This window comes from Phodopus roborovskii, unplaced genomic scaffold, assembly GCF_943737965.1.
Source record: "Phodopus roborovskii unplaced genomic scaffold, PHOROB, whole genome shotgun sequence".
NCBI classification, from domain to species: Eukaryota; Metazoa; Chordata; class Mammalia; order Rodentia; family Cricetidae; genus Phodopus; species Phodopus roborovskii.
Window position 1 is genome coordinate 12909594 of NW_026126636.1, and position 60304 is coordinate 12969897.

The 60304-nt window shown below is 39.7% G+C and overlaps 3 protein-coding genes and 1 long non-coding RNA gene across 4 annotated transcripts; 2 read left to right on the plus strand and 2 right to left on the minus strand.

Annotated features, from left to right (window-relative positions):
• The first annotated feature begins 1342 nt into the window (after nt 1-1342).
• Nucleotides 1343-2313, plus strand: LOC127238989 (vomeronasal type-1 receptor 2). The gene has a single exon (XM_051207788.1). The coding sequence runs from the start codon at nt 1369-1371 to the stop codon at nt 2311-2313; it is 945 nt and encodes a 314-aa protein (XP_051063745.1). The 5' UTR covers nt 1343-1368.
• Nucleotides 2314-18007: 15694 nt separating this feature from the next.
• On the plus strand, nt 18008-18952 carry LOC127238451 (vomeronasal type-1 receptor 4). The gene has a single exon (XM_051207069.1). The coding sequence runs from the start codon at nt 18008-18010 to the stop codon at nt 18950-18952; it is 945 nt and encodes a 314-aa protein (XP_051063026.1).
• A 13605-nt stretch (nt 18953-32557) lies between these two features.
• Nucleotides 32558-33529, minus strand: LOC127238452 (vomeronasal type-1 receptor 1). Its single transcript, XM_051207070.1, has one exon. The coding sequence runs from the start codon at nt 33527-33529 to the stop codon at nt 32558-32560; it is 972 nt and encodes a 323-aa protein (XP_051063027.1).
• Nucleotides 33530-44333: 10804 nt separating this feature from the next.
• Nucleotides 44334-54034, minus strand: LOC127239017 (uncharacterized). The gene is made up of 3 exons (XR_007835947.1): nt 53941-54034; nt 51022-51124; nt 44334-44538 (listed from the first exon to the last, which is right to left on the minus strand). It is a non-coding gene; the product is annotated as an uncharacterized LOC127239017 (long non-coding RNA).
• Between the last annotated feature and the right edge of the window lie 6270 nt (nt 54035-60304).

The following is a 60304-nucleotide window of genomic DNA, read 5'->3' on the forward strand; positions in this document are numbered from 1 at the left end:
AATTATTAGTTAAGGCTTGTAAATGAGAGAAATCATGTAGTATTTGATTTCCTGAATCTGGCTCACATTGTAGAACAAATTCAAGCTCCAGTAATGTCTTACTAATTTTATATCATTTCTATTTATAGGTGATCAACTTCTATTCTATGCATGTACTACATTTTGATATATATGCATATATATCCTTTTCCTCCTGTGTTCTAACATTTTGCCCAAATGTGTGTCTATATGCCACCTGCATGTCTTAAAGTAGCTGGGCTTCTGGCACTCAATTATTTTTCTTAATCATTAACCTAAGCCAGAGTCTATATGGCTTCTCAATAGAAACCAATGTGGTGTAGCTTTGTGACACTTCTTTATTTTTTTTACCCTTTGTAGCCTCTGCTTTATCAGAGGCAGGAACATCATTTTATCCTACCCTTACTTATGTTAAATTTTCCACTTAACTAACCTCTATCATATTTATTACTATGTTTAATAAAAACCCTCAATTGTCAAAATGATATTTAACCTAACACTATTATTTCATAAAATCATTTAAACAGTATTGTTTAGCAGGAGAGCATCTTCATAATAGACTACTGGTAAAAATGCCCAATAAAATGGAATATTACTAAGAGATAATCATATTGTATTAAGGGCAATGGGGATCTCCCCAAGCTCATTCACACCAGGCAAGATACAAGAGAAAAAATGGCAGTGGCAAACTTGCAAAGACACAGAAGTAGCAAGAAACATTCTGGGGCCAAGGCTCTTGAGACCCTGCCTATCCAAGATTCACCTATTAGGGTTCTGTTGCTGGTGACTAATACCCTGAAGTCAATTGCCATATGCTGCTTATTTGTCATGGCCACTGGCAAGGAGCAAATGCTCTTAACTGATAAACCACCACTCCAGCACTGATGTACCATATTTTCAATATTCATTGATCTATTGAGTATTATCTAGGATAGTACACTCTCACTGATATTGTGATTAGATGCACAGGAATCTCTTCAGAGAATAATTTTCAAGAGACATGCAAAGACAATATATATATATATATATATATATATATATATATATATATGTGTGTGTGTGTGTGTGTGTGTGTATGTATGTATGTGTATCCATATATGAGACACATTGTTTATTTATGTTAAGAAGTTTGAAAACCTGAGGCTACTAAAGGGTCTTTTATCATTAAATTTTGTTATTTATTCATCAACAGTGTGAGTAATCTCAAGATAAATGTGTATCAATGTATAAAGGACCCTTCTAGAGATTTGTCAGTGGGGAAAACTTATTAAGAAATAATGGTGAGATAGTGATACAGTTTGGACTACTAAAAGTAATACATATTTAAAGTTTTTCTTCCTGAGTGTATTGATGAGGTTAAATTGGTCTGTTTCAGGTGAAAAGATCATGGTTATTGAGAACTTGCCAATGGGGATTTTGTTCTTCTCTCAAACAGCTGTTGGGATTCTTGGCAATTGGTCAATTTTTCTCCCTTATGTTATGTCTACATTCACTGGGAAAAGTCTGATGGCCAAAGACCATATTATAAGGCATCTGACTTTAGCCAATTCTTTGGTTATTATCTCAAGAGTAATCCCTCACATACTGGCACAGCTGGGCTTGCAAAATCTCCTGGATGATCTTTTGTGTAAACTTACTCTCTACAGTAATCGAGTGTCCCGGGCCATTTCCCTGCACTGCACCTGCCTCTTGGGTTGCTTCCAAGCAATCACAATCAGCCCCAGCAACACAAGATTCACGAAGTGTAAACACTCAGTCTGCAAGTACATGGTTCAGTCCTGCTCACTCAGCTGGCTTGTGTATCTGCTTCTAAACAGCAAAACAGCTATAGATGTGATTGGATCTGGTACTAAGAAAAACTTCACCAAGAAAATCAAGTTGGGGTATTGCTCAGCATTTGTTTTGAGTAACACTGTACCTCGACTACATCTGTTATTGCTTTGTTTCACTGATGGTGTGTCTTTGAGTCTCATGATCTGGACCAGTGTGTTCATGGTGAACATCCTCTACAGGCACAAGAGTCAGTTACAGTACATCCACAGTGCCCAGCATTCCCTCCACATCTCCCCTGAAGATAGAGCCACAAAATACATCTTGATCCTTGTGTGTACCTTTGTCCTCTCCTATGCAATGTCATTTATATTAGTTATTTATACCACATTATTTAACAATCCAAAGCTGTGGATAATCAATATATTTACATTCCTAGACACGTGTTTCCCCACATTTTGCCCATTCATTCTCATCAGTAGTAACAAATCTGCTCCAAAGAGTCCTTTTCCCTGCTGTAGGTGAAGGCAATTTAACATGGCGACTTACATTCAAATATTCTTTTGTCCATTATTGATTTTATACTCAGCCATTGCAACAAGCCACAATATCACACAGCAATTGTACAGCCCCCTATCCTGAGATAACTCAGGAGAAGTAAGGATTCTCCTGAAGGATGAAACCAGTAAAAAGTTGTACTTGGCTTTGTAATCTTGTGGATGAATTGGGTGTTTCTTCCTGTAGCTTATTCCTTCCCACAGTTTAGCACTATCTGCTCTTTACTGGGCACAAATTCCTCCCATGAATTTGAAGTATTACCGATTTCACTCCCTAGTGATGTGTAAATACCCATTCTCCATTAAAAGGTCCTAGTTTACTGATTACATTCCTTAGATATGTGTGAGACATTTTTTTCCACTATCAGGTTCTTGTTCCCCTTTCCATTGCAATTTCAAATATCTGCCTTCCTGTAACTATCCTATTGACATGCATTTGGTCAATGTTTAGGGCCCAGGCAAAAGCATTCCATCTAAGACATTCTCAGATATCCAAGGACATAGAATGATGATGCATCTAAATTTGTTATTTCATAGCCATCTAGATGGGTAGAAAAAAATATGCATGCCCTGTTTTTACCTCACTGGCAGATAGAGGTGATAACGTAAACTAACACTGTACTAAAAGATTCTCAAATTTCTTGTTATATTGACTCAAGATTTTGGCTTAGAGAATTACTGCTCCCTCCTTTCCCATGAGAAGATAAAGGCAAAGATAATCTGCACATTTGCTCGTGCTCATGGAAAAGTAAACTTCCTTGAAGTTCTGTGCTACTACTGAGGCTAGAGCACTGGAAGGATCCAAGTTTTTTTTTTTTCTTGTGCAAATTAAACTTAGAACTTTTCTTTGACCTACAGCCCTAAGTAGTTGATGCTAAAAGTTTCTCCTAATACTTTTAGTTTATTGCTCTCTGTGTAAATCTTATCTGCCTTGCCAAACCTGAGAAACTCAGCCTCATATTGTATTGTTAAAAATTACTGTTACATAATTTATATCCAATAAGACAATCTTAAGGCATAACCACATTCAGTGTGCCCATGAGACATCTTAGAAGTAGAAAAATACATTATTTATGAACTACACTTGCCATTGATGGCAAGTTGTGAATTTGGATGAGAGTTGGCAAGTTTAAGAATCTTGAGAGACATTATTCTAGAAACAAAGTCTGACGTGGCCAATGTGAAGGGTAATGCTTCCCTTACGGTCTAAACACAGAGTATTGACCTCATGGAAAATTGACCATTAGAGCAGAAAATCCAGGTCAATACCTCAAAGAATGTTGTCATTGGCTCTATCAAGTTACTTGATTTTTGTCATTATTCTTTAAATTTCATTTTATCTGAAGATCACATTTCTGTAGTGTCATATTTTTTAGAACTCAAATAAAGCTACTCTAACTAATTCAGTGTCACACATATCAAGAGGTTATGATCTCTCTTTAGTTCATTGGGAAACTAAAGACTAAAAGATTTAGCTGCTGTCATTTTTTGGAATGAACTTAGACTCTTACAGCTTTGCTCCTTATTAAATCTGGAAACATTTGTTCTGTTGTTTGGGTTTAGAAAAATATATTGGGAAATACAATGATAAGGACATGCTTCTTGTGATGCTTACAGCATAATACAAATGATGATGAAAGAGCCTTGTTAGATGCATAGCAATATGATGATAATAGACATTTGTCAATAAAATGAAAGTATTTATGAAAAAGAATTACTGTTGTAAACATATATATCTGGATCCCCAAGAACTGGAGAGAGACAAAGAAGCAGAGAGATAGACATGAAAAAGAGAAATAAACAGAGACAGGAAATGAACAGAGAAACAACAGCAAGAGAAGAAGGAAGAAGAAGAAGAAAAGAAGAAGAAGGAAGAAGGAAGAAGGAGGAAGAAGAAGAAGAAAGAAGAAGAAAGAAGAGAAGGAGGAGGAGGAGGAGGAGGAGGGAACATGCAGAGGAACAATGCTGTGTGAGTCACTTCCCTTTTCCCTCAGATTTTAGTTCCTTTTTTGATCTCTGGGTGGAATTTTATAAGCTGGACTTTTATTAAAATTTACAATTACCAGGTGTTATTAAGCAAGTCAGTGACTGGGAGTTAAGCATCAAGAGTTGTTACAACTATTGTAATCCTGGATAAATCCTGGATAAATTCATTTCAAAAGCTGTGAAATTAGGGATCACCATGTACTGAAAACTATCTTGTGCTTTCAGATATTCAATCAGCTGTTGAGGTGTGAATTTCTTTGCAGGCACAGCCTGGACTCTGAGAAAACAGAACAGAAAAAAAAAAATCCAAGCACTTTGGCATATTGAGAGTAACATGTTTGTGTGACCAACAACATGGTATTTAGTCATGTTTTAGCTTCACTAATGTTCTGCTCTGATCTCATGGTCTGGGCTTGTGGCTCCACTTCCATGTTCCTCTATGGCAAGAAGAGCCGATGATGCATTATGTATTGCTGGTGGCCATGACAGAGAAGCAGCATGTGACAAACGAGCTTCTGGAGTTCAGCCCACTAAGAAGTGAGAAACCAAAAATGACAACTAATAAAAGTTGAAAGACCTGGGCTATTGAACCTACACAGAGAAAAAGGGGACTTTTGATGGTGGAAAGAATTTTACTCCCTAACTGAGTATACATGTCCTTTGTCCTAGAGAAAATCAGTTAACCACTAATTGCTGGTTGTAAAAATCCTTTGGCCCAGGGGAAAGTTGGAAAACTTGTGACCCTATGCCTCCCCCACACCTCAAATGTATCTTGCTAAAATGGATAGTCTTTGCTTTACTTTGTAATGATCTTGAGTAACCAGGGAAACATCGTAATCTTGTGGCTCTTAGCCTTATAGTCTTGGCCTAACTCCCCCCTCCAGCTATTGTTAGGGACCCTTGCCTCTTCCAAGCATAAAGGTTCCTGCCAGCTTGAACAATAAAGAAAATTTTGCTTTTGCATCAGAGTTGGATCCTTGTGGATATCTGTTTGGGATTTCATGAACCTGGCATAACAGGAAGCAAAGACTGATGGGTAAATCTCAGAAAGACAAGGCTCCAAAGGCTACAGCACCAGAATATCTCTTAGTACTGCTATGCATTTACATGTTTGCCACAATTTTTCTCTGGTAACTGGCAAAGTGCTAATGGGTGTGTGGAGATCCCTACCTGCTTGAATGTACTATGATAATCTCATGGAAGTGTCCCATTCTACTGAACATTTTCACCTGTGGATTATTAAGAAAATGACTCCCTCTTAAGATGTACTGTTTAATTGAAGTAATTGTTTTATACAGTAATAGTTTAAATACAATTTTGATAATTAAGGGTTTTAAACAAATGTAGTAGGGGATTATAATAGAGGTCAATTTAGTGGAAAAATTAATACAAGTAAGGGCAAGACAAAAAATACCTTGGTACCTAAACTACACAAAGACAACTAAGAAAGAGAACTACAGACCAATATCCCTCATGAACATTGATGCAAAAATACTCAATAAAATACTTGCAAATCAAATCCAAGAAAACATCAAAGAAATCCACCATGATCAAGTAGGCTTCATCCCAGGGATGCATAGGAAAATCTATCAATGTGATCCACCATATAAACAAACTGAAAAAGAAAAACCACATGATCATCTATCTCACTAGATGCTGAAAAAACATTTGACAAAGTTCAACACCCTTTCATGATAAAGGTCTTGGAGAGATCAGGGATAACAGGAACATACCTAAACATAATAAAAGCAATATACAGTAAACCAACAGCCAACATCAAACTGAATGGAGAGAAGCTTAAGGCTATTCCTCTAAAACAGGAACAAGACAAGGCTGCTCACTCTATATCTCCTCAATCGTACTTGAAGTTGTAGCTAAAGCAATAAGACAACAAAAAGAGATTAGGGGATAAAAATTGGAAAGGAAGAAGTCAAAATGTCACTATTTGCATACATAAACCTTTATCAAAACTAACCAAAAGGAAGAAAGAGAAAATACACGTTAACATAATCAGAGATGAAAAACAGACATAACAGTGGTCACTGAGGAAATCCAGAGAATCATGCCACACTTTGAGAATCTGTACTTCACAAAATTGGAAAATTTAAAGGAAATGGTCAGTTTTTTTTTCCTGGAGAAATATCACATAACAAACTTAAATCAACAACAGATAAGAAATTTAAGTAAATGTATAACCCCCAATGAAATAGAAGCAGTCATCAAAAGTCTTGCAACAACAAAAAAAAAACAACAACAAAAACAAAACAAACAAACAAAAAAACCACTCAGGGCCACATGTGCAGGATTCCACCAGAAATTCAAAGAAGAGCTAATACCAATACTCCTCAAATTGTTCCACACACTAGAAACAAGGTCATTGTCAAAATCTTTTTACTAGGCTACGATTAACTTGGTACACAGCCACACAAAGACACAACTAAGAGAACTATGGACGAATCTCCCTTGTGAACATTGGTGCAAAAATACTCAATAAAATTCTGGCAAACAGAAACCAAGAACACACCAGAAAAATCATCCAACATGATCAAGTAGGCTTCATCCTGGAAATGCATGGATGGGTTAATATACAAAAAATTGTCAAGGTAATCCAGCATATAAACAAACTGAAAAAGAAAAACCACAGGATCATCTTGCTAGATGCTTAAAAATCCTTTGGCAAAATCCAAACCTCCTTCATGATAAAGGCCTTGGAAGATCCCAGGGATAAAAGGACATATCTAAACATAATAAAGGCATATATAGTAAGCTAAGAGCCAACATAAAACTAAATGGAGAGAGACTCATTGTGATTTTTCTAAAATCAGGAACAAGACAAAGCTGTCCACTCCATATCTCTTCCATGTTGTTTTATCTCTAGCAATAAGAAAACAAAAGAGAGATCAAGGGGATACAAATTGGAAAGGAAGAAGTCAAACTTTAAGTATTTGCCGATGTTTATATAAGTGATGTGAAAAATTCTACCAGGGAACTCTTATAGCTGATAAACACCTTCAGTAAAGTGGCAGGATACAATATTAACTAAAAAAAAAAAAACCCAGTAGACCATATATATATATATGGGTAATAAATGGGCTGAGGAAGAAATCAGGAAAACCTCATCCATCCTTCACAATAACCACAAATAACATAAAAAATCTTGGGGTAACTCTAACAAAAGAAGTGAAAGACAAGAACTTTAAGTTTTTAAAGAAAGAATTTAAAGAAGATATTGGAAAATGGAAAGATCTCCCGTATTCTTAGAAAGGTAGGATCAACATTGTAAAAATGGCAATCCTACCAAAAGCAATCTACAGATTCAATGCAATCCCCATCAAAATCCCAGCACAATTCTTCACATACCTTGCAAGAACAATACTCAACTTTATATGGAAAACAAAACCCCAGGATAAGGGACGTCAAGAGTTATCACTATTCCTGACTTCAAGCTCTATTATATAGTAATGAAAAAAGCTTGATATTATCACAAAACAGACAGGTAAACCAATAGAATCAAATTGAAGACCCTGATAATAATCCAAACACCTAGGAACACTTTTTTTTTTTAAAACAAAGAAGCTAAAATTATACAATGAAAAAAAGAAAGCATCTTCAACAAATGGTGCTGGCATAACCAGAAGTTGACATGTAGAATATTGAATATTGCAGTAGATCCATGTCTATCACTATGCACCAAATGTAAGTTCAAATGGATCAAATACCTCAATATAAATCTAGCCACAGTGAACCTCTTCGAAGTGAAATTGGGAGGTACCCTTGAACACATTAGTACAGGAGACTACTTCCTGTACACCACTAACACAGACAATGAGATCGATAAACAAATGGGACCTCCTGATACTGGGAAGCAGGTAAATGCAAATCACAAGGACATCTTTTCTACTATATTCATAACAACATTATTTTTAATTGTTAGAACCTAGAAGCAACCTAGATGCCCCTCAACTGAAGAATGGATAAAGAAAATATGGTACATTTACACAATGGAGAACTACTAAACAGTTAAAAACAATGACATTTTGAAATCCACAGGCAAATGGATAGAATTAGAAAAAATCATCCTGTTGCAGCCACCCCCACACAGAAAGATAAACATTGTATTTTCTCAGTCATAAGTGGGTATTAGACATAGAGAAAAGGATAACCAGCCTACAATTCACAACCCCAGAGAAGCCAGGAAACAAGGAGGACCCTAAGAGAGACATAACTGGACCCACTGTGAAGGAAACGGGACAAAATCTCCTGAGTAAATTGGAAACATGGAGGAGGAAGGGGAAATGGAGGCAGGAGAGAAAGTAGGAGAGAAGAGGAGGCATAAGGGAGGTTGAGTTGGGGGAAGAAGAGAGTAGAGCAAGTAAAGAGACACCTTGATAGAGGGAGCCCTTATGGGCTTAATGAGAAACCTGGCAGTAGGGAAATTGCCAGAAATTTACAAGGGTTTTCCTAACTAAGAATCTAAGAAACAAACAGTGGAGAGGCTACCTTAAAATTCAGTCTTAAAAGTGGCACTGAATTTTCTTTCAAAGGACCAGTGCAAACTGACACACGTGCCATAACATCTGCCACAGGGTGACATTTAATGGAAGGAGAGAGTGTAGAAATATACAGCTGGAATTGGGTGCTATTTGGAGGGTGGTGTAGAAACCTAGTGCATAGAAAGTTTCTAGAATCCATGAAGATGATCCTAATAAGGACTCCAAGTAATGGGTGTTATGGAATCTCAACAGGACATCTATTGTATCCAGGGGAAGTTTCCAGTGGCAGACCTGGATAAAATTCAGTTTAGTTATTGGATAAGTGGGTTTTGTGTAAATTCCCAAACAACCCATGCTGTCGTTAAGACAAAGAGTTGTTGCTCTTCAAAAACTAACAGTGGGACCCCATTACCAAGGACAACACCCTCACAATTCATTGAACACGGATAGGCATTCTGGTGCCTACATGGACCCTTCAGCTCTACATTCTAGTCTCTTTGGCTGGGATGGTACTCAGTAAGATTCCAAAACAGAAATGTGGACACAAACTACATCACAAAACCTTTGACCTACAACCTGTCCTGCATGCAAAATATGCTAGAGCAAAGGTGGCACAAGCCTTCTGTGAATAAATAATCAATGTCTGATTTGACTTAAGGCTTACTCCATGAGAAGGAACACATACCTGAACCTTATGACCCTACTTGGGAAACCAAGAACCAAATACTAGATATCTCACAGTCCCAAGGTAAAACCAAATACTATGGATCTAAAAAACTTCCAATTAAATGATTTGTCATGATATTCTGTTATACACATAATTCAGTGCCTTGTTTGGTCATCACCAGAGAGAATTCCTCCAACAGCAGATGGAAAAAGATGGAGAGAATAATACCCAAACAATATTCTTAGAGAGAGTCTAATTTGGAGGTCTCCATCAAACCCCTCCCCTCAGAGCTCAAGAAATACTGTGGAAGAAGAGACAATATTTTAAGAGCCAGAGAGAATGGTGGACCACCTGGAGAACAAGGTCTTGTGAGTCAACTAAGTAAAGGGCACATGAACTCACAGAGACTGACACAGCAAGCGCAAGGCCTGCATGGGTTTATACCAGGTCACATATACATACATACATACACACATACATACATGCATAAATACATAATTTGTATGTACTACATATATATGTGTGTGTGTATGTATGTATATGCGTGGTACTTTTGTGGGACTCCTGAGTATGTAAACTAATGAGTCTTGGTACTCATGGAGCTCTTTTAGTTTTCTAGTGGCTTGGCTCTCTGACTTTGTTATGATGGTTTCACCTTATTATATTTTATCTTGTTATGTTTAGTTTAAATCTCTTAGAATACTGTTCTTTTCGATTTTTTAAAAAAAAAACTTTTAAAAGAAGATTTTATCTATTTTATAGTATGTGCATTACAGGAAACAAAACACAAGAAGCCAAAAACAGTCTCCCAGTTACAAGCAGCTCAGCTTGATGTGTCCTTCTAGGTGCTGCAAATGTACATACATTTAGCTAATTGAGATTATATAGCATGTACCACGTGTTCCCCCACATTGTGAATATTCATCAACTAAAAATCCCATGCTACAAGAGTATTTTGATAACCAAGAATACAACATGCCATCTCAATCTGCCAGACAAAACTGTAATCTTGTCTTCCTTGGCAACAAAAATTTCATAGAAGATAAAAATGGCAGCAGGCTTCTAAATAGATGTATTGGCCAAGTTACAATTAAATTCTGCATTCCCTCAATGCTCAGCTTACCAGGAAACACAAAGCAACAGACCAACTAAGTGCAGCATTCCTAAGTTTATCATCAGACCTACATACTAAAATATCAAGGTGGTTCCTGCTCAATAAATGTATTCCTGTGGATTACTGAAGATGCACCTATGGCAGGGGTCCTCAGGATGTTAATCTCAACACAGCACAGTGCTGCAGATCTCACCCTGTGAACCTTTCTCTGCCCCTCCAGCGAGCCTAGCAACATGAATTATCTCACTGTCCAGACATGGCTTAACAATTCTATACTTTTAACTATATGCTCTCCTTTAGGATTTTCAGATGTTGTGGCATGAACTTTGAGTACAGTAAACACAAGCATCTTCCCGGATGCACATATGGATCCCTGGGTACAGCTCTAACTGTCTTCTGGATGTGGTGGTCCTAACAAAGAGCCCCTCCTTCATCCATCTTCTCTGCACAACTCCAGTCCAGGATGATTGTACTGACAGTATTACAAAGGTCACCCCCAGAAGACAGCCCTTCCTTTGGGCACTGGTACTTACCCTTTAATTGGTAACTGAAATGCACACTGGAACAATGGCTGGATGATTGGAACCAACCAACAGGCACACTGCCTTGCTCTGTACTATTCTTCCCCCTATTCACTGCCTGGTAACAGTTTCTATTCAAAGACAAGGTTAACAATTCCACAAACCCTAACCATTCCCAGGAAATAATAATTCTTAAAAGGTGTTAACCTTCTGTTTTTACCATGTACATTGTTTTTGCATTTATTGATAAGTACATGTGGGCACATACATGCCACTGTACTTGTATGGAGGCTATCAGACAATTTGTGAGTCAGTTTTCTCCTTTTATCATGTAGATCCTGGAGATCAACTCAGGCCACCAGCTGGGTGGCAAGTGCCTTTACCCGCTGAGCCCCCACCAGTCCATTCTGCACATTTTTTTTTTTTTACTGTTTTGAGACAAAGTCTATGTACCCCGGGCTGGCCTGGAACTCACAAGATCCACCTGCCTCAATTTAGGATTAAAGGTATGCATTACTACACCAAGTGTATTATGCACTTAAAAGTCTAAAAACTAAATGTTTCCAATAACATTTGTTTTCCCAGTGTACGTAAAGTGCAGCCCAGTAAATAAACTGCACATAGCTAACATACCTATAAATAGCAGTGTTCTGGTCTAGAACCTCTCCCATCTCTCATCTCAGGGATCAGGTTTATGTGACTATTATTTGTGTGTGGGGGGATATTAACGATTTTACTTCCTAAGAGGTTTTAAGAGTTTTTCCTATGAATTTTAACACAACTTTAAAACATGTCTTTCACTAATTCTTTGTCACACACTGGTAGCCTCTTCACCATCTAACAAGACTAAGTGCTGCATATTTAGACTTGTCTGTCTTCTGTATACATCATGCATTGCAAAAATGAGATGCACAGATAAAAGGGACAGTGGCTAATCTTGTATTACCAAAACTTACATTAGTATTAGGCCCTTCATACACTTTCTTCTTCCTCCATCCCAAATCAGCACATGTCTATATTGCTCAGAAGTAGTTTTAGCATTCCATTTCCATGAGTTAAAAACAGGATAATCTACAACATGTATTATTTACTACATTTATCTTTAACATACTTTGTGCACTTCTAAACACCTAGAAGGACTAGGTGTTTCAGATGAGTACATAAACGTGACCCTTATATACGGAGTAGTGCTGAAACCACACACAGGTAACAGTGGCTAGGTCTAAACGTGAATTCTGCTGAGAGCGTTCTGGTCTCCCACCTGCTTTTGCGCCAGCCCCTCCTGTATCACGTGACACAGGCACCTGTCACTGGGATGATAACTTTCACAGCTCCTTTCAGAAGACAGCTTTGCAATGACTTTTAACACAGAGCATACAGAATGTGCTAGTTTACTAACTCTTCCTTTGTGTATATTACCAACATCTTTAATGCCTAAACACTAGATAAAAAGACTGTTCTTTTCGAGTAGGAGACAGGAAGAGAGTTTATTCAAGCAACAGGAGAAGTGAGAGTATAGAGGGAGGCAGTTATAATCATGATATGTTGTACAAGAAAACAATCTATTTTCAATTTAAAAAATACTTTAAAACAGTGAAACAGAAAAACAATCTGTGGAATCCTAAACTTTTATGCCCTTAGTGCTAGTTATCAACTTCTGAAATCTCCCAAGATATTAGGTATTGAAGAAAAGCTGTCAGGAATGTCTTAATACAGGGAGTGCCATTTAACTGCCCTGGCACGGGACTTGTGTGGCTCTCCTTGTGACGTCCTGTGCACTCTAAGGGCTCACAGAAGTTTTTTCCTAACTCTTTATAATTGCTTCTGTGGATTTGGTGTCTTAATCTGGACCTTTTCACTCACAGGTAAGTAGAGCAAGGCTGTCAGAAAGGTATTCTTAATCCCCCATGCAGATGCTGTTATTTATGTGGAGCTGAAAGTCACAGGTCCTGTGGGGAACACCAGGGAATTATAAGCCTCTAAGTGAGGGATCAGAATCTTTCCTCAACATGACAGATTCAATTGCTTGCTACAGCACTCTTCCACTGTGGTTTTACAGAGCACACTGTAAGTACACTTTGTCTTTATACCAAGTCTTAGATAACCAGAGAATTTGTAGTTAGAAGGGATTAAGGGAAAGTCAGTATTGCTAATAATTGAAGTAAGATCCTGAAAAGGCTTTTCACATGAAATGGGAGATATTTCCTTGTGGTAAGGAAAAGGCCTCTTGCCTTTACCCCTCTGTGCAATGAATGCCTCCCAGAAGCTCCAGGGGATCCCTTTCTATCTTGTGATACATAAACACCACTCGTTTCTATATATAATATAAATATACATGCATATGAATACATCCAGATAGATGTAGAAACATAGATACATAGATGCATGATAGATAGGTGCATGATAGATTATAGACAGATGATAGAAAGGAGCAGAGAGAGAGAGAGAGAGAGAGAGAGAGAGAGAGGAGAGAGAGAGATTGAGAGAGAGAAGAGATACTGTACAACTCTGCTTGATTTGCTTTCTGCTGATTTTGTTCTGTCTCTCCTCTGACATTAGCTTATAAGATGCTGAACTTTCTTAATAAGCTTTCTTGGCATAAGACAGAGCTTGCACAAGACCTCCTAAGCCCACCTCTTCTATCTTCTATATCTCTGATCTGCTGGACTTTCCTCCTCAGGACCCAGTCAAGGAGCCGGCTCAGGTCAGAGATGTTCCTTAGTTGATTTGGGAGATGGTCTTGGATTGGCCTTTCAAAGATATTAACTTAACACAAACTGACTCTCATAGTGTTGATGTAGCCCTCTCCCTGCACCTCTTTATTCCCCTCTTTCTCTGTTGTATTTTTCAGATGGCTGCTGAAAGACAGAGTTGTACAGGCATTGACACAGTTTCAAACCCTATTCTTTGTGGGACAGTTACTGACTCTGTCTCTTTAACTGACTGTTACCTCTGTCTTGCTAACATTGTGAAGGCACTAACTGTAACAGTCATTGTCATAACTGTGCATGCTGGAGGCTCTGAATTCAGACAGATACTTGGCATTTGATGACACTGTCTGGAATATGGTTAATGTTGTCTGGCTAGGTGACCTCAATTTCCTTATAAATATCAAATTGTGGGTATGATATAAAACATCAGAGACATATGGGAGGCAAAATCTTTTGAATCGTTATTATACTAATGAAATATAAACATACAGGACAATAGCTTTTTAAAAAATCAGTGAAATTAAGCTTTTTAAAAAGAGATTCACATTTTTTCTTCACTCACAAATGACAAAGCACAGCATGTTGGGACATGGTACTGCATCTTAATGCATCAGGTAGCTTGAGATAAGCCAGACATATTTAGTCTTATTGATTTCTTTTTCTAGGAAAAAAATCCATCTAGGTTCCATCTAGGTTAGTGCTTACTTGTCATGTATGAGACCCACCAATAGGAACTGTGACTGAATACTTGTGTCCCTCACCTTTGAGAAGGATTCAGGAGTATGTTTGGAATTCTCCAGCTTTATTGCCATTGCCATAATACAGGGTTTCATCCACTCTCAAAGAAAATCTCCTACCAAAAGCTGCTATTACTGAGATAAGTCCAGACTACATATACAACAACATACTAAGCTGTGGCCTGATCTTTATGGTTCTACACCAAGGGTAATGAAACTAGTTGATAGTTGTGATCTGTCAGCCATTCACTACTAACTGCCCTTATCATTTCTACATGATCATCACCACTGTATCACTCCACTGATGCAGCAGAGAAAGCTTCCTTCAAGTACTAAACAGTATGGACTTGCCATGTTTGAAAGATTGTAGTTAGTTTTTCGTGGTTCACCTCTCCCTCTCTGTATGCCCCTCTCATAATGTTCTACCTCCAGCAACTGCTTTTCTCCTTAGACTGTACATGTGTGTTCTATTGTCCCACCTACATGTCTGCAACACTCTTTTCCCTTTCCTGAGATTATCTTTCTGGTTTTAAACTTTATTTCTATACTCTCACAAATATACATATACACACTAATATATGTAATATATTAAATGTTATGTTACATCATTATATAATTACATACATTATAAATAATATTAATGTAACATATAACATCAATATAATAAATAATTATATGTAATATACAATTATATAATTAAATGTACACTGTATATTTATTTATTTATATTATTTTTTCTTATTTTACATATTGATCCAATTTCCCTCTGACCACCTGCCCCCTGACCACCCTCCTATCCCATTCCCCACCCACTCCACAGGGAGGGTGATGCCTTCCAGGAGGGATCATCAAAATCTGTCAAGTCATTTGGAGTGGGGACTAGGCCTTCTCTCCTGTCTGTAGGTTAAGGGAGTATCCTTCCATGGGGAATGTGCTCCTAAAGTCCTAAAGCACTAGGGATACATTCTGGTTCCACTGTCAGAGGTCCCTTAGACTGCCCAGGCCTTCTAACTGAAACCCATGTTCAGGGGGTCTGAGTCAGTCCAAAGCTGGTTTCTCAGCTATCAGTCTGGGGGCTCATTGGCTCCCCCTTTGTTCAGGTCAGCTGTCTTTGTGGGTTTCTGTAGCCTGGTCTTGCCCCTATTTTCTTATCACTCCTCCCTCTCTGCAACTGGACAACAGGAGTTCAGCTCAGTGTTTAGCTGTGGGTGTCTGCTTCTGTTTCCATCAGCTACTAGATGAGGGCTCTGTGATGGTGGATAAGTTAGCCATCAATCTCATTATCAGGGAAGGGAATATAAGGTAGCCTTTCCACGTTGCTCATATTGTTAGTAGGGGTCATCCTTGTAGGTCTCTGGACATTTATCTGTAGTCATTTTTCTCTTCAAACCTATAATGGCTCTCCCTATTATTCTCTCTCTCTCTCTCTCTCTCTCTCTCTCTCTCTCTGTCTCTCTCTCTCTCTGTCTCTCTTGCTTTTGTCTATTCCTCCGCTGTCCTCTCTTCCCCTTCTCTGTCTCCTAACTTCTCCACTCACTGCTCCCCCAACTCCCAATATGCTCAGGAGATCTTGTTCCCTTCCTCTTCTGTGAGGGACCTTGTATGAATCTCTTAGGTTCTTCCTTGTATCCCAGGTGGTGTGTATTATAGCCTGGTGATCCTTTGCTCTGTCTAAAATCCATATATGAGTGAATACATACCATGTTCTTCTTTTTGTATTTTTGTGTTACCCCACTCAGGCTTGTTTCTTCAAGTTCCATGCATTTGCCTGCCAATTTCAAGATTCCATTGTTTTTTTCCTACTGAGTAGTATTCCATTGTGTAAATGTGCCACATCTTCTTTATCCATTCTTCAGTTGAGGGGCATCTAGGTTGCTTCCAGGTTCTTGCTATTACAAATAATGCTGCTGTAAACATAGTTGAGCAGATGTCCTTGTTGCATGGATGGGGATCATTTGGGTATATGCCTAGGAGCAGAATTGCCGATTCCTGTGGTAAACCCATTTCCATTTTCCTGAGGAACTGCCAAACTGATCTCCAAAATGGCTGTATGAGTTTGCACTCTCACCAGCAGTGGAGGAGTGTTCCCCTTTCTCCACATCCTCTCCAGCATGAGTTGTCATTAGTGTTTCTAATTTTAGTCATTCTGGCAGGAGTGAGATGGTATCTCAGAGTTGTTTTGATTTGCATTTCCCTGATGGTTAAGGCTGAGTACTTTCTTAAGAGTCTTTCAGCCATTTTCGATTCCTCTATTGAGAATTCTCTATTCAGTTATGTACACATTTTTTAAAATTAATTATTTTTTATTTTACATGTCGATCCTAGTTCCTTCTCCCTCCCTCTCTCCCTCTTTCCCTCTTATCCTCTCTGCCCCCTCACATGCACCCTGACCACCTTCCCCTCTCATCCCCCCACCCCAATTCCACATGTAGGGCTATGCCATCCAGGTGGGGTCATGTAAATCTGTCAAATCATTTGAAGTAGGGACTAGGACTTCTCTCCTGTCTCTAGGTAAAGCAGTATCCCTCCATGGGGGATGTGTCCACAATGTCCTTTTGTGCACCAGGAATACATCCTGGTTCCACTGTCTGAGGTCCCTTGGACTGCTCAGTCCTTCTAGCTGAGACCCATATTCAGGGGGGCCTGAGTCAGTCCCATGCTGGATTCCCAGCTATCAATCTGGGGGCCCGTTAGCTCCTCCTTGTTCAGGTCAGCTAGTACCTGTTGGAAACAGAAGCAAATACCCATAACTAAACACTGAATTGAACTAGAAGCCAGATACAGAGGGAAAGGACAAGACCAGGTATCAGAAACACGTAGAGACAGCTGTACACTTTTTAATATGGTTATTTGGTGTTTTGGTGAGTAGTTTCTTGAGTTCTTTGTATAATAATTATATGAAGCATATATAATTAAAATGTACACTATGTATTTAATATGTCTTCACATATATGACGTATTATATATGATATATTATAGTAGCATGAAATACATCATATGACATATAATTAATTATTTACATATATAGGAAATTATTAGTTAGAGCCTGCACATGAGAGAAATCATGTAGTATTTGGCAATGTCATTGATATTGTGATAGATGCACAAGTATCTCTTCAGAGAATAATCTTCAAGAATGACACATGCAAAGACAATATAAAGACATATATGTGCACATATATACACATTTACATATATATGTATGACACATTTTTATGGTAAGAAATTTGAAAACCTCAGGCTACTTTTTTATTATATATTTTTATCTATCCATCAAAAATGTGACTGATCTCAAGATAAATGTATATCAATCTTAAAAAAATACTAGAGATTTGTCAGGGGGGAAAACTTAAGAAATGATGGTGAGATAGTGATATAATTTGAGCTACTTAAAATTAATACACATTTAAACATTTCCCTTCTTAGTGTATTGATGTCATTAAATTTGTCTGTTTCAGGTGAAAAGATCATGGTTATTAAGAACTTGCCAATGGGGATTTTGTTCTTCTCTCAAACAGCTGTTGGGATTCTTGGCAATTGGTCAATTTTTCTTCCTTATTCCATGTCTCTATTCACTGGAAAAAATCTGATGCCAAAAGACCAGATATTATGGCATCTGTCTTTTGCCAATTCTTTAGTTATTATCTCAAGAGTAATCCCTCACATACTGGCACAGCTGGGCTTGCAAAATCTCCTGGATGACCTTTTGTGTAAACTTACTCTCTACAGTAATCGAGTGTCCCGGGCCATTTCCCTGCACTGCACCTGCCTCTTGGGTTGCTTCCAAGCAATCACAATCAGCCCCAGCAACACAAGATTCACGAAGCTTAAACACTCAGTCTGCAAGTACATGGTTCAGTCCTGCTCACTCAGCTGGCTTGTGTATCTGCTTCTAAACAGCAAAACAGCTATAGATGTGATTGGATCTGGTACTAAGAAAAACTTCACCAAGAAAATCAAGTTGGGGTACTGCTCAGCATTTCTTTTTGGCAATTCTTTAACTGTACTACATCTGATATTGATTCGTTTCACTGATGGTTTGTGTTTGGGTCTCATGGTCTGGACCAGTATCTTTATGGTGAGCATCCTCTACAGGCACAAGAGTCAGTTACAGTACATCCACAGTGCTCAGCATTCCCTCCACGTTTCCCCTGAAGATAGAGCCACAAAAACGATCTTGATCCTTGTGTGTACCTTTGTCCTCTCTTACTCAATGTCATTCATATTACTTATGTATACCATGTTATTTAACAATCCAAATCTTTGGATAATCAACATATTTACATTCCTAGACACGTGTTTCCCCACATTTTGCCCATTCATCCTAATCAGTAGTAATAAATCTGCTCCAAAGAGTCATTTTCCCTGCTGTAGATGAAGGTAATTTAACATGGTGATTTGGGTGTAATGATAAATTCAAATATTCTTTTGTCCATTATTGATTTTATACTCAGCCATTGCAACAAGCCACAATATCACACAGCAATTGTACAGCCCCCTATCCTGAGATAACTCAGGAGAATTAAGGATTCTCCTGATGAATGAAGCTAGTACAAATTTGTACTTGGCATTATAATCCCATTAATGAATTGCATTTTCTTCCTGTAGTTTATTCCTTTCTATAACAAACTTGGGATTTACTTCCCACACTTTAGCACTATCTGCTCATTTAATGGGAACAAATTCCTCCCATGCATTTAGAATTCTACTGATTATACTCCCTAGCTATGTGTAAATACCCGTTCCCATGAAAAGGTCCTTGTTTACTGATTACATTTCTTAGTTATGTACGAGGCCTGTTTCTCAATATCAGGTCCTTGTTCCCCTCTCCATTGTAATTGCAGAGATCTGCTTTTCTGCTAGTATCCTTATCGACAGGCATTTGGTCAGTGTTTAGGGCCCAGGAAAAAGCATCCTATCTAAGACATTCTCAGATATCCAAGGACATAGAATTACGATGTACCCAAAGTTGTTGATTCATAGCTGCCTAGATAGATAGAAAAAGCAAGTATGCCCTGGTTTTAACCTCACTGGCAGCTGGAGAAGTGATTGCCTAAAGTGACACTGCACTAAAAGATTCTCAAACTTCTTGTTTTATTAACTCAAGATTATAGCGTAGAAAACTACTGCTCCCCCTTTCCCCTGAGAAGATAAAGAGAAGGGTAATGAGACCATTCGGTCATCCTCAGGGAAAAGTTAACATTCCTGAATGCCTGTGCCACCACTGAGATCAGAGCACTAGAAGGCCTGGTGTCTTTTTCCTGTGCAAATTAAACTTAGTCCCTCTGTTTGATCTACAGCCCCAAGCAGTTGATGCTAAAAGTTTCTCTTAGATATTTTAGTTTATTTTTCTGTGTGTAAGTCTTATCTTCCTTGCTGACCCTGAGATACTCAAGCCTCATTGAATTGTAAAAAGAATTACTGTTGCAAATGTGCGTCTACCTCTACCCCCAAGAACTGGGGAGAGATATAGAAGCAGAGAAATAGATAGATAAAAAGAGGAACAGAGACAGAAAATGAATAGAGAAACAGAACAGCAAGAGAGAAAGAGAGCAGAAGAATTAAGGAACATGAAGATGAACATTGCTATGTTAGTCACTTCCTTTTCCCTCACATTTTACTTCCTTTGCTTATTTGTAATTTGTTTTTTTGATCTCAGAATGAAATTTTATAAGCTGGACTTTTATTAAAGTTTTCAATTACCAGGTGTTACTAAGCATGTCAGTGACTGGAAATTAAGTGTCAACAGTTGTTGTAACTATTGTAATGCTGGATAAATGGTTCCATGATATTAAGAGATCTCCTTGTTTTCATTCCAAATCTATGGAATAAGAGATCATCATGGACTGAAGAGTATCTTGTGCTTACAGGTATCAAATCAGCTGTTGAGGTATGAATTTCACTGCAGTCACAGCCTGGACTCTACTCCCACTACTGCAACTGAATGAGAAAACAAAATCCCAAGCTCCCTGGCAAATTCAGAGTAACATGTTTGTGTGACCAACAACATGGTATTTAGTCATGTTTTAGCTTCACTAATGTTCTGCTTCTGATCTCATGGTCTGGGCTTGTGGCTCCACTTCTAGGTTTCTCTATGGCAAGAAGAGCCAATGATGCATTGTATATTGCTGGTGGCCATGACTGAGAAGCAGCAGTTGACAAGTGAGCTTCTGGAGTTTAGCCCACTAGAAAGAAAAGCACTAATGGGTGAATCTCAGAGAGGCAAGGCCCCAAAGCTACAGCTCCTGAATTCCTCTTGCTACTGCTATGCCTTTACATGTCAGCCACTATCATATTTCTCTGGTAACTGGCAGTGTTAATGGGCGTGTGGAGATCCCCACTGGCTTTAATGTAGTATTTTTATCTCATGGAAGTATCCCACCCTACTGGGCATTTTTACCTATGATTATTATGAAGATGATTTCCTCTTAACCTGTACTGTTTAATTGAAGCAACGATTTTGTACAGTAATAGCGTTAATTTAAATAGAATTTTGATGATTGAGGATGCTTAGCAAATGTCATAATGGATTAAGATAGAGATTCGTTTAGTGGGAAAACTAATACAGGAAAAGGTAGAATGTAGTGTTGTCCTCACCCGTGATGAAGTAGGGGCTGCAGAGGATATAAAGTAAGAATGAGGAGGTGTAACAGAGCTGGGACTTTTGTGTTTCTCTTGAGGAGCCATATAGAAGAAATTGAGTTCCAGAGGCTAGGCTAGTTCAAGTTCTTTTAATCTTAATATTGGGAGATATGTTCACAGGTTTCAGTGTGAATCATAGCTAAACCAAATCTTTAAATAATGACTCAGGGATAGATTGAGACCTGTTTGCTAATGGCTTTGAGGGAGAACATCTTAGGGAGCAACTGAAAGTTTACAAAGACACTTTTAATACTTTAGCAATGGACTCATTGAGGTCAGGATACACAAACAATGGCAGCCTGGCTTTTGCTACTGATGTAGCTTTCTTACAAGGATGGGTTGATGATCAGAGGTGAGGATTAATTCCTTGTACCCATTTCTGCCCTCAATTTCCTGATATGACTTAATTTGAAAAACTGTTGATGAAACTCCCAGGGCTTAAAATAGAAATGACTGATATTTTTTCATATACAAAAGTTTAGATTTATCATATTTTGAAGATTTTTTTATAAGCTTACCTTTTGAGATAAATAACAAAATTATTCATCCCTTTGTAACAGCAATATGTAGCTAGTTTGTAAAAGAATTAGCCGAGAAAAATACCTTGCTTGCTTACACTTTGTTAATCTATGGTAAATTGCTTGATCATGAATGTGAATGGGTTCTTGGGAATAATTTATTTTTTTCACCTGTAATCATAAAATGTTTAATTATGTAAGGGAAATGAGGAACATGTTGCTTTTCACCTGTATTTATTTCAATTATCCAGTTGAAAAGTAGAATGTAACGGCATTGCAATTTGTATACGGCTGGAAAGTTTTTTCTGGGATATATAAGTTTTAAAGTAAAAATAAAGAGAGATGATAGAGAGACCATAAAGGTGTGTTGTATGTGTGTGTTTCCCTTTCTCACTAGCCCCAGAGAATTAAGTTTTCCCCAACTCTCCATCCCTAGAGAATTAAGTTTAAGTCCCTCAGATAGAAAAGTCAATTAAGTGATTAGTCCACTGAGTCCATGTCTCCCCTCCAATTCCTGAGCTGCTTAAGTCTAGTCCTTACAGCAGTATAGATTTATGAGAAAAATGTCCATAATCTTGAGAAGAGAAAAACATATTTCTCTTCCTCTGAAGTGAAGGAAATAAGAATTTAAACAAGATCAGAGGAAGGCCCAAGTTTCAGGTCTGGAGCAACATTAAAGAGAGACCCGAGCCTCAGGCCTGGAGCACTTCAGTGGGAAGCCTGAAGCCCAGTCTGGAAGCAGCAGCAGAGGGTGGCCTGAGCTTCAGACCCAGAAGCAGCATCAGAGGGACCAAGAGCCTCAGACTCAGGAAATGTGTCAGAAGGAGGCCCAAACCTCAGGCCCAGGAGCATGGAGTGACTATCAAGTGAGACAAAGCCTCAGTTTCCAGCAGTACCATCCAGAAACTATCAGAGGAAATTCCTCCAGGAAAGAACCAGTGTAACAGTCAGCATCCTTCTTGGTTAGAAATATCCCTTCGCTAAATTGACCACTGGACCCTCAGCCCCACCTACAGTTCCAATGGGAGGGGCATCCACCAGAGATGTAGCCCCACCTGCACCTCAGGGACCACCTGAGCCTTGGGCTATCTCACCAGGAGTAGTACTCACCAGATGCTCTGTTCTGCTTGCACCCCTGAAGGAGCATTCAACAGAGCCACAGCCCCCACCTATACCAATTGGTGAAAGAGAGACCTCCTGAAGCACAAGCTCTACCGATAACCAATTAAAGGAAGAGATGTGTAGATGATAAGGCAAGAACACACTGAACAATATAAAGAGCAACACGACACCACTAGAAACTAGTGGTACTACACAAGCAAGACCTGAAAATCCCAATGCTGAGGAAGTAGAAGAAAATGACCTAAAATAACTCTATCAGGATGACTGAAGTCTTTAAAAAAGAAATGAAAATTACCTTAAAGAAATGGCAGAATAGGCAAACATAAAATTGGAAGATATAAACAAATCCCTTAAAGAAAACCAAGAAAAACCAATCAAACAAGTTAAACAAATGATTTAAGAGTTGAAATCTGAAATAGAAGCAATAAAGAAAACATAAACCAAGGGAATTATTGAAATGGCAAGTCTGGGTAAACTGTTAGGAACTATAAGTGCAAACATCAACAACAGAACACAAGAGATGAAAGAGAAGTTCAGTCATTGAAGATTTGATAGAGGAAATAGATTCTCGGTCAAAGGAAAATTTAAATCCAACAAACCTTTAACACACACATGCAAGAAATTCTGGACACCAAGAAAAGAATGAACCTAAGAATAATTTGGATAGAAGAAGAAAAAGAAGTCCAACTCAAATGCACAAAAAATATATTCAACAAAATCATAGAAGAAAACTTTCCCAACCTAAAGAATGACATGCCTGTGAACATCCAAGAGGGTTACAGAATTCCAAATAGACTGAATAAAAAAGTTGCCTTGCCACATAATCAAAATAATAAACATCCCAAATAAAGAAATATTATTAAGAGGTGCAAAGCAGAAAGGCCAGGTAACTTATAATTGCAGACCTATCAGTATAACACCTGACTTCTCAACAGAAACAATGAAATCCAAAAGGTCCTGGTCAGCCCAGGACTAGTATATCAAGCAAAGCTTTCAATCACTATAGATGGAGAAAATAATATATTCTATGACAAAAGCAGATTTAAACAATACCAATCCACAAAATTCTGCCATACAGAGTACTGGAAGGAAAAATCCAACCCCAAAAGTTAGCTACACGCACAAAAACTTAGGCAATAGATAATCCCACATTGCTAAAAGCCAAAAAAAAAGGGGGGGGGGGACACACAAGCAATACCATCACCACTACCACTACCAAATCCCAAACTAACAAGAATCAACAATCAATGGTCATTAATATTCCTTAATATGAATGTTCTTAATTCACTTATGAAAAGACACAGGCTAACAGGATGGATATGAAGACAGAAGTTTGAGTAGGGGAAAGAACAGAGGAGAGCAAGAAAAGAGATACAATAGTAGAGGGAGCCATTGTAAGTTTAAAGAGAAATCCAGCACTAGGGAAATGTTCATAGACCTACAAGGATGATCCCAACTAACAATCTAAGCAATAGGGGAGAGGCTACTTTAAATGTCCTTCCTATATAATGAGATTGATCACTACCTTATGTGCATCTTAGAACCTTCATCTAGTAGCTAATGGAAGCAGAAGCAGACATCTGCAGCTAAACACTGAGCTGAACTCCTGGAATCCAGTTGCAGAGAGGGAGGAGTGATGGATAAAGGGGCCAAGACCAGGATAGAGAAACCCACAGAAACAGCTGACCTGAACAAGTGGAAGGTCGTGGACCTCAGACTGATAGCTGGGAAAGCATCATTGGACTGACCCAGATCCCCTGAACGTGGGTCTCAGTTAGGAGACCTGGGCAGCCTGTGGGACCTCTGGCGGTGGAACCAGGATATATTCCTAGTGCATGAATGGACTTTGGGAGCACATTCCCCATGGAGTTTTAATCCTTTAGCCTAGAGACACGAGGTGGTGCCTAGGCCCTACCCCAAATGACTTGACAGATTTTGATGATCCATCATGGAAGGCCTCACCCTCCCTGGGGAGTGAATGGGGGATGTGATGGGGTTCAGTGGGGGACATGGGACTATGGGAGGGAGAGGGAACTTGGATTGATATGTAACATAAGAAAAAAATAATAAAAAATAAAAAATAGAAGTAAAGCCCTCAAGTTGACAAGATGCACAGTCAACCTGATTCTCACTTCCTAAGCCTCAGTGCCCTTGTCTCCCTTGTCATTTCTACCTGGTGATTTCAGCCGTCTCAGATGTTGTTTTCATCTGCATTCCCCTGACCCTGGCTTGATCTGTCACTAATAACTCTAATCCTTTCAGGGATTTGTACAAGGTGCAGGTTTTATTCTGAGATGATTTCTAATCTCTATGCAGACACCACCACTGCACTAAAGGGTGAAATGATTTTCACCTCCCAGCAGGATGACTTCCCTGTGCACCAAGCCTTTATCTCAGGGATGGAACACCTTCCTCTGAATACTCTCTGAGTGTGACCACATATTTTTTTTTTTTTAGATATGTTCTACGAATATTGTCCAGAACTGACCAGGATCTCATGGGCTTGTGCAATTCACTAACTTTAGCCTACATGTGTGCATGACTAGCTAGAACAAATAAATGTTTGTGGTAGCCTACTTTGCCCCTGAGATGTGGGGCTTTCACAGAGCTCCTGAGGGAGGCCTGTTTCCTGTATAGTCTCCATCTGACTTGATTTTATGGTATCAATTCCTTGGACCTCATATTGTGACATACTTGTATCAAAACTTGGTTTTGGGTCGTGAATTGGTTTTACCACAAAACTGGGAGATTCTGGAGTTAACTCTTGTTTTCCCAATGTAGGTTCCCCCCTGAAAGAAACCAAAAGATAAGCATACTGTAGTTAAAAGTGCCAGAATGACAGTCTAACAAATGGTACTAAAAATGAGATTACATCCTCTCCTCAAGTAGTCATTCCATCTATGGAATGACTGACACACTGTTTAGCAGTAAAACCAGGAACAATTGAGGTTTACTATATTCCTGTGTATGTTGTCGATTTTAGAGAAGATTCCGTGTGGAGCTGAGAAGAAGGTATGTTCTGTGTTTGGATGAAATATTCTATAGATGTCTGTTAAACCAAACTGGATCATAACTTCTGTTAGTTCCTTTGTTTCTTTGTTAAATTTCTGTTTGGTTGTCCTATCTAGTGGTGGGGTGCTGAAGTCTTCCACTATGAGTGTGTGAGGTTTTATGCAAGCTTTGAGTTTTAGTAGCATTTCTTTTATGAATGTAGGTGCCTTTGTATTTGGGGCATAGATGTTCAGAATTAAGACTTTTGTACTGATAGATATCTCCTGTGATGAATATAAAATGACCTTCTTTGTCCCTTTTGATTGATTTTAGTTTGAAGTCTAACTTAGTATATTAGGATAGCTACACCTGCTTATTTCTTGAGTCTATTTGATTGGAAAACCTTTTCCCAACCCTTAACTTATGTATGTCTGTCTTTGAAGTTGAGGTGTGTTTCTTGTGTGGAGCAGAAGGATGGATTATGTCTTGGTATCCATTTTGTTAGCTTGTATCTTTTTTTAGGCAAGTTACAACCATTAATAATGAGGGATGTTAATGACCATTATTGTTAACTCTTGTTTGTTTTGGATTTGTTGTTGTTGGTAGTATTATGTGTGGATTTCCCTCCATTCTTCTTTTGGCTATTGGCTAAGTGGAATTATCTGTTGCCTATGTTTTTGTGGGTGTAGTTGACTTCCTTGGGTTGGAGTTTTCCTTCTAGAACTTTTTGTAAGGCTGTATTAGTTGATAACTATTGTTTAAATCTGGTTCTGCCATGGAATATCAGTATTCAAGCACTACAGCCTTGGATTTGGAGTTCAAATCTCTCTTTTCAGCTACTTAGATGGTCAAATGTTAGCCTGAGCTATATGAGACCCTCTCTCAATCAAAATTCCCATCTAAACCAGTAGTTCAGTAATTCCTTGATGCAATAGCACATACCTGTAATTTCTGCACTCAGAAGACAAAGGCAGGTGGATAAAGAGTTTAAGGTTTTTTTAAGCCACATTTTTAATAATTTTTTTAAAAAATTTACATGTTGATCCCAGTTCCCTCTCTCTCCCTTCCTCCCTCCCTCCTACCCGTCTCTGCCCCCTCACATGCACCCTGACCACCCTCCCCTCCCATCCTCCCACCCCAATTCCACATATAGGGCAATGCCATCCAGGGGGTCATGTAGATCTGTCAAGTAATTTGAAGTAGGACTTCTCTCCTGTCTCTAGGTTAAGGCAGTATCCCTCCATGGGGGATGTGTCCTTTAGCCACATTTTTAATTCATACTTTTACTTAGGTCATAGCAAACTCTGTCAAGAAAGCAAATAAACAAAAATAATAACAAAACTCAGCCATCCCACTTGTGGATGAGAACTCCTGAGAAGAAGCTGTGTCTGCAGAGACAGATCAATGAATTAATATTTTTATGAAATGACTGAAATGTTGTAGGTCTAGAGGCTGATCAACTTATCTTGGGCTTGCTATTCCTTGCCCGTATCTGTGTCTTGTGGAGTAGTCACCAGAGAAGACTGCTTGGACATGAGTTCAAGCCAACAGAAAGTTCTTATTAGTTTTGTGGTGACTACACTGGATGTCTGGGATGCATAAAAATAATGTCCTGGTTGACACACCAGTTAAGAAGAACAGTTATCTAGAAGTGGAAGTTCAGAAGCCCAAAAGCAAGACTAGCACATTTAGAGACTTCCCCAGAACTATGGACTTTGATGGATTAGGCCTTTGCTTTTGTTTTTGCAGATGTTATTGTTTATGTGCTCAGTTTTGCAGCCTGACTAGCACTTCCATCATGGAGTCAGTTGTGCTAAGATCTGTGGGCCAGCTGAGTTCTGGAGCCCTATTACAGTATGAACTAACATATTGTGACTACTAGATATAAACCTTTTGGAATCTATTAACTTAGCTAACCACCAACTTCTACCAACTCAAAAGCTAAGAATGTCATCAAAGGGTATCTTGGGCCTGTAGAAAAGCCTTCCCTCATCTTGCTGTAATGACCTCTCTGATGTACCCACCATTGTATTTTAAACTTGAATTTACTTATGGCTTTCTTTGTTATATAAAACTAAAAACCTTCATAAACTGCTTCCATGTTGGCATGTGGACTTCCATGTTGGCATGTGGAATTTGCGGTAAATTATCTCTGGCCCATGGCCACCCAAAATGGCTACAGAATAATCTATTGATTATGTTGTTTGTTTTTTACTCCTATACTCTTGTTTTTTTTGGGGAGGGAGGGGGAACACCACCCGGCTCCCAAATAAAGCACACACAGAGGCTCTTTTAGCTATGAATGCCCAGCCTTAATTTAGCGTGTTTCTTGCCAGCTTTTAACTTAAATTATCCCATCTGTCTTTGGGCTCAGGGCTTTTATCTTTCTCTATTCCTGTATACTTTTTCTTTCCTTCTTACTCCATGTCTGGCTGCATAATGGGGTGGCTCCTGAAGTCCTCCTCCTTCTCTCTCATTCCATGATCCTTCTTTTCTCCCAGATTTCTCCTGATATTTGTCCTTGCTGCCTGCCAGCCCTGCCTATTCCTGTCTTCTGCCATGTTTATCTCTTTATTAGGCCATCAGGTGTTTTAGACAGGCACAGTAACACAGCTTCACCGAGTTAAACAAGTGTAGCATAAACAAATGTAACATACATTAATATTTCCTAACACTCTTATTCCTTTTAAGATGAGAGCTGTGGTTTTGTGTTCATAATTATAATGCCACAATGCTGGGTTCTGAGAATGATCCATTTTTCCCCAGAGAGATGGCCTGAATAGAAGCCAAGTGTCTTCATGGACACCATCTGGTGTTATTTCCTCAGGTGGATCGGTGAAGAGTTAATTCCAGGACTGTGGACCTCCTTTGGTTTGGCTGAAGGTATATTACATTTATTCTCAGTTGGCTAATCAAGATCCTAATTTGATAGAAAGCTTTTATTGGTATGTTTTCAATGCATTTGTTTTAAAATATCTAGTTTATTTGCTTTGAAAGCATTTTGCGGTGTGGGTTTTGTTTTGTAAACACTGATTTGCATGCTTGGTTGCTTTTAGATCTCTAAAGGCATTTTGGATTTTGTTTGGTTTGGGAATATTGAAGGCATATTAAGTTCCATTTTGTTTGTCTTGATTTTCTTTGTCTTGAAATGTGCTTGATTCATTCTCAATTGGCCTTTGATACTGACCTTCCTCCTCAAATGCATCATTCTACATTCTTCTGCTGCTTCTCCTCTGATGTTGCCAAACCTTTAGCTTAGAGATTTTATGTGTTCCTGATGATAAACTCACTAAAGGCAAGAGCCACCTGTTCCCTCCCACCTGGAAATGTGGAGGTGTCATAAGGAACAACTTACATCATGCAATGCCTCATAGGGGAACATAACACACACTATTTTCCTGGACCAGAAGGAACTTATTTGCCTTGTCTGGGACAACACATAGGAGGGATTGGTCACCCAGGGTCTACCACCTTTGTGTGAACACACAGGCTAACTGCCGAGCCAAAGGAGAAGAAAGCCTAACAGTAAAAACTGATAAAGTCAATTCCAAAAGCATCATAAAAGGCTGGCACAGACTGCAAATTAAACCACCTCTGAGACTTTATCCTTCCCCACTCAATGTAGCCAACATCAATAAAACAAACAGCTTCATTCGCTGGTGGGGATGTGAGAAAGCAAAGGGCACTTACTGTGGGTAGGGATTGTGGGTAGGGATGGGGATTGGCTCAACACCTATGAAAGGTAGTGGGAGGCTCTTCAGGGAGCCGGAGACTGACCTCCTTCAAGACCTAGCTACACAACTTTTGGGCATATACCCAAAAGACTCCACAACTTACTACAGAGATAGTTTCTCATCCATGTTTATTGCTAAATGCTTAACATAGTCCTAGGCAATAATTCTTAACACAAAAGGCTCTGTAAAAAGCCTGACAAAATTGCAATTCATAATAAATGTCAAATAACCAATTTGAGAGTGAATTTAGATAACATAAAAGCTAAATCTTTTATAGAGTTTATATCAAACCTAAAGATAAATACTAAAATGATTCCCTACTCATCTTTTTCCCTCACTTCGCTTCCTTATCTCTGTCTATCATACGGTTTTGAGCAGCATTTTTTCCCTTTTACCTCATGCATATATTAAAAAGTGTTCTTTTATTGACTGGATTGTAGTGATGCACACCTTTAATCCCAGCCCTCAGGAGGCAGAGGCAGAGCATCTCTGTGAGTCTGAGACCAGGTGGTTTACGAGTTAGTTCTAGGACAGCTGGAGTGGTTACACAGAGATATCCTGTTTCAAAACAAAAACAAAACAACAAACAAAACAAAACCCTAAACAAACAAAAAGTGTCTGTCATACAAAACCAGTCCTAAAATTCCTACAGTATGGCCTCTCAGTTTAGCCAGAGTAGGGGACTCCTATCAAATGAAGCTATGGCTGTATCCTCTTGATAGCATTCCTGGGTGTATATATTGAGACTCATCTTCAATAATTATTGATGGTTTTCCATTTCTGTCTTTTGACTGATCCATCCTACTAAACATTGCTTCTGTGTTCTGTTGCTTCTGTTATTCTAGGAATAATCCTAACCAAGGAGGTGAAAAACCTCTAACAGTGACATTTTAAATCTCCAAAAAGTAGACAAAGAAAGAAAGTAGGAGAGTAGAATACCTCCCATGGTTATGGAATGGCAGAAAAAACGGTGTGAAAATGATCCTACTGCCAAAATAAAGTTACAGGCTTAATACAATCCTATTTTTTTTTTAAAGAATCACCACAGTACCCATTACAGAAAAAGAAGAAAAGCCTAAATTCATATGGAGGTACAGAAGTTAGAGTTACCAAAGGAACCTGAGCAAAAAGAACAATCATAGAAGGATTGCCATTGAAGATGTCAGCTTCCAGAGTTATTTAAAAGAGAAAAAAAAACCCAGCATGGTACTGGTACAAAAGCAGACTTGTACATCAGTGGGACAAATAAAAGACCCAAACGTGAGGGAAAGCTGGTAACAAAACAAAGAGGGATGCAGAATGACAGGTTTGCATCACCACACATAGCAGCATCTGGCCTTGCCAGTGAATTTGTGTTGGTGGCCACACCCCTTTGGGCTTGGTTTCTGGTGCAGACTTCACTGCTTTAAAGTAAATAAGCTCTCTTGGGTCAAGGAGAGCATCAGAGGGGTAGAGACTGCATCTTCTGGAGCGGGAACACCGAGGTGGTTCTTTACTATTACCCGTGTAAGTTGTTCCCTAATAAAACACCCATTTACCGTTTATCTTGGGTCTAGGGAACTCATTGCAATCCCACCTTCAACCACAGGCTGTGCTCACACCTGCATTGAAGGAGTCGGGGCCTTTGAGGAATGTTGAAGTCAAAAGAAAGAATGAGACTTCTATCTCTTCTCCCATGTCAACAATAAATTCAGTCATAAAATAACCATCAGCAGTTTGTGCAGTAATGGAGTTATGACAATGGTTTCACTTGCCCTGAAAGGTATTCCCAAGAGTTTCACTATATATTGCTGTGAAGAGGAGACAAGCATCTCTCTGACAGATGATTCTATTCACCTTTTGATAAACTATCACTCCTTGGTGGCATTTTTATTGTGGTAAAATATAGATAACATGAAATAAAATACTTGGCCAATTTCATTCAAATTGAGTTGCTGTAAATACATTCTTTTTACTGTAGGGTCGTCACAGCACTCCTACCCTGAAATTTTTACATCAAGCAGAAAAGGAACTGTGTCCACTAAACACTGATGTTAGAATTCCTGTTCTCCGCAGCTCTGGTGAACCACTGATGAGTCTATGACTTCATTTTATGTACCATCTATATGAAGAGTTATGTAGTTAGCTTTTGTCTGGCTTGGTACACTTAGATTAATGTCACTTCATGCATTCTACATGAATATCAATATGTTATCTGTTCTTCCATCCTTTGGCATTTCTGTTGTTTCCAGCTCCTGGCTACTGGGACAACCCTATGGATTCTGCTTGTGTCCTTTCTTTCAGTTCTCCGAATTAGAGTGGGATTGGTGAATTTCAGTATTGCTTTTGTGTCTTTGCTTGCTTGTCTCTTGAGATAGTGCTTTGTGTAGCCCAGATTGGGCTTCAATTCAATTTGTAAGCCAGAATGACCTTGAATTCCTGATGATTCTGTTTCTTTCTTTTGGGAGCTGGAAGTACACATACTGCCATCACAGCAATGAATTACTGAATTGAATGGCAAGGTTTTAAAAGACAGTGTTTCATTTAGCCTAGGCGGAGATCTAGCTGGTTAAGTACCCGAGGGTGTACTTGAACTCCAAGTTCAATGGTCTTAGACTTCAGAGTGCAAACTTTAGAGATTTAGAGGGTAATTATATGGGATCATATATTATGTGAATTATTATATAGATTTTATATAAATTTTGTAGAGATGAAGAGGGTAATTGCATGGGATTATATATCATTTACACATGTTATGTAGATACTATACATTATGTAGAGATTTGGTGTGTAAATATATGGGATTTTTTTTTTAAAAAAAGGAATAGTCATTTCTTTAGGTTTTATACCATGCTCACTTTTTGATAGTCTAAGAAGAAGTATGAAGCAATAATTATCATTTTTATTAACCAAATCCCAAAGTTTTTACAGAGAAACAAGCATGGTAACAATCATTCATGCCTCAAATATCGAGAAAAGGTAATTACATTAAAGTTGTCATGTCCTGGAGGCGACTACAACCTCAGAGACCATAGTTAGACCATCTGCTTTCTTTGTCCAAAAGACAGAGCAGAAATGAGGGACACAAATATTGTTGACACTGAACACAATGGGGCTGAGTGCTGGGAAGCCCAGTGACAGCAGAACAGAGGTGTTCAGTAGCCAATGGCTTGGGTTCACAGTCTGAGTTAGCCAAAGTGATAACATGGAAGCTACAGAGTAAAAGGAGAGAAACATGGTCACCAGGATCAGGATGGTTCGTGTGGCTCTGTCCTCATGGGAAGGCCTTGGGGAGAGGCTGTGGCTATGGATGTGCTGGACTCGATGCTTGTGCTTACGAAGGACAAGGATCATGGAGCCACTGGCCCAGGCCATGATGACCAGACACGTAATATCACTTAGGGATAAAATCACTGCTTTTAGTAAGAAAGTTAATTTCTCAGGCATAGTTGAGGAACAGTATCTGTAGAATCCTTTAGCACTCAGGTTTTTGCTATTTTGGGGGACAGTTTTAGTCATGGAAACAGGGATGTTGAGCACAAGCTGTGGGATCCAGCAAAGGAAACAGCAGGTGCCAATGCACTTTGGGGATCTAATTCTGAGGTTTAGCCACCCACAAGTGTTGGGGTGAAGCTTAATGGCCTGAAAGCCACTGAGGAGGGAGGTGGTGCTGAGGGAGACCCCTCTGGCCACTCTGTGTATGTAGAAAATAACTTTGCACCCAGACTCCTCCAGGAAAAATGTCAACCCAAAAGTGGCCACTGTCTGAGGGATACCTTTGGAGAAAAGAACCAGATTGTTACATATGACCAGCTGACTGAGAATCAAGCTTGTGGGTCTCACCACTTGTTCAGTGAACAGTGGAAAGGTATACAGACGAAACAGGAAGGAATTGGCTAGGATTCCAGCAGTGGTCTGAATGAGGAACATCATCCCCCAGTTTAGGTTAATGGAAATCTGTGCATCCATCTCTAGAAGGTTCTGGAAATTTTCTTTATTTGATTCAGAGAAATTACTTGTGGGTATCTGAATGAGAAACGTCCTCTATAGAATATGGTATCTGTAAAGTTCCTCCCAATTGGTGATGCTGCTTGAGAAGCTTATATAATCTTTGGGAGGTGCATCCTTACTCCATCACTAGGAGGGAAGGAGCCAACTTTGACTGTGGAGAGCCTGGTTCCACTTGCTGTTCTCTCTCTTCTTCCTGTGTGCATGAACATGTGATCAACCATTTTCCTTCTCCTCCCTCCATGCTTTTCTGACTTCTGCCCCAACTCCACCCTCCATCCCATGACAAACTCTTTTCCTCTCCACCCAAAAGACTAAATAAACACTTTTCTCTTCTAAATTACATCTAATCCTGATATTTTATCACAGCCACAGAAAAGCAACTGGTGTGTTTTCTTAATATAACTATAAATATCTTTTATCACAAAACACATTCTACATGTGAATTAAGAACACATCATTTGGGGGGGGGTGGTCTCTAGAGATGGTTCAGATGTTAAGAGTACTGGCTGCTCTTTCTGAGGTCCTGAGTTCAATTTCTAGTGGTCACAAGGTGGCTCACAACTATTTACAATGAGATCTGGTTCCCTCTTCTGGTGTGCAGACATCATGCAAGCAGAACACTGTATACATAATAAATAAATCTCTATTTTTGAAAAAGAACATCGTTTATTAATGCACAGGAAATGCTTACAGCATTATTGATAGCCACAGAAGCTGGAAGCTCTCCACCACAGTCACTGAAAGATTGACTGAGCTGGCCTCGCCTTGATGAGGAAGTCCTTTGTGTTGCTACCTTTTGAGGAAACACCATTATGTACAAAACAGAGGAATCATAGATTGCAAGTATGCACCTCTATTCATGTATCTTTAAAATGTCAGAATAAACTGTTGTCTGTACAATTAGTTCTTGTAGGGGACCGGACAGGTGGCTAGGAAGTTAAGAGAAATGACTGATGTTGCAGAGGATCTGATTTGATTTTCAGTATCTGCATGGTGGCTCGCAACTGCCTGCAACTCCAGTTCCAGGGAATCTCTATCTCTATAGGCTCCTGAAAACACGTGGTGCACATAAACTGATGCAGGTAAACTTGCATCACTCAAATAAAAATAAATAATTTTAAATAAAAGCATCCCACGTGTGAGCCTGTAACAATGCAAAGGAGACAACACAAAGCTTGGTCACCACAGCCTATCTTAATTCTTGTTTAGATTAGATTGGTGGGGGGCTGGTGAGATGGCTCAGCAGGCAGTGTCTTATTGCCAAGCCTAATATACATGGTTTATCCTATGGGATCTAAATAGTGGAAAAACAGAACAAATTCCTTTAAGTTTTCTTCTGAACTCCACATACAAAACATGAACACAAATGAATTTAAAATGTAAAAGTGGGCTGGAGTGATTGTTCAGTGGTTAAGAGCACTCAGTCAGAGGATGCAGGGTCAGTTTCCAGCACCCACCTTAGGCAGCTCACAACCTCCTCTTACTCCAGCTCCCAGGGGTCCAATACACTCTTCTGGATTTTATAGGCATTGCACTTACTTATCCAAATTCACAGATAGATGCACAAAAATGTACCAAACAAAAATGTTAAGAAATAAATATATTAAAATGCAAAATATGTATGTTTTTTAAACAAATATAATTCTAAATTTTATATAAAACATAGCTCATAAACCTAAAGGTCAACCTTAAAAAATGGCCAGCAAGCCATAGTGGAGAGTACCTTTAATCCTACCACTCAGAAGGCAGAGACTAGTGAATCTCTGTGATGAAGGCTAGCCTGGGCCAAACACCACCTTGTGGCTATTCAAGGTTATACAGTGAGTCCCTGTCTCAAACCAAATGAACAAGCAAAGCAACATACTCTCCTCACCAAAGAAAAAATGATAGAAAAAAATCACCTAAAATGTAATGTTTTCCTCAAATTCACCTTCATCAAAAGAAGACTGAAAGAGGCCATGGAGTTGAAGGAGAGTGATGACAGTACATAGGATGGTTGGGAGGGAGAAAAGGCTTAGGAGAAATGCTGTGATTCAATTACAATCACAAAAATAACTGTAGTTAGAGATGAAGGAGATAGGTCAGCAGTTAAGAGCACTGTTGTACCTTTGGAGGTAACTTCAGGTCCCTGTAATCAAACAGTGGGTTACAACTGTTCAGAGCTCTAGTTACAAAGGAGCCAATGACCTCTTCTGATACCCAGCACATACATGTTACACAGACACACATGCAGGCAAAACACTAACACACACAAAATAGAATCAACAACTCCAAATAACTTTACAAATAGAATTTTTGTAAGAAATTTTCATGTGTTTAAAAATTACTGCTGTAACCTAGCCACAGAAAGACAAGCCTGGTATGTACTCATTCATATATGGGTATTAGACATAGAGCTAAGGGCTACCAGTCTACAATCCACAGCACCAGAGAAACTAGGAAATAAGGAGGACCCTAAGAGAGAAACACATGGTCCCCCAAAGAAGGGGAAAGGGACAAGAGCTCATGAGCACATTGGGAGCATGGGGGGCAGGGTAGGAAAAAGAGAAGAGGGGAGAAGGAGGGTGGGGGAACTTGAGGGATCAGAAAGACTAAGTTGCGGGGGGGGGGATAGAGGAGAGCAAGAAAAGAGACATCTTAATAGAGGGAGCCAATATAGGTTTAAAGAGAAATCTGGCACCAGGGAAATGTTCAGATGACCCCAACTAAGAATCTAGGTAATAATGGAGAGACCGCCTTTGATGCCCTTTCCCTATAATGAGATTGATGACTACCTTAATAGCCATCCTAGAGCCTTCATCTGGTAGCTGATGGAAGCAGAAGAAAGCACCCACAGCTAAGCACTGAGTCATACTCGTGGAATCCAGTTGTAGACAGGGAGGAGGAATGAGCAAAGGAGTCAAGACCATAGTGGAGAAACCTACAGAAACAGCTGACCTGACCTAGTGAGAGCACAGGGACCCCAGTTGTAAAGCTGGGGGACCAGCATTGGGTCGAGTGAAGCCCTCTGAATGTGGGTGCCAGTTAGGAGGCCTGAGCAGTCTATGGGACCTGTGACAGTGGAACGAGTATTTACCCCTAATGCACAAATGGACTTTGGGAGCCCATTCCCTATGGAGGGATACATGGAGGAGGGCCTAGGCCCTCTCACAAATGTTGTGACAGACTTTGATGATCCCCCATGGAAAGCCTCACTATCCTTGGGGAGAGGGTGGAGGGTAGGTTGAGGGGGCTTAGTGGGGGAGATGGGAGGGAGATGGAATGGGGGCATTGATATGTAAAATAAGATTGTTTCTAAATAAAACATAAAAAACAATTACTGCTATTAGCTGGGCAGTGGTGACTTACACCTTTAATCCCAGCACTCGGGAGGCAGAGACAGGCAGATCTCTGTGAGTTTGACAAAGGCCAGCCTAGTCTACAAAGTGAATTCCAGGAAAGGCTCCACGACTATGGAGAAACCATGTCTTGAAAAAAAAAGTTGTTCCTATTATACTAATAACTTGTATAACAGTCATTAGGTTTTGGAAAATACTACAATCTAGATAAGGGATGCAGGAGATAAAGTAGGAAATGCTCAAAATAAAATATGTTAGTAACAGAAATTCTTAAATGGCTATGCATGTATCTCAGTGGTAGAATATTTATCCAGCATGCACAAGACTCCAAGATCAACTTCTGGCATTGCAAAAAAATATTTTGCATAACTGAAACAAAAGATTATTTCCAGTGTTACAGACAATGGGGGCAAAGGGGAAGATGAGAAAGAAAAGGACACTCAAGTGTGTACACACAGATTTTGTCACGATGTCCTGAGGAATGAAAAGTGGGCACTAAAGTAACACACCGACATGAGACACTAGCTCAATCCTGGACCTGCTAAGATCCCAGGTCCCCAAGTCATTTAATAGCTGCAGTTATTCACAAACCTCTTCCTCCTTTTCTGTGTGAAAATGTTCCCTGTGGAGACACAAGCAAGGAATAAGCTGGACACATCTTACTTCTAGAACAAAGACAGGAAAGTGCTCCTTCTCAGGTCTGCTGGTTGGGAGCAGACTCTGTTTCTACTGCCTGAACACTGGATTGGGTGACAGCCTTGGAAACACACTGGACAGGAGAGAAGGGCACAGGAGAAGTAGAGCTATCAAGGCACTGCCATTGTAGTGTATCTAAGGACTGTAATTCTTCCTGACCCAGAATCCTAGTAATGTCTTATTCAATTTTTAATGACATTTCCATCATATTTATGAAAGGGTACATAAAAAGAATTTAATGATAATAAGATTCATCCTGCTACTAAAGGTCAGTAAGAAAGGGAGAATGTATAGTTGTGTGGGTCTTATAGTAAACACTCAGAGGTATGTTCACAGATCCAACTGAACACAGTATGCTACCACAAATGTTTTAGTTGTTCTAACTAGCCATGCACACATGTGGGCTAAAATAAGTGAATCATATGAGCCCATGAGTTCCTGGTCAGTTCTGGACAGCATTCCTAAAATTTGTGTCAAAAAATCATGTGGTTTTACATCGCATTTCTTAAGATATTTCCAGAGAAAGAATCTATCAGAAAAGAAGGGACAACTTACCTAGTATGTTCGCTGGGGCAGTAGCAGCCTCGGCCACACTCAGAGAGTGTGCACAGGAGGGCATTTCATCCCTGAGATAAAGGCTTGGCGCACAGGGAAGTCATCCTGCTGGGAGGTGATTATCATTTCACCCTTTAGTGCAGTGACAGTGTCTGCATGGAGATGAGTCATCTCATTAAAACACCTGCACCGTGTTCAAATCCCTGAAAGTGATTAGAGTTATTAGGGACAGATCAGGGTGGTTCAAGGGGGTTGCCTAGGAAAACACCACCTGAGATGGCTGAAAACACCAGGTAAAAAGGATAAGGGAGACAGGGCATTGTGGTCTAAGAAGTGAGAATTAGTTTGGCTGTGTATCTTGTCAACTTGAGGACTTTACTTCTTGTGTGATTATTTTTTTTTATGCATATAGAGTATTTTTTATTTAATTTTATATAACAAAGTCCAATTAAATGAAAACAAACATTTATACACAATATTTGGGAATTTGGGCGTCGTTCTTTCCAAACTACTTCCTGCTGGTAAGGGGCGCTGTCTTGGGGGATTCGAAGAAGATTCAGAAATCCTGGCTGTAGTCTGTAGGGCTGTTTTGTCCAGCTGTTTGGAATGTAGGATCAGCTTGAACTCTGTTTCAGGCGGTCTGGTGTGATCAAACCACATTAGTCTGGAAGGAATCCACATCTTTTCATTTTCTGTGTGTGATTATTTTTCAGTCATGGGAAATAGCTAGTAGATGGAAGAGGAGAACAGGTAGATAGGAGTGAGCTTTTGGATATGACAATTGGTCTTAGCCAAAAAGAAAATTGTGGTTTGTCTGTCAGAAGTGAGTTTGGAGAAACGTTTGTTTACAGCTTCTCTGGGCATGATTAGACACCTGATGTGTCTCCTTGTTGTTTTCAGTTTATAAGGCATATCAAGAAAAAGACTGGCACCAGGGATATGGTTCAGCAGGTAAAGCTACTTACCTCCACAAGACAAGAACACACGCACACAAGTTGCACTTTGGACTCTACACATGAGCTGTGGCACACACACACACACACGCACGCACACACACACACACAGTAATTAAAGAAGCAACTAATAAATAAATAATTAAAAGCTGGCAAAGATTCTGACTCTTTTCTTATGGATAGCATAGTCAAGAACATGGACAATGACAAATAATATACAAGGTATTTCATATGTTACAGTAGAGTGAGTGCTTTACTTGGTGGTAATGGGAAGCCTCTTTGAGCAGCAAATATTTCAGGCCAGTAGAGACCCACTGTTCATACACTCAGGAATCGTATTGGAAACCATAAAACACACCCAGAAGACCTGGTACAAACCTGTGCAATCCCTATGCATGCTGTCCCAGTCTGTGAGTTTATTTGAACCTTCATCATGATGATTTAGAGAAACTTGTTTCTTGTGTCCTTCATCCCCTCTGGGTCTTAGATTCTTCCCACTTCTTATGCATGGTTCCCTGAGCCCTGAACAGAAGGATTTGATGAAGACATCACATTTAGGATTGAGTATCCCAAGGTTTCTCATTCTTGATCTAATGTCTGGTCTTTGATCTCTATTTCTTCCCATCTGCTGCAAAGGAAGCTTCTCTGATGATGTCTGACCATGCCATTGATTGATGAGAATAGAAGCATGCCATGAGGGGTAATTTTATTGCTATTTTTTTTTACAACAATAGTAATTGTTTTACTTTAGGTCTCCGGGCTGTAGTGTCTTGTTCTTGATCACCCAAACAGTGTTGGGTACTGGTTCTATATTATAATGTAGACCTTAATTAAAGTCATATATTGATCGATTACTCCCACAGCTTTGTGCTACAATTGTCCTAGCATATCTTAGAGGCAGGACACCATTGCAGATCAATGGGTTAGTGTGGGGTTGATGTTTAGGCTTCTCTTCTGATAGCATGTACAGTACCTTCTTGTACCAAAGATGCTGGAATGTAGGAGTGAGGGCTCTATGTAGGCACTAGTTCAGCTTCTCCATGTTCAATGATTTGTGTGTGGGTTGTCCTCAGCAATATGGCCTTGCTGGCTTTTTATAGAGAGCAGCCCACAGTCTTGGCAACAATCTGGGTTGTTTAAAGATTCTCGTGGCATCCCTTTGGCCAACAATTCAATTAGATGTAACCCAATCCTAGTAGTGGATGCTACATTTGGTGCCAGGAGATGGCCAGTTAGGACTCTGTCTCTTCCATTATTTGGCAACTTCATTAAGCTTACCTTAATATATGTACATATTTTAGGAGGCTTCTACTTATTATGTTTCCACACTACCTTTCAAATCTCCTTAATCTCAGCTGTCTTTCCCCATTTTCCCTCCTTCATCACTCTCTTACTCCCTCCCCCACTTCATCCTCCCTTCTACCTCTATCCATCCATAAGTAAACATTCTATTTCCCTTTCTAATGAGGTCTACATTCACCTACTAGTCCCTTACTCTGCACGAAGCCTCCATGGTGCCACTTGTATTTATAAGTATTCACTGTATTCATAAGACCTTTATCCAATGAGTTGAGGTGAGTTAAGGTACCCATGGTGTCCTCAAAACAATATTAGCTCCCCTACAGCTGACATTTGAAGCAGTTGATGAGGGTGCTAGGAACAAAATCTGGTCTTCTGCAACAGCTGTACTTAATTTCAACTGTTGAGACATGTTACCTTATTAAAAGCCCTATATATAAACAAATTAATGGGCAGATTAGGGATTTAACTTTTTTTCCTTGTGCTGGCTATCAATCTTAGAAATTCACTCATATTAGGAAACACTCTATTACTAACCACACCTCTGATAGTAATAGATATTTTGAAGGGGCATATTTGAGTCACAACAACCCTGTCTTTATCACTGCACAACTTTTAGAGCTCTGTGTACACTCTAATGTCTTCAGTGAATGTAGCCGAGTTACTATACTCATGTCACATAAAGGCCTTCTTCCAGTATGGACTCTTTCATGTTTAATAAACTAGAGTAGTACCTAAAGAGTATCTTACATTCACTGTATTCATGAGGCCTTCCTCCCATGTGATTTCACCAATGACTAGGCAAGGGTAAAGCCCCATTAAAGGTCTTCCCACATTCAGTACATTCATAAGGCCTATCTTCAGTGTGAATCCTTTCATTTATAACAAGAATGGATTTGTTATTAAGTAATTTTCCACATTTATCCCACTCATTAGATCTTACACCACTGTGAATTTTCTGGTGTAAGAAGAGATGGGACCTCCATGTGAAGAATTTCCCATATCTGTTACATTCATAAGGTCATTTCCTAGTATGAATTATCTGGTGTTTAATAAGTGATTATTTTTCCAAACATTAAGTGGACCTCAGGGAGTCCTATGAAAGAGAGAGTAGAAGGAGTCAGACAGAACAAAGACACCACAAGAACATGACCCACAGAATCAACTAACCAGGGTTCATAGGGGCTCACAGAGACTGAAGTGACAATCAGGGAGCCTGCATGTGTATGACCTTGGTCCTTGGTAATTTTGCTGTGGTTATTAGCTTGATGATTTTACAGGACTCCCTAACAGTGGGATTGGGGATATCTCTGCTTTCCCTGCTTTGGGGCACTTTCCCTCATACCGTGTTGCCTTGTTCAGTCTTGGTATAAGAGTATGTGCCTAATCCTATTGTAACTTGTTATGTCATGCTGGGTTGATATTCCTGGGAATCCTGCTCTTGTCTGATGGGAAATGGAGGGGGAATAGATCTGGGGGTGAAGGGAAGTTGGTGTAGGAGCTGGCAGGAGAGGAAGGAGGGAAAACCTGTAGTGGAGTGTAATATATGAGAGAAACAAATTAATAAAAATAATTTAAAAGTAACTGTTTTATACAAAAGATTTCCTACATTCACTACACTCATAAGCCCTTTCACCCATATTAATTCTCCTTTAAAGAGCTCATACTTCCTACTAGGAAATCTTCCATATTCATTACATTGATGAGGTCTTACTCCCATGTGAATTTCTTTGTGGGCAATAAAACTATGCCTTTGCCTGGAGGATTTTATGGATTCTCCATATTCTGAAGTATGAACTCTTGATTAACCACCAAGGCTAGAGATTGTACTGTCAGATTTCTTACATATACTACACTAATGCCATCTTTCCCTGTTAATAGCAACAACATGTTGGCAGCTGAATATTTACATATTCTCCCCAGTTATAATGACTCTTTCATAGTGGAAAAGGCCAGTGCACCCTCAGATGTGCTGTTGTACTTCTTTCCTGTGTGAGTAAACTGTTGCCAGAAAAGTTCTGAGCTGAGGGGGAAGTCCTCCCCAGCCTCTCTGCTAGAAGATAGCTTCTCAGACACCTGGAATCTGCAAGTGTTCAGCAATGAGTCCTTGTCCACCTTGCTTCTGAAGTGCTTTTCTTAAATGTGCTGCCTTTGGTGTTGATGATGATATACAGTGTACTGTAACTGTTTCCCAAATGTTTCATAAATGTGTAGTTCTAGCCCATGATGCTGGATTTTGGCCAAGTACAAAATTTCTCTCGAGACTGAACTACATTTCACATAAAGAGGGCCTCCTAGGAAGAACAGCCCTTGAGAGGTCAAAACCATGACACTGTGTGCAGAAATAGTCTGCTTCCCCTCCTCCAAATTGGTATCCTCCACCTCTGTTCCATGCCAGCAACATGAAAGCAAATTCTAGTTAAGTGCCTAGTGCATTTTGTGGGAGAAGATAACCCACAGGAAATGTGTGACTGATAAACTCAAGAACTGACTACATGGAACTATTTATAGAATCTGAGTTTTTTTTTTTTTTTTTTTAATGAAAGTATTTTGCTATCACAGCCATGGGGATTTCTCCAAAGGACTAAGCTTTATTTCTGTTCTGGAATCAAAGAACAGAATCTCAACAATTTGTCTTCCTTGTTAGTGAACTTGGGCTGTTTTCTGTATCCTATTTAAGTTATAATTGGACTGTCATAGCTAAGAAGCAAGAGTTTCTGTATCATATGAATTTATTTTCTGGTATATACTTCTCACATTTCTTTTTCTAGTGTATTCTTCTACAAGATTCTCTGGAAGTAAATCCTGTTCATAGTCTCAATCATGTGTTATCCATGCGATTTGGTCTCCACATTGTCCAACACATGCTACACTTTTCTTCTGATTTCACAGATACCCCCATTTTTCATCCTTCTCCATTTTGTAATAGTTATCCATTTTTTCAGTGTAATTGGAACTCTCTGATGTATTTTCTTTCGGTAGATTTTGATCTCCCTTTGGCTGCTTCTTCAAAATGTTTTCCCTTCTCTTTGTTCTGATAACTGAAATATAGAAATTATATTGTTGAGTAAGACAAAGGGGTGAGGGGGAATCATGGAAAAAAGTAAAGCATTTTCGGAGAATAAAAAATGTTACTTATCTAATTGAGACAATTTTAAAATTTTATTTTATTTTACTTTTTATTTTTATTTTTTTTTAAACAAGATCTTGCAATGCATCCCAAGCTGGCCTTGAATTCAACATCCTACTGCCTGCCACTTCCCAAGTGTGAGCTACCACCCTTGGCTGAAATTTGAATTTTAAAATTATCACATTCTGTGTTCAAACTTTCCAAATACACAGTAATAACTCAAAAAGATATTGGAAAATATTTTCTGTAGGATACAAAGGCTGTCAGCCTCAGTAGCCATCAATCATCCCTTCTGCTCTTAGTCTCTGTCTCTTTCGGGTTGGGTACACCTAGCATTGTTTAAGAATGAAGTGAAGGATGTTGTTGCATTTGGACCAGATGCCAAACTTTACATTTTTAACCTGAAAGCTTTTACAAAATCAAGCTTATGATGTATTTATGTCATCCTCTCTTCATAAAGATATGCAGGCATCTAACAAATGCCTGTGTCTCAGATGGAGTTCTTCCAGTGGGAGAAATTATTTCTGTTATATAGACTTGGAACCCATTTCTATACCAGCCTGAGGCAAATGGAGCGTCAACATGCAGATGTTACAAATGCAGGATTAATGCACCAGTAATAAGTATCTTTAAGGAAAAATTACATTCAAAGCAAAGTTTTTTTTCCCCTGAACTCAGTCTTGGAATCTTGGATTTGGTCCACATTGAAAATCAAGCAACTGGACAGCTACCTATTGAGCCCTCCACATAAGAACTCATCTTTCTTAGCTCAGACTCTATTTTCTTTGGAAAACCAAGCCACCATCCCAGCCTTGGATCTGACAGGACAAAGCACCTGAGCTGATGAACTTCCCCAGCTCCTCATTCTCTGAGTGTGGTTCAGAAGACTCATCCTGGCCTTCGTCTTCAGAGGCCTCCTTTTCGTCTAAAAGTGGAATCTCCACATTCTCATACAACATTGCAAGCTGCTGTTTTTCCTCAGCTTTCACCAGACGACTGGAGAAGGATAGAGATAAATGTGAGGGATATCTATATCTATATCTATCTCTATCTCTATCTCTATATATCTATATATCTATATGTGTGTGTATGTACGTGTGTATATGTATATATATATATATTCATTCTGTTTTATAGTGAGGGGTTTTAAGTTTTATTTATATGTATGTGTATATGGGGAAGGTGGTGGCAGGTGCCTGTGAAGACCGGGGGGACAGCATCAGAGTCCCTGGATCTGGAATTATAAACAGTTGTGAGTTACCCAATCTGGATGCTGGAAACTAAACTCTAGTGATTGGTAAGAACCTGGAATGCTCTTAACCCTGAGTCATCACTCCAGCCAAGATGACAGAAATTTTTCGACTCAAAAGAAATTGCTTATTCAAGTTGGTAGATATAGAACTGAGGCAGAAATATACATTTATGCGAGGCTTTAAATATCTGGTCTGGTCCAGTTGATTCATGTCAACAAATACTCTGATAGTCCCAAAATTCATAACTAAAGCAGGACTGGATGTGAGTGACATACTTAGACTAGATACACAATTCAAGGAATTTACAACAGAAACCACTATTGATGCAATATGATAAAAAATAAAAGTGCCAAGAAAACAACAGTAAAAAAAAAAAATCAAGATTTTAAATAAATGTATGACATGACTAGTAGTTCTTTTTACAGAATGACTCAGCACAGATCCTGTACTTAATTGGAGTCAAGGACTCAGGTTGGTCAGCAAACAGACAAGGGTATGGACCTGAGTTCAAGCCCCAGTACCCACATAAAGAGTCAGGTGTGATGGCGCATACTTGTAACCCAGCACTGGGCAGGCATAGACAGGCATATTACTGCACCTCATTGGCCACACATCTAACTTAATTAGTGAGCTCTAGATCCTAGAGATCTCATAAAACAAGATGGATAGCACCTAAGGAATGATACCCAAAGTAGACCCTGTCCTCCAGCTATGCTCAGCAACACACTCAGTCACACACAGAAAGATGTCAATTTGTAAACTGGGGCTATTTTGGTATTGATATTTTATAACACAACACAACATTAAAATATCATTCATTCTTGCGGTTTCAATGAGAAATGGCCCCCATAGGCTCATAGGGAGTGGCATTATTAGGAGACATGGCCTTGTTGGAGGAAGCATGCAGGCCTGCTAGGGGAGGGGGTAGAGGAGCTTGGAGCAACAGAAATGCTAATGTTACTGGAGTTTCTTTCTCAGCCAGGTCTTGCCACCATTTCAGCCCCAAATAAACACACAGATGCCATATTAATTATAAAATTGTTGGCTAATTGTTAAGGCTTCCTAGTGGCTAGCTCTGTCTTACTTATTAACCCATTTCTATAAATCTATGTATTTGCATGTGGTCTTGGCTTACTGGACAAGTCCTGGACCTGTTACTCCTTTGGCAGCTACATGGCATCTCTTGGCAGTCTTTCTCTGCCCACCTTTCCCAGAAATCTCCTTGTCTCCTAGTCCCACGTTTTTTCCTGCCTCTGTTGGCCAAACAGCATTTTATTCATCAATCAGTAAGGGACAGAAGGGCATCCCCTATCACCCCGACTAAGGCAAAAGTGGATATCAGGGACTGGCGTGTTGCTGCCATAGGACACACCATGTTTTTGTTTGGAGGAATGTGGGTTTGGGGACTTCGGGTTAGGAATGCACTGGAATGCTTTAAGTATGACTTATTGGGCCAAACTATTAAAAGCATGAAAGACAGTGGTGTTAAAGGTGATTTGAACTGCAGGGGCCAACTCAAGCGTTTTCAGAAAGTGGGATATGGTTTGAATGAAAAAAAAAAAACAACAAAAAACAAAAAAAACCAACCCATAGGGAGTGACGCCATGAGGGAGTGTGGCCTTGTTGGAGAAAGTGTGTCACTGGGGGTGGGCGCAGAAGTTCCAAGTGCTCAAGCTATGCCCAGTCACTCTCTTACTGATGCCTGCAATATCCAGATTTTGAATGTTCAGCTACGTCTCCAGAACCATGTCTGCCTGTGTGCAGCCATGCTTCCCACCCTAACAATAATGGACCAAACCTCTGAACTGTAAGCCAACCCCAGTTAAAAAACTTTTCTTTATAAGAGTTTCATGGTCGAACAGTCCAGACACCTTTGGGGAACTTCCGGAAGTAGCTGCGAACACATTAAGACCTGTCTATCCACGCGAGACTACCCGTAATTTCCACCTGCCAGGTCTCAGACCCCCCCCCCCCACTACCATCCCGGGCCCCTCCCAGAGATCTGCCTATCCCTGAGGGACCACTCTGAGTTCCTGCCGGCAGGATCCTTGACCCCCATCCAGGGCCTCTGCTAAAGAGGCCTCAGCTGGAGAGTACCAGGTCCTAGTGAGATCTGCCTATCTGTGCAGAACATCCCAAGTATCAGCCCAGCCTTTGTCCTCTAGCGCCAGGCCTTGGCTAGAGGTGAGTCTGGGACCAATTCAGGCGGGTGGCCTCTCTCCGCCCTCCCGGCCTCCCTGGGAAACTCCCTGGGCTGGCCCCTGGTCCCCCTGCTCCTGTGTCCTGTCCCCATCGAGAGTGCTCTTGGAGCTTTGATACATCCCCACCCACACCCACCATGAGCCTGCCCTCCCCCTACCCTGTGCCCTACCCTGCCCACTATCCCACCGCCCTGGTTGAGCACTGGGACAGAGGGTGGAGCCAAAGGTCCAGACACCTTTAGGGAACCTCCAGGAGAGGCCCTGAACACAGGAGACCTGCCTATCCATGCGGGACCACCTGTAATTTCCACCTGCCTGGTGTCAGACCTCCCCACCGCCGGTAGGGCCCCTCCCAGAGATCTGCCTATCTCTGCAGGACCACTCTGAGTTCCTGCCTGCAGGATCCTTGACCCCCATAGCAGGGCCTCTGCAAAAGAGGCCTCATCTGGAGAGGCTAGATCTGCCTATAGGCACAAAGAACATCCTGAGTCCTAGCCTTCAGGATCTTTGACCCGCATACCCAATCTTCTGCTGGAGCCTGATCGCTGACCCCCATCCCCAGCCCCTGCCTGTGGAGAGACCTCCTAGAGAGCTTAGACCACCCAGAGCTACAGACATCGAACCGCTGGCCCACTGGGGAAATACCATAGAGAGAGGAAGAGACCCCACCAACACCTACTGGAAGAAGCTATGGGAAGACAGCAATACAAGGAAACACCTAACAAGAGAAAGATAAGCATGACACCACCAGAATCTAGGGAATCTACACCAACTAGACTGGAACACAAAAACAAAGCAGATGAAGCAGAAGGGAACAACTTAAAATTATTGTCATAAAAATGATAGAGGCCCTCAAAGAAGATGTGAGAAAAATCCCTTAGAAATGGAAGAAAAAACAAACAAACAAACAAAAAACAGTGGAAGAAATGAACAAATTTCTTAAAGAAAATAAAGAAAGTACAGAAAGCCAAGAAAAAATAATTAAGCGGGTGAAGGAAACGGTTCAAGACTTGAAAAATGAAATAGAGAAAATAAAGGCAACACAAACCGAAGGAAGGCTGGAAATAGAAAAACTGGGCAAAAGATCAGGAACTACAGATGCAAGCATAACCAACAGAATTCAAGAGATGGAAGAGAGAATCTCAGGTGCGGAAGATGAACTAGAGGAAATAGATTCATCAAGCAACGAAAATCATAAATCCAACAAATACTTACCACAAAACATCCAGGAAATGTGGGACATTGTGAAAAGGCCAAACCTAAGAATAGTAGGCATAGAGGAAGGTGAGGAAGACCTCTTCAAACTTAGAAGCTTCTGTAAGGCAAAGGACACAGTGGACAAGACCAAATGGCAGCCCACAGACTGGGAAAAGATTTTCACCAATCCTACATCCGACAAAAGGCTGATCTCCAAAATATACAAAGAACTCAAGAAACTAGTCAACAAAACACCAAATAACTCTATTTAAAAATGGGGTACAAAACTGAAGAAAGAATTCTCAATAGAGGAAATCAAAAAGGCTGATAGACACTTAAGACAGTGATCAACATCCTTAGCTATGCAAATAAAATGCAAATAAAAACAACTTTGAGATACTATCTTACTCCTGCCAGAATGGCTAAAATTAGAAACACCAATGGCAACTCATGCTGGAGAGGATGTGGAGAAAGGGGAACATTCCTCCACTGCTGGTGGGAGTGCAAACTCATACAGCCATTTTGGAGATCAGTATGGCGGTTGCTCAGGAAAATGGGAATTAGTTTACCACAGGACCCGGCAATCCCCCTCTTAGGCATATACCCAAATGATCCACATCCATGCAACAAGGACATCTGCTCAACTATGTTTACAGCAGCATTATTTGTAATAGCAAGAACCTGGAAGCAACCTAGATGCCCCTCTACAGAAGAATGGATAAAGAAGATGTGGCACATCTACACAATGGAATACTACTCAGCAGAAAAAAATAATGGTATCTTGAAATTCGCAGGCAAGTGGTTGGCACTTGAAGAAACCATCCTGAATGAGGTAACCCAGTCACAAAAAGAGGGACATGGTATGTACTCTCTCATATATGGATTTTAGACCTAGAGCAAAGGATCATCAGCCTATAATTCACACCACCAGGATACAAGGTGCATTCTAAGAGATTCATACAAAGTCCCTCACAGAAGTGGGAAGGTACAAGTCCCCCAGAGTATAGGGGAAGTGGGGGGCAGTAAATGGAGAGAGAGGTAGGAGAAAGAGAGGGGGAGGAGAGGAAGCACATGCAACTAGGAAGATTGAATCAGGGTAGGGATAGAAGACAGGAGAGAGAGAGAGAGAGACAGAGACAGAGAGAGAGAGAGAGAGAGAGAGAGAGAGAGAGAGAGAGAGAGAGAGAAGATAAAAGAGGGAGCCATTGTGGTTTGAAGAGACAACTGAATCTAAGGAAATGTCTAGAGACCTACAAGACTGCCGCCAACTAACAATTTGAGAATCCGTGGAAAGGCTACCATAAATGCCCTTCCCAGATAGTGAGATCAACAACTAACTTATCCATGGAGCCCTCTTCTAATACCTGTTGGAAACAGAAGCAAACACCCATACCTAAACACTGAGTTGAACTAGAATCCAGATACAAAGGGAGAGGCCAAGACCAGGCTGCAGAAACACATAGAGACAGCTTACCTGAACAAGGAGGAGCTAACGGGCCACCAGACTGACAGCTGGGAAGCCAGCATGGGACTGATTCAGACCCCCTGGTCTCAGCCAGAAGGACTGAGCAGTCTAAGGGACCTCAGACAATGGAACCAGGATGTATCCCTGGTGCACAAAATGACCTTGCATACACATCCCCCATGGAGGGATACTGCCTTAACCTAGAGACAGGAGAGAAGTCCTAGTCACCACTTCAAATGACCTGACAGATCTACATGACCCCACCTGGCTGGCATTGTTCTACACGTGGAATTGGGATGGGGGGATGGGAGGGGAAAGTGGTCAGGGTGCATGTGAGGGGGCAGAGAGGGTAAGAGGGAGGGAGGGAGAGGGAACTGAGATAAACATGTAAAATAATAAATTAAATAAAAAAATTAAGTTAAAAAAAGAGTTGCTATGGTCATGGTGTCTCTTCACCAACCCCATATCTGACAGAGGGACGATCTCCAAAATATACAAAGAACACAAGAAACTAGTCACCAAAGCATCAAATAATCCAATTAAGATATGGTGTACAGATCTAAACAGAGATTTCTCAATAGAGGAATCTCACATGGCCAAAAGGCACTTAAGAAATTTCTCAACATCCTTAGCCATTAGAGAAATGCAAACCAAAACAGCTCTGAGATACCATCTTACACCTGTCAGAGCGGCTAAAATGAAAAACACCAAGGATAGTTTATGCTGGAGAGGATGTGGAGAAAAGGGAATGCTCCTCCATTGCTGGTGGGAGTGAAAATCAATATGGTGGTTCTTCCGGAAAATGGGAACAAGTCAAGATCCAGCAATTCCACTCTTAGGCATACACCCAAAGGATGCACATTCATACCACAAGGACATCTGTTCAACTATGTTCATAGCAGCATTATTTGTAGTAGTCATTTTAAATATTTTTAAATGATAAGAGTTTCATCCTAATATCTAATTTTTAAAAACCAGTCAGTCAACAAAGTACATGTCACCCAAGCTTGAGGACCTGAGTTAAGTCCCAAGGACTCACATAAAAGGATCACACCTCCAGGGGTGTTGCTACACACTTTTTAACACCAACATTGGGGAGGTTCTGATATTTCAATTCCACTAAATTTTAATCTGGCCTATTTTTCTCCTTCTTTTCCTCTTCTTCCTCCTTCTCCTTTTCTAGCATAACCAGCAACCCACATTTTGGAATACACTGGTCTGGAAATATTTTATGACCATAATAATTTAGTAATTAGAAGAAATGTCATCATCTTCATTACTTTCCTCTGACACTAAATAATTTCGTTGTGTACTTCCTGCCTTATTAGTCAGTAATATGAGGGGTCATTTGGCATATACTTACTATATCATATAGGAGATCATGAGTCCACATATCAGGGCAATGGCAAAGCTTATACTTGAAACTGAAATTACATGAACAAGACCAGGTCTACGTGGAATTATTGCTAAAAATGGAAAAAAAGAAGTTTTAAAGATATATTTATTATTTTTTAATTTTTTTAACATATTGATCCCAGTTCCCTCTCTCTTCTTCCCTCCCTCCCATGCCTCCTGTCCCCTGTAAGGAGTAAGGCTTTTCCTCTCGCCGCTGGTCTTTTTCTGCCACCATGCCAGCCCCAAATAACACACAGAGACTCTGTATTTGATATTATGCTGTTGGCTAGGTACTAGTTTTTTATCGGCTATCTCTGTCTTAATTATTAACCCATTTCTATGTATTTCCACGTGGTCTTACCAGCGAGAGGCGGTTGGCAGTTTTGCCTTCTCCAGACTCTCCATCTTGACTCCTCCTTACTACTTCCTCTTTCCTCCTTGTCTCCTAGTCCCTCCTATCTTCCTTTCCTATTGGCCAACATTGCTTTATTCATTAACCAGTATGAGAAACATATTTAGAGAATGACATCTTTTATCAGTCTCCCCCAGTTCTATTACCCCCCCCCCCAACATCCTATAGGGAGTTTTTTTTTTTTTTTTTTTTTTTTTTACAAAAAAGAAAGAAGCACTAAATGGGGAATACTTTTATAAATAATATTTGTAATTTTGAAAAAATGCTGGTGTTATAGACATCCCATTTATTTAGAGCTCATTGCTCCAAAGTCTCTCAGTCTCTGTACATTGTCCAGTTGTGGGCCTCCATATTAATTCTAATCTATTGTAAGAAGATTCTTTGATAAGTGTTAGATGATGCTCTAGGATCTATGGGTATAGTAGTATATCACTTTATTTCTGTTCCTTTAGCAGATTAATAGTAGTAGGTTTTCCACTGGGACCCACAACCTATCAAGTATCTGGTCCTTAACCACATTAACAGAATCAAGGTTGAGCTCCATGTCAAGAAATGGGACCTAAGTCCAATCAAGAAGTAGTTGGTTACTCCCATAACATTTGTGCCACTAATGCACCGTGTATCTCACAAGTACGTCACTGTTATAAGTAGTCTTGTAGTTGTAGCTGAGTGATACTGTTGATTATGCAGCAGAGGAGGCAGAAAGAGTGCAAAAGCCAGAAGTGGTAGATGACCCATGGCAACAACTCTTCTAGACCCCATAGAGTTGATACACACATGAACTCAAACAGATTGAGACAGCATGCACAAGACCGGCATGTGTTTAAACCAGATAAAATCTCAGGAAGTGAGAAGAGGAAGTAGACACAAAGTCCCACTCCTATCCAAGAACTTATTTGTAATTGATACCTGCTGGCAAAGGGAAAATCAGTTCTCTCCAATGAAGTGTTACTGTGTATATTAACCACACTCCAAGGCAGGCCCCATGCCCAGGAGAAGCTAGCCAACACAAGACATACTCCATATTTTGTTAATACATTTTTTGTTTTGTTTGGGGGTATTTTTTGTCTTATCTGGTTTGGTTTTGTTGTTAATAAATGTGATTTTCTATTTTAGTTTTGGGGGGATTGGGGTATTTTTGAGAGAAAGAGAGGGAGAGGGAGAGGGAGGGAGAGAGAGAATGTGAATTGGGTGAGTAGGGAAGGATCTGGGAAGAGTTGGGGGAATGATATGATCAAAATATATTGCGTAATTTTTTTTAGTTAAAAATTATTTTTCTTATTTTACATATTGATCCCAGTTCCCTGTCCTTCCCTCCCTTCTTCCCTCTGTCCCTCTTTCCTCCCACCCTCTCTCCCTCCCTCCCTCCCTTTCATGCCCCCGAACTCAAAATTCTGAGGCTATCTCTTTGTATTACATTTGCAGTGAAAGATGTGATCTCTCTCTCTCTCTCACCCCCTCTCTCTCAGCTTCATGTCATCATGGATATCAACTGTCATGCCTCCCTTGCCATTACAGACTCTGTTTTGGAGCCTTAAGCCAAAATAAACTTTTCCTCCTATGAATTGATTTTGGTCATGGTATTATATCACAGCAACAGAAACGTAGTATACATGATGAAAGAAGACAAGAGGACTCTTCAAGACACTGCTACTCTCTATAACACCTCCACTGAAGAGGTGCCCCTCAATATTGCTGATCTCACTTGAGGGACTGTCTTGCTACCTAGCCCTAGCTAGGATTCAGTCTTGGAATTCTGAGAAACTGAAGAAAGAAGAGAAGGGACCCAAGAAATGAACATTTCTTCCTCCTTCCTCCTCCCCTCCCTCCTTATTTTTGAATAAACATCAATTTTCAAAGGATAAAAATACTGCCAGGTATTTTAGCACATGCCTTTAATATCAGACAAGGGGATTTCTGTGAGATCCTGTCTTAAAAGAAAATGTTTATGTGAGACTGTAGAGCCCATATGTACAGAAACAATTTTGAGGCTAGAGTGATGACTCAGCAGGTAACAAAGCACCTGCTACCAAACCTAAAACCTGAGTTTGATACCCCTAGAATGGAGGAGAGAATCAAGTCATAAAAGATGTCCTCTGATGCCTATCCACAGGCAGCATCCACACAGAAACACATAGACAAATTTTAATTCATTAATAATGCAATAATTTTAATTTGTCTTCAATTCTACTTCCCCAAAGCCAAGATTTTCTTCTTGTGGTCACTTCCAATTCAAGCTCTCATTCTTAAACTACGGATGTCATTATAACAACACCTATCACCTATAGATTTACTGACCCACATCAAACTGTAATCTGTAGATAAACTGACTCCTTGCCCATAAATATACTAACCCTTGATAGTAACTCTTGTCACCAGTCACCTATCCTGTTTCACCCTGTCTTATGGTCTCAAGGTGTAAAATGCTCTAACAAAAGGAAACTATAGGGTAATTAATGGTGGAATCCCAGATACCTGCATTCCATGAGTTGGACCTGGGAACTGCAGAATGTGCCATGAACTCTTGAGTGGTCTCTGTAAGTTCAGGTGTATCACTATTCTGTGATGTTCCTGAAACTTAAAAATAAAGAATTATTTTTGTACAAACTTTTAAAAAGCTTTACAGCCACTTGTAAAGCTTGACCACTTGAGGTGACCACCCTTTATGCCACACTTGTCTTTTCTCTCTTCCTATTGCTCCACTGGGGAAGAAAGAGGTGTTTCCCTAATAGAACTGAACAATGCCCTGATGTTTAGACCTCAGCAGAGTCAACCAAGCCTATGAAAATAACAGGAGTGTAAAGAAAGTACTAACTACACAGATGGGATGTGGGGCATATAGGGTCCATTCTATAGTCCTGAAAAACTTCCTGCATGCCTTTAATAAGGGCTACTGATAGTTTGGTTATAATAATAATTGAAAAGGGGCTATTAGCCTGGGCAAAGGAGGCATTAGTAGTCTTGTGCAGAGGCAATGACTAAAGCAGAATTGAGAAACAAGAGGCAAGAGTTGAGGAAATTCTTATGTGATGTTTGGTACAAATAGGGGATGAGAAACAGGCATGTCTTTTTGTAACTGCACAAGCCCCACCACCTGCAGCCCCAACAAGTTAGTCTTGATCACCTAAATATGCTATTAAAAATGCATGTTAAAGACACCAGTCATGATGGAAAGTAGAGAGAGCCAATCAATGTATTAGGAAGTGGGAAAAATAAGGGTTCCAGTGACCCCCAAGTTCATCCTTGGAGTAGCAACATGTGCAATAGGTTTAAATCAAGGCAAATTTGGAGCCAAGGGTAAGACCAATTAAGTCATCCTAGATGAGGTAGTCCTTCCAGAATTTTCTCAACTCTAGTCCAAGAAGGTGGATGATGTAGGTTAGATTGACAGATGCCCCTTAGAATCTGACCCAAAGTAAAAGAGAAAAACACAATGGAGGCAGAGGTACCAGGCCTTCATCCTGCCTTCCCCTGCACCATTAAAATACATGCCAATCAGGTGTGGTGGTGCAATCCCAACAGTAGGGAGGCAGAGGCTGGTATAACTATGAGGTCAAGATTAGCCTGGTTTACATAGTGAGTTCCAGACTTTGCCTCAGAAAAAAATAAAATAAATTTTAGAAAAAGTAAGCACTATTAGTATTTCGACATTCTGGGTAAAACGTTAAAGCATTTTTTTTTAGAATGAGAATTTCAGAAGTATTCCACCAAAGCTTTTCTCTCCCTTTGTTATGAAAGCTGGCACATCAACTATGAGCCTTTAGTCTCTCGTCCTTCCCTCTGGTACATGAAGAGTTTAAGGCAGCCTGACCACAAGCAAGTAGTATACCATGAAAACTTTTAAGAGGGAGAGTCATGCTTTATCTGGTGGAATGGACATTTTCAGAACTGCACCATACTCTTTGCGTCACTATAACTCACTGTGGTAACTTGATGTGAATGGCCCACCATTGTTCTTCTATTTGAATGCTTGGTCCCTAGTTGATGGAGGATTTAGGATGAATTTGAAGGTATGGACTTGTTGGAGTAGATATGTCACTAGGGGTGGACTTTTAGGTTTCAAAAGCCCCACCAGGGCTTTGCCTGTAATTTGTAGATTAGATGTGAACTCCAGCACCATGCCTACCTTCCTGCAGCCATACTCCAAGTCATGATGATGATGGACTAGTTCTCTGAAAGTGTAAGCAAGCCCCACAATGAAATGCTTTTATAAGTTGCCTCAGTCATCAGCAATAGAGCAGTAACTAAGATACTCACCTAATACATCTCTTACCCTGAAGGGCAGTTTGTCTCAGATCCTTTATTATGAACCTATCTCTTCACTTCTTCCAACTTAAAACCTATTGATATTGTTTCTATACTTTAAAAACAAATTTTGATCTCATATACTCATTACTGAGTGTGTGTGTGTGTGTATGTGTGTGTATGTGTGTTTATGCTACATGTAATGCATATGCAAGCTAGAGGTCAGCTCAAGGGAGCCCATTTTCCCTTCCACCATGTGGGTTCAGGGGACCAAATTCAGAGTCAGACTTGACAGTGAGCACCTTATTCCCCAGAGCCATCTCACAAGCCATTTTTATATTTCTAAGAATCACTCCCTGTAGATGTTACAATCATTACCAGCTTCTAAACAAGACTTTGATAATACTGCCAGGCCTGGTAGCACAATTCAGGAGGTTGAGACAAAAGGGTTGCAAGTCAAGGCCAGCACTGGGCCATAAAGTTAAGTTCAAAACAAGCTTGGGCAACTGAATGAGTGAGACCCTATTGAGGCAGGGTAGAAAGACAGGAAAATTATGGGACACGTAAGAGAAAGGGACCCTCACTCTGGAGTCTGAGTAAAGCCCATGGACAGCTGAGAAGTAAGTACTCCAGTACAATTAATTCTTTTTGTGAAGGCTGCCAACCAAGCTTCAACATTCCTTTCATATATACGTAGTTCATGTTAAGATAGCCGTGACCTAGGCTTATAGCCTGAATGTATATGACCTATGGAAGGGCCCTCGTTCATTCCCTACACATTGGGTAATAAAGATTTCCTACCTTCCTGTATCCCTGTAGCCTTGGCTCTTATCTTTTCAATGGTAATTCTGTCAGGTCTCCCTCAGAAGTCACCCAGTGATAAGATAGCAATTTCCAATGCTACCAAAACCCTACATATGACTAGTGTCAAAACTCTCCATTGAGGAATCTCTGCCCAGACTTAGGTACATCTTTCTTTTGAGCTCCTCTATTTCTCCTAAACCTATCAAAAATACCTTTAATAAAATCTACTCTCTTGCATAAATGGGATATCCCTAGTATGCTCAGCACCAAAAGTACAAATACTGATGTGAACTGAGGCAGAGTCCCTAACATACTAGAGGAACTCTTCAGGCTGATGAGGGAAAGTGGGGAACAGTATCTCCTTCACCTGTACTCCAAGTTACTGATATTATCTTAAAATAGTAACAACAGATATGCTTGGGTGTAGTGAACCCACTCGGGCAGCAGACCATCAGGAATCAGCCCACATCACAGTCTAACCCCTCCCCTGCCCTGCACTTGAGCTTGAGCTTGCCTACACCCTCTGGGTGATGGGAACACCAGGAGAGGCCAGGCCACTCAGAGTTGCTGACATTGAAGTCTTGGCCCACCTACACTCACTGGGAGACAAGAGGAGGAGAGACCCAACCTGCACTCACTGGAAGGAGGAATGGGAAGACCACAGTATAAAGACACATTCAACAACAGAAAGACCAATATGACACCACCAGAATCTAGGGACTCCACACCAGCAAGACCCAAACATCCCAGTACAGATGAAGCAGAAGAGAAGGACCTTAAAAACAACTTTATGAAATTGATAGAGACCTTCAAAGAGGAAATGAGAAAAATCCCTTGAAGAAATGGAAGAAGAAAACAAACAAAAAATACAGGAAATGGAGGAAAAGACAAACTATAATTTCAAGAAATAAACAAATCTCTTAAAGAAAGCAAGAGAAGTCAAGAAAAAACAACCAAACAAGTGAAGGAAATAATTCAAACAGTTCAAGTCTTAAAGCTGAAATAGAAACAATAAAGAAAACACAGAATGAGGGAATGCTGGAAATAGAAAAGCTGGGTAAATGATCAGGAGCTACAGATGTAAGTATAACCAACAAAAGAGAAGAGATGGAAGAGAGAATTTCAGGTGTTGAAGATTCACTAGAAGAAATAGGGTCATTGACCAAAGAAAATCTTAAGTCCAACAAATCCATAACACAAATTATCCAAGAAATATGGGACACCATGAAAAGGCCAAACCTAAGAATAATATGTATAGAAGAAATACAGTTAAGGGTACAAAAACATAATCAACAAAATCACAGAAGAAAACTTTTCCAACCTAAAGAAAGACATGCCTATAAAAGTACAAGAAGCTTACTGAACACCAAATAGACTGGACCACAAAAAAGTCCCCTTGCCATATAATAACCAAAACACCATATTTACAGAATAAAGAGAAAATATTAAGAGCTGCAAAGGAAAAAGGCCAACTAACATATAAAGACAGACCTATCAGAATTATACCTGACTTCTCAGTGGAAACACTGACAGCCAGAAGGTCCTGGGTAGATGTTCTACAAACTTTAAGGAAAGTCCAACAAATCCATAACACAAATTATCCAAGAAATATGGGACACCATGAAAAGGCCAAACCTAAGAATAATATGTATAGAAGAAATACAGTTAAGGGTACAAAAACATAATCAACAAAATCACAGAACAACACTTTTCCAACCTAAAGAAAGACATGCCTTAAAGTATACCCAGCAAAGCTTTAAATCACTGTAGATGGAGAAAACAAGATTTAAACAATACATTTCCACAAATCCAGCCCTATAGAAAGTACTGGAAGGAAAACTGCATGAACATAAATGTAGGCAATAGATAATCCCACTTTACCAAACACCAAAAGAAAAAAAAAGGGGTGGTTAAATCCACACACAATACCACCACCACCACTAAATCCAAAACAAACAAGAATTAACAATCAATGGTCATTAATATCTCTCTATATCAATGGTCTTAACTTGCCTATAAAAAGACACAGGCTAACAGAATGGATATGAAGGCAGAATCCATCCTTCTGCTGCATACAAGAAATACACCTCAATTTCAAAGAGTAAAAGGTTGGGAAAAGGCTTTCTAATTAAATGGACCCAAGAAACAAGCTGGTGTATCTAACAAATCCTAATATCTAACAAATTAGACTTCAAACTAAAATCAATCAAAAGAGATGAATAAGGTAATTTCATATTCATCACTGCAAAAGTCTATCAAGATGAAGTCTCAATTCTGAACATCTATGCCCCAAATACAAAGGCACCCACAATCATAAAAGAAACAATACTAAAACTTAAGTTACACATAAAAGCCCACAAACTTATAGTGGGAGACTTCAACACCCCACTCTCACCACTAGACAGGACCACCAGACAGAAACTTAGCAAAGAAACAAAGGAACTAACAGAAGTTATGTCCCATTTTGGTTTAACAGACATTTATAGAATATTTCATCCAACACAAAAGAATATACCTTCTTTTCAGCACCACATGGAACCTTCTCTAAAATTGACCACATATATGGCAACATAGAAAACCTCAACAGATACAAAAAAATTGGAATAAAGTCCTGTATCTTATTGGACCCCTATGGTTTAAAGTTAGAACTGAACAGCAACACAAATTGCAGAAATGCTAAACTTATGTAAATTGAACAATGCACAATTGCACCATTCCTGGGTCAAGGAAGACATAAATTAAAGACTTCCTAAAATTCAATGAGAATGAAGACACAACATAACCAAACTTATGGTACAAAACCCTTAATTTCCACTAACCACAAGGCAAAGACAGCATTTGAGGTCCGTAGCTAAGATTCATCCACTTTGCTGTAAATCATCAACCTGATATTTCCACCTATGTATTTGAAAAATGTCCTGATTATCTTTGTTCTAGGACTATAAAAAGTTCATGTGACTGTTACCCCATTGGGATGCAGAATTCGAGATAAACTGAGTCTGTTCCCAGACTGTGGATACTCATACATCATATTTGATTCCAGAATGATCTGTCTTTGAGATTAGCATTGTTTCATGCATTGTCTCTTTTCCATGTCTGAATCCCCTACATATCTGACTCAACCAAATCCCAGGTATATTATAAAACAATAAAGATGAGTTCAAATGTAGATCTCATCCCTCTTCTATGAACATTCTTTTTGCAGTAGATGAAGACTATTACAGACATCCAAAACTGTTTAAAATGCAGATGTTAGGTGACTATGGGGTGTTCAGCCCAGACTAGTACATATACAATGCAACACCTACGCATAAGACTGAGAGAATATCTTGGAAAATGGGGCAGAAAACAGAGCCAAAGAACCAGGATTCTGCTGACTAATAGTGTCTTCTAGACATTACAGAAAAGTGGCATTCATGAAGTCTCAACAATATGGTTGCCTAAACAGTACTTGCACAATGACAATGCCAGTTGACCTTTCACAAATCCCAGCCCATAGATGAAGAGCTGCAGGCAATCAATGGCTATGGAGATAGGCAGAATCTGAATTCTCCAGGGACCAACCTCCTTATTGGTTATCCAAACTCAAGTGGTCAGCCTTAGACAAATGTGCATAAGAACACTAAATGAACTCAGTCGTGCATGTGTGTTAATAATAATAATTTCAAAAAGTGAGTTTTATAGGGAGTAATAGAAGAACATGAGAGGGTTTGGAAAGGAGGAGGAAGGAAATGATGTAAATACAATACTCAAGTATGGAATCCTCAAAATTTTTTTTTTAAGATTACAA

Excerpts from the sequence above, each read along its gene's own strand:
- LOC127238452 (XM_051207070.1), bottom strand. The coding sequence starts at position 33,529 with ATGGATGCACAGATTTCCATTAACCTAAACTGGGGGATGATGTTCCTC.
- LOC127238989 (XM_051207788.1), top strand. The coding sequence starts at position 1,369 with ATGAGGTTAAATTGGTCTGTTTCAGGTGAAAAGATCATGGTTATTGAG.
- LOC127238451 (XM_051207069.1), top strand. The coding sequence starts at position 18,008 with ATGTCATTAAATTTGTCTGTTTCAGGTGAAAAGATCATGGTTATTAAG.